Source organism: Schistocerca cancellata, chromosome 5, assembly GCF_023864275.1.
Source record: "Schistocerca cancellata isolate TAMUIC-IGC-003103 chromosome 5, iqSchCanc2.1, whole genome shotgun sequence".
Classification (NCBI taxonomy): domain Eukaryota; kingdom Metazoa; phylum Arthropoda; class Insecta; order Orthoptera; family Acrididae; genus Schistocerca; species Schistocerca cancellata.
In genome coordinates, this window is record NC_064630.1 from 823,492,889 (window position 1) to 823,564,977 (window position 72,089).

A 72,089-nucleotide genomic window follows, 5' to 3' on the forward strand; every position below is an offset into this window, starting at 1 on the left:
TCCCTCACAATGACGAATTAACACAGAAATTGCGTCGCTATAAAATACTATAGGTTCTATGACTTCTCTTTGTAAATCGAGGAACGTAACTATGGCAACGACGGGATCTTCTACTGGGAGGCGAGTATCTCTTTGCGGATGCACTATTCCTTCTTTATGGCATCCGTCGATCCCTTACAATGACGAATTAACACAGAAATTGCGTCGCTATGAAATACTATAGGTTCTATGCCTTCTCTTTCTAAATCGAGGAACGTTTCAATGGCAACGACAGAATCTTATATTGGGAGGCGAGTATCTCATTTCGGATGCACTATTCCTTCTTTATTGCATCCGTCGATAACTCACAATGACGAATTAACACAGAAATTGCGTCGCTATGAAATACCTTAGGTTCTATGCCTTCTCTTTCTAAATCGAGGAACGTTTCTATGGCAACGACAGAATCTTATATTGGGAGGCGAGTATCTCGTTTCGGATGCACTATTCCTTCTTTATTGCATCCGTCGATAACTCACAATGACGATTTAACACAGAAATTGCGTCGCTATGAAATACTTTGGGTTCTATTCCCTCTCTTTCTAAATCGAGGAACTTCTCTATGGCAACGACAGGACCTTATATTGGGAGGCGAGTATCTCTTTTCGGATGCACTATTCCTTGTTTATTGCATCCGTCGATCCCGCACAATAACGAATTAAGACAGAAATTGCGTCGCTATGAAATACTATAGGTTCTATGCCTTCTCTTCCTAAATCGAGGAACGTTTCTATGGCAACGACAGGACCTTATATTGGGAGACGAGTATCTCTTTTCGGATGCACTATTCCTTCTTTATTGCATCCGTCGATCCCGCACAATAGGGAATTAAGACAGAAATAGCGTCGCTATGAAATGCTATGGGTTCTATGCCTTCTCTTTCTAAATCGAGGAACGTTTCTATGGCAACGACAGGATCTTATATTGGGAGGCGATTATCTCTTTTCGGATGCACTATTCCTTCTTTATTGCATCCGTTGATAACTCACAATGACGAATTAACACAGAAATTGCGTTGCTATGAAATATCTTAGGTTCTATGCCTTCTCTTTCTAAACCGAGGAACGTTTCTGTGGCAACGACAGGATCTTATCTTGGGAAACGAGTATCTCATTTCGGATGCACTATTCCTTCTTTATTGCATCCGTCGATAAATCACAATGACGATTTAACACAGAAATTACGTCGCTATGAAATACCTTAGGTTCTATGCCTTCTCTTTCTAAATCGAGGAACGTTTCTATGGCAACGACAGGACCTTATATTGGGAGGCGAGTATCTCTTTTCGGATGCACTATTCCTTCTTTATTGCATCCGTCGATCCCGCACAATAGGGAATTAAGACAGAAATTGCGTCGCTATGAAATACAATAGGTTCTATGTCTTCTCTTTCTAAATCGAGGAACGTTTCTATGGCAACGACAGGATCTTATATTGGGAGGCGAGAATGTCTTTGCGGATGCACTATTCCTTCTTTATTGCATCCGTCGATCCCTCACAATGACGAATTAACACAGAAATTGCGTCGCTATGAAATACTATAGGTTCTATGCCTTCTCTTTCTAAATCGAGGAACGTTTCTATGGCAACGGAATGATCTTCTATTGGGAGACGAGTATCTCTTTTCGGATGCACTATTCCTTCTTTATTGCATCCGTCGATCCCTCTAAATGGCGAATGAACACAGAAATTTTGTCGTTATGATATACTATAGGTTCTATGCCTTCTCTTTCTAAATCGAGGAACGTTTCTATGGCAACGACAGGTTCTTATATTAGGAGGCGAGTAACTCTTTTCGGATGCACTATTCCTTCTTTATTGCATCCGTCGATCCCTTACAATGACGAATTAACACAGAAATTGCGTCGCTATGAAATGCTATGGGTTCTATGCCTTCTCTTTCTAAATCGAGGAACGTAACAATGGCAACGACTGGATCTTATATTGGGAGGCGAGCATCTCTTTTCGGATGCACTATTCCTTCTTTATTGCATCCGTGGATACCTCACAATGACGATTTAACACAGAAATTGCATCGCTATGAAATACTATAGGTTCTATGCCTTCTGTTTCTAAATAGAGGAACGTTTCTATGGCAACGACAGGTTCTTATATTGGTAGGCGAGTATCTCTTTTCGGATGCACTATTACTTCTTTATTGCATCCGTCGATCCCTCACAATGACGAATTAACACAGATATTGCGTCGCTATGAATTACTATAGGTTCTATGCCTTCTCTTTCTAAATCGAGGAACGTTTCTATGGCAACGACAGGATCTTATATTGGGAGGCGAGTATCTCTTTTCGGATGCACTATTCCTTCTTTATTGCATCCGTCGATAACTCACAATGACGAATTAACACAAAAATTGCGTCGCTATGAAATTCCTTAGGTTCTATGCCTTCTCTTTCTAAATCGAGGAACGTTTCTATGGCAACGACTGGATCTTATTTTGGGAGGCGAGTATCTCTATTCGGATGCGCTATTCCTTCTTTATTGCAACTGTCGATCCCTCACAATGACGACTTAACACAGAAATTGCGTCGCTATGAAATACTATAGGTTCTATGCCTTCTCTTTCTAAATCGAGGAACGTTTCTATGGCATCGACAGGATCTTATATTCGGAGGCGATTAACTCTTTTCGGATGCACTATTCCTTCTTTATTGCATCCGTCGATCCCTTACAATGACGAATTAACACAGAAATTGCGTCGCTATGAAATGCTATGGGTTCTATGCCTTCTCTTTCTAAGTCGAGGAACGTTTCTATGGCAACGACAGGATCTTATATTGGGAGGCGAGTATCTCGTTTCGGATGCACTATTCCTTCTTTATTGCATCCGTCGATAACTCACAATGACGATTTAACACAGAAATTGCGTCGCTATGAAATACTTTGGGTTCTATTCCCTCTCTTTCTAAATCGAGGAACTTCTCTATGGCAACGACAGGACCTTATATTGGGAGGCGAGTATCTCTTTTCGGATGCACTATTCCTTGTTTATTGCATCCGTCGATCCCGCACAATAACGAATTAAGACAGAAATTGCGTCGCTATGAAATACTATAGGTTCTATGCCTTCTCTTTCTAAATCGAGGAACGTTTCTATGGCAACGACAGGACCTTATATTGGGAGACGAGTATCTCTTTTCGGATCCACTATTCCTTCTTTATTGCATCCGTCGATCCCGCACAATAGGGAATTAAGACAGAAATAGCGTCGCTATGAAATGCTATGGGTTCTATGCCTTCTCTTTCTAAATCGAGGAACGTAACTATGGCAACGACTGGATCTTTTATTGGGAGGCGAGTATCTCTTTTCGGAAACACTATTCCTTCTTTATTGCATCCGTGGATACCTCACAATGACGAATTAACACAGAAATTGCATCGCTATGAAATACTATAGGTTCTATTCCCTCTCTTTCTAAATCGAGGAACTTCTCTATGGCAACGACAGGACCTTATATTGGTAGGCGAGTATCTCTTTTCGGATGCACTATTACTTCTTTATTGCATCCGTCGATCCCTCACAATGACGAATTAACACAGAAATTGCGTCGCTATGAAATACTATAGGTTCTATGCCTTCTCTTTCTAAATCGGGGAACGTTTCTATGGCAACGACAGGAACTGATATTGGGAGGCGAGTATCTCTTTTCGGATGCACTATTCCTTCTTTATTGCATCCGTCGATAACTCACAATGACGAATTAACACAGAAATTGCGTCGCTATGAAATACCTTAGGTTCTATGCCTTATCTTTCTAAATCGAGGAACGTTTCTATGGCAACGACAGGATCTTATATTGGGAGGCGAGTATCTCTTTTCGGATGCACTATTCCTTCTTTATTGCATCCGTCGATAACTCACAACGACGATTTAACACAGAAATTGCGTCGCTATGAAATACATTAGGTTCTATGCCTTCTCTTTCTAAATCGAGGAACGTTTCTATGGCAACGACATGCTCTTATATTGGGAGGCGAGTATATCTTTTCGGATGCACTATTCCTTCTTTATTGCATCCGTCGATCCCTCACAATGGCGAATTAACACAGAAATTGCGTCGCTATAAAATACTATAGGTTCTATGACTTCTCTTTGTAAATCGAGGAACGTAACTATGGCAACGACGGGATCTTCTACTGGGAGGCGAGTATCTCTTTTCGGATGCACTATTCCTTCTTTATGGCATCCGTCGATCCCTTACAATGACGAATTAACACAGAAATTGCGTCGCTATGAAATACTATAGGTTCTATGCCTTCTCTTTCTAAATCGAGGAACGTTTCAATGGCAACGACAGAATCTTATATTGGGAGGCGAGTATCTCATTTCGGATGCACTATTCCTTCTTTATTGCATCCGTCGATAACTCACAATGACGAATTAACACAGAAATTGCGTCGCTATGAAATACCTTGGGTTCTATGCCTTCTCTTTCTAAATCGAGGAACTTTTCTATGGCAACGACAGGACCTTATATTGGGAGGCGAGTATCTCTTTTCGAGTGCACTATTCCTTCTTTATTGCATCCGTCGATCCCGCACATTAACGAATTATGACAGAAATTGCGTCGCTATGAAATACTATAGGTTCTATGCCATCTCTTTCTAAATCAAGGAACATTTCTATGGCAACGACTGGACCTCATTTTGGGAGGCGAGTATCTGTTATCGGATGCACTATTCTTTCTTTATTGCATCCGTCGATTCCGCACAATAAGGAATTAACACAGAAATTGCGTCTCTATGAAATACTACAGGTACTATGCCTTTTCTTTCTAAATCGAGGAGCGTTTATATGGCAACGACAGGTTCTTATATTGGGAGGCGAGAATCTCTTTTCGGATGCACTATCTTTTCTTTATTGCATCTGTCGATCCCTCACAATGACGAATTAACACCGAAATTGCGACGGTATGAAATACTATAGGTTTTATGCCTTCCCTTTCTAAATCGAGGAACGTTTCTATGGCAACGACATGCTCTTATATTGGGAGGCGAGTATATATGTTCGGATGCACTATTCCTTCTTTATTACATCCGTCGATCCCTCACAATGACGAATTAACACAGAAATTGCATCGCTATGAGATACTATAGGTTCCATGACTTCTCTTTCTAAATCGAGTAACGTAACTATGGCAACGACAGGATCATCTATTGGGAGGCGAGTATCTCTTTTCGGATGCACTATTCCTTCTTTATGGCATCCGTCGATCCCTCACAATGACGAATTAACACAGAAATTGCGTCGCCATGAAATATTATAGGTTCTATGCTTTCTCTTTCTAATTCGAGGAACGTTTCTATGACAGCGCCAGGAACTTATATTGGGAGGTGAGTATCTCTTTTCGGATGCACTATTCCTTCTTTATTGCATCCGTCGATAACTCACAATGACGAATTAACACAGAAATTGCGTCGCTATGAAATACATTAGGTTCTATGCCTTCTCTTTCTAAATCGAGGAACGTTTCTATGGCAACGACATGCTCTTATATTGGGAGGCGAGTATATCTTTTCGGATGCACTATTCCTTCTTTATTGCATCCGTCGATCCCTCACAATGACGAATTAACACAGAAATTGCGTCGCTATAAAATACTATAGGTTCTATGACTTCTCTTTGTAAATCGAGGAACGTAACTATGGCAACGACGGGATCTTCTACTGGCAGGCGAGTATCTCTTTTCGGATGCACTATTCCTTCTTTATAGCATCCGTCGATCCCTTACAATGACGAATTAACACAGAAATTGCGTCGCTATGAAATACTATAGGTTCTATGCCTTCTCTTTCTAAATCGAGGAACGTTTCAATGGCAACGACAGAATCTTATATTGGGAGGCGAGTATCTCTTTTCGGATGCACTATTCCTTCTTTATTGCATCCGTCGATAACTCACAATGACGAATTAACACAGAAATTGCGTCGCTATGAAATACCTTAGGTTCTATGCCTTCTCTTTCTAAATCGAGGAACGTTTCTATGGCAACGACAGGATCTTATATTGGGAGGCGAGTATCTCGTTTCGGATGCACTATTCCTTCTTTATTGCATCCGTCGATAACTCACAATGACGATTTAACACAGAAATTGCGTCGCTATGAAATACTTTGGGTTCTATTCCCTCTCTTTCTAAATCGAGGAACTTCTCTATGGCAACGACAGGACCTTATATTGGGAGGCGAGTATCTCTTTTCGGATGCACTATTCCTTGTTTATTGCATCCGTCGAACCCGCACAATAACGAATTAAGACAGAAATTGCGTCGCTATGAAATACTATAGGTTCTATGCCTTCTCTTTCTAAATCGAGGAACGTTTCTATGCCAACGACAGGACCTTATATTGGGAGACGAGTATCTCTTTTCGGATGCACTATTCCTTCTTTATTGCATCCGTCGATCCCGCACAATAGGGAATTAAGACAGAAATAGCGTCGCTATGAAATGCTATGGGTTCTATGCCTTCTCTTTCTAAATCGAGGAACGTAACTATGGCAACGACTGGATCTTTTATTGGGAGGCGAGTATCTCTTTTCGGAAACACTATTCCTTCTTTATTGCATCCGTGGATACCTCACAATGACGAATTAACACAGAAATTGCATCGCTATGAAATACTATAGGTTCTATTCCCTCTCTTTCTAAATCGAGGAACTTCTCTATGGCAACGACAGGACCCTATATTGGTAGGCGAGTATCTCTTTTCGGATGCACTATCACTTCTTTATTGCATCCGTCGATCCCTCACAATGACGAATTAACACAGAAATTGCGTCGCTATGAAATACTATAGGTTCTATACCTTCTCTTTCTAAATCGGAGAACGTTTCTATGGCAACGACAGGAACTGATATTGGGAGGCGAGTATCTCTTTTCGGATGCACTATTCCTTCTTTATTGCATCCGTCGATAACTCACAATGACGAATTAACACAGAAATTGCGTCGCTATGAAATACCTTAGGTTCTATGCCTTATCTTTCTAAATCGAGGATCGTTTCTATGGCAACGACAGGATCTTATATTGGGAGGCGAGTATCTCTTTTCGGATGCACTATTCCTTCTTTATTGCATCCGTCGATAACTCACAACGACGATTTAACACAGAAATTGCGACGCTATGAAATACCTTGGGTTCTATGCCTTCTCTTTCTAAATCGAGGAACTTTTCTATGGCAACGACAGGACCTTATATTGGGAGGCGAGTATCTCTTTTCGAGTGCACTATTCCTTCTTTATTGCATCCGTCGATCCCGCACAATAACTAATTATGACAGAAATTGCGTCGCTATGAAATACTATAGGTTCTATGCCATCTCTTTCTAAATCAAGAAACATTTCTATGGCAACGACTGGACCTCATTTTGGGAGGCGAGTATCTCTTATCGGATGCACTATTCTTTCTTTATTGCATCCGTCGATTCCGCACAATAAGGAATTAACACAGAAATTGCGTCTCTATGAAATACTATAGGTACTATGCCTTTTCTTTCTAAATCGAGGAGCGTTTATATGGCAACGAAAGGTTCTTATATTGGGAGGCGAGAATCTCTTTTCGGATGCACTATCTTTTCTTTATTGCATCTGTCGATCCCTCACAATGACGAATTAACACCGAAATTGCGACGGTATGAAATACTATAGGTTCTATGCCTTCCCTTTCTAAATCGAGGAACGTTTCTATGGCAACGACATGCTCTTATATTGGGAGGCGAGTATATATGTTCGGATGCACTATTCCTTCTTTATTGCATCCGTCGATCCCTCACAATGACGAATTAACACAGAAATTGCATCGCTATGAGATACTATAGGTTCCATGACTTCTCTTTCTAAATCGAGTAACGTAACTATGGCAACGACAGGATCATCTATTGGGAGGCGAGTATCTCTTTTCGGATGCACTATTCCTTCTTTATGGCATCCGTCGATCCCTCACAATGACGAATTAACACAGAAATTGCGTCGCCATGAAATATTATAGGTTCTATGCTTTCTCTTTCTAATTCGAGGAACGTTTCTATGACAGCGCCAGGAACTTATATTGGGAGGTGAGTATCTCTTTTCGGATGCACTATTCCTTCTTTATTGCATCCGTCGATAACTCACAATGACGAATTAACACAGAAATTGCGTCGCTATGAAATACATTAGGTTCTATGCCTTCTCTTTCTAAATCGAGGAACGTTTCTATGGCAACGACATGCTCTTATATTGGGAGGCGAGTATATCTTTTCGGATGCACTATTCCTTCTTTATTGCATCCGTCGATCCCTCACAATGACGAATTAACACAGAAATTGCGTCGCTATAAAATACTATAGGTTCTATGACTTCTCTTTGTAAATCGAGGAACGTAACTATGGCAACGACGGGATCTTCTACTGGGAGGCGAGTATCTCTTTTCGGATGCACTATTCCTTCTTTATGGCATCCGTCGATCCCTTACAATGACGAATTAACACAGAATTTGCGTCGCTATGAAATACTATAGGTTCTATGCCTTCTCTTTCTAAATCGAGGAACGTTTCAATGGCAACGACAGATTCTTATATTGGGAGGCGAGTATCTCATTTCGGATGCACTATTCCTTCTTTTTGCATCCGTCGATAACTCACAATGACGAATTAACACAGAAATTGCGTCGCTATGAAATACCTTAGGTTCTATGCCTTCTCTTTCTAAATTGAGGAACGTTTCTATGGCAACGACAGGATCTTATATTGGGAGGCGAGTATCTCTTTGCGGATGCACTATTCCTCCTTTATTGCATCCGTCGATAACTCACAATGACGATTTAACACAGAAATTGCGTCGCTATGAAATACTATAGGTTCTATGCCTTCTCTTTCTAAATCGAGGAACGTTTCTATGGCAACGGAATGATCTTCTGTTGGGAGACGAGTATCTCTTTTCGGGTGCACTGTTCCTTCTTTATTGCATCCGTCGATCCCTTACAATGACGAATTAACACAGAAATTGCGTCGCTATGAAATGCTATGGGTTCTATGCCTTCTCTTTCTAAATCGAGGAACGTTTCTATGGCAACGACTGGATCTTATATTGGGAGGCGAGTATCTCTTTTCGGATGCACTATTCCTTCTTTATTGCATCTGTCGATCCCTCACAATGACGAATTAACACGGAAATTGCGTCGCTAGGAAATACCTTAGGTTCTATGCCTTCTCTTTCTAAATCGAGGAACGTTTCTATGGCACTATGGCACTATTCCTTCTTTATTGCATCTGTCGATCCCTCACAATGACGAATTAATACGGAAATTGCGTCGCTAGGAAATACCTTAGGTTCTATGCCTTCTCTTTCTAAATCGAGGAACGTTTCTATGGCAACGACAGGATCTTATATTGGGAGGCGAGTATCTCTTTTCGGATGCACTATTCCTTCTTTATTGCATCCGTCGACAACTCACAATGACGAATTAACACAGAAATTGCGTCGCTATGAAATACCTTAGGTTCTATGCCTTCTGTTTCTAAATCGAGGAACGTTTCTATGGCAACGACAGGACCTTATATTGGAAGGCGAGTATCTCTTTTCGGATGCACTATTCCTTCTTTATTGCATCCGTCGATCCCGCACAATAGGGAATTAAGACAGAAATTGCGTCGCTATGAAATACTATAGGTTCTATGCCTACTCTTTCTAAATCGAGGAACGTTTCTATGGCAACGACAGGATCATATATTGGGAGGCGAGTATCTCTTTGCGGATGCACTATTCCTTCTTTATTGCATCCGTCGATCCCTCACAATGACGAATTAACACAGAAATTGCGTCGCTATGAAATACTTAAGGTTCTATGCCTTCTCTTTCTAAATCGAGGAACGTTTCTATGGCAACGGAATGATCTTCTATTGGGAGACGAGTATCTCTTTTCGGGTGCACTGTTCCTTCTTTATTGCATCCGTCGATCCCTTAAAATGACGAATTAACACAGAAATTGCGTCGCTATGAAATGCTATGGGTTCTATGCCTTCTCTTTCTAAATCGAGGAACGTAACTATGGCAAAGACTGGATCTTATATTGGGAGGCGAGTATCTCTTTTCGGATGCACTATTCCTTCTTTATTGCATCCGTGAATACCTCACAATGACGAATTAACACAGAAATTGCATCGCTATGAAATACTATAGGTTCTATGCCTTCTCTTTCTAAATAGAGTAACGTTTCTATGGCAACATCAGGTTCTTATATTGGTAGGCGACTATCTCTTTTCGGATGCACTATTACTTCTTTATTGCTTCCGTCGATCCCTCACAATGACGAATTAACACAGAAATTGCGGCGCTATGAAATACTATAGATTCTATGCCTTCTCTTTCTAAATCGAGGAACGTTTCTATGGCAACGCAATGATCTTCAATTGGGAGACGAGTATCTCTTTTCGGGTGCACTGTTCCTTCTTTATTGCATCCGTCGATCCCTTACAATGACGAATTAACACAGAAATTGCGTCGCTATGAAATGCTATGGGTTCTATGCCTTCTCTTTCTAAATCGAGGAACGTAACTATGGCAACGACAGGATCTTATATTGGGAGGCGAGTATCTCTTTTCGGATGCACCATTCCTTCTTTATTGCATCCGTCGATAACTCACAATGACGAATTAACACAAAAATTGCGTCGCTATGAAATTCCTTTGGTTCTATGCCTTCTCTTTCTAAATCGAGGAACGTTTCTATGGCAACGACTGGATCTTATATTGGGAGGCCAGTATCTCTTTTCAGGTGCACTATTCCTTCTTTATTGCATCTGTCGATCCCTCACAATGACGAATTAACACAGAAATTGCGTCGCTATGAAATACTATAGGTTCTATGCCTTCTCTTTCTAAATCGAGGAACGTTTCTATGGCAACGACAGGATCTTATATTGGGAGGCGATTATCTCTTTTCGGATGCACTATTCCTTCTTTATTGCATCCGTTGATAACTCACAATGACGAATTAACACAGAAATTGCGTTGCTATGAAATACCTTAGGTTCTATGCCTTCTCTTTCTAAACCGAGGAACGTTTCTGTGGCAACGTCAGGATCTTATCTTGGGAAACGAGTATCTCTTTTCGGATGCACTATTCCTTCTTTATTGCATCCGTCGATAAATCACAATGACGATTTAACACAGAAATTACGTCGCTATGAAATACCTTAGGTTCTATGCCTTCTCTTTCTAAATCGAGGAACGTTTCTATGGCAACGACAGGACCTTATATTGGGAGGCGAGTATCTCTTTTCGGATGCACTATTCCTTCTTTATTGCATCCGTCGATCCCGCACAATAGGGAATTAAGACAGAAATTGCGTCGCTATGAAATACAATAGGTTCTATGTCTTCTCTTTCTAAATCGAGGAACGTTTCTATGGCAACGACAGGATCTTATATTGGGAGGCGAGTATGTCTTTGCGGATGCACTATTCCTTCTTTATTGCATCCGTCGATCCCTCACAATGACGAATTAACACAGAAATTGCGTCGCTATGAAATACTATAGGTTCTATGCCTTCTCTTTCTAAATCGAGGAACGTTTCTATGGCAACGGAATGATCTTCTATTGGGAGACGAGTATCTCTTTTCGGGTGCACTGTTCCTTCTTTATTGCATCCGTCGATCCCTTACAATGACGAATTAACACAGAAATTGCGTCGCTATGAAATGATATGGGTTCTATGCCTTCTCTTTCTAAATCGAGGAACGTAACAATGGCAACGACTGGATCTTATATTGGGAGGCGAGTATCTCTTTTCGGATGCACTATTCCTTCTTTATTGCATCCGTGGATACCTCACAATGACGATTTAACACAGAAATTGCATCGCTATGAAATACTATAGGTTCTATGCCTTCTGTTTCTAAATAGAGGAACGTTTCTATGGCAACGACAGGTTCTTATATTGGTAGGCGAGTATCTCTTTTCGGATGCACTATTACTTCTTTATTGCATCCGTCGATCCCGCACAATAGGGAATTAAGACAGAAATAGCGTCGCTATGAAATGCTATGGGTTCTATGCCTTCTCTTTCTAAATCGAGGAACGTAACTATGGCAACGACAGGATCTTATATTGGGAGGCGAGTATCTCTTTTCGGATGCACTATTCCTTCTTTATTGCATCCGTCGATAACTCACAATGACGAATTAACACAAAAATTGCGTCGCTATGAAATTCCTTAGGTTCTATGCCTTCTCTTTCTAAATCGAGGAACGTTTCTATGGCAACGACTGGATCTTATTTTGGGAGGCGAGTATCTCTATTCGGATGCGCTATTCCTTCTTTATTGCATCTGTCGATCCCTCACAATGACGACTTAACACAGAAATTGCGTCGCTATGAAATACTATAGGTTCTATGCCTTCTCTTTCTAAATCGAGGAACTTTTCTATGGCAACGACAGGACCTTATATTGGGAGGCGAGTATCTCTTTTCGAACGCACAATTCCTTCTTTATTGCATCCGTCGATCCCGCACAATAACGAATTATGACAGAAATTGCGTCGCTATGAAATACTATAGGTTCTATGCCATCTCTTTCTAAATCAAGGAACATTTCTATGGCAACGACTGGACCTCATTTTGGGAGGCGAGTATCTCTTATCGGATGCACTATTCTTTCTTTATTGCATCCGTCGATTCCGCACAATAAGGAATTAACACAGAAATTGCGTCTCTATGAAATACTATAGGTACTATGCCTTTTCTTTCTAAATCGAGGAGCGTTTATATGGCAACGACAGGTTCTTATATTGGGAGGCGAGAATCTCTTTTCGGATGCACTACATTTCTTTATTGCATCTGTCGATCCCTCACAATGACGAATTAACACCGAAATTGCGACGGTATGAAATACTATAGGTTCTATGCCTTCCCTTTCTAAATCGAGGAACGTTTCTATGGCAACGACATGCTCTTATATTGGGAGGCGAGTATATATGTTCGGATGCACTATTCCTTCTTTATTGCATCCGTCGATCCCTCACAATGACGAATTAACACAGAAATTGCATCGCTATGAGATACTATAGGTTCCATGACTTCTCTTTCTAAATCGAGTAACGTAACTATGGCAACGACAGGATCATCTATTGGGAGGCGAGTATCTCTTTTCGGATGCACTATTCCTTCTTTATGGCATCCGTCGATCCCTCACAATGACGAATTAACACAGAAATTGCGTCGCCATGAAATATTATAGGTTCTATGCTTTCTCTTTCTAATTCGTGGAACGTTTCTATGACAGCGCCAGGAACTTATATTGGGAGGTGAGTATCTCTTTTCGGATGCACTATTCCTTCTTTATTGCATCCGTCGATAACTCACAATGACGAATTAACACAGAAATTGCGTCGCTATGAAATACATTAGGTTCTATGCCTTCTCTTTCTAAATCGAGGAACGTTTCTATGGCAACGACATGCTCTTATATTGGGAGGCGAGTATATCTTTTCGGATGCACTATTCCTTCTTTATTGCATCCGTCGATCCCTCACAATGGCGAATTAACACAGAAATTGCGTCGCTATAAAATACTATAGGTTCTATGACTTCTCTTTGTAAAGCGAGGAACGTAACTATGGCAACGACGGGATCTTCTACTGGGAGGCGAGTATCTCTTTTCGGATGCACTATTCCTTCTTTATGGCATCCGTCGATCCCTTACAATGACGAATTAACACAGAAATTGCGTCGCTATGAAATACTATAGGTTCTATGCCTTCTCTTTCTAAATCGAGGAACGTTTCAATGGCAACGACAGAATCTTATATTGGGAGGCGAGTATCTCATTTCGGATGCACTATTCCTTCTTTATTGCATCCGTCGATAACTCACAATGACGAATTAACACAGAAATTGCGTCGCTATGAAATACCTTAGGTTCTATGCCTTCTCTTTCTAAATCGAGGAACGTTTCTATGGCAACGACAGGATCTTATATTGGGAGGCGAGTATCTCGTTTCGGATGCACTATTCCTTCTTTATTGCATCCGTCGATAACTCACAATGACGATTTAACACAGAAATTGCGTCGCTATGAAATACTTTGGGTTCTATTCCCTCTCTTTCTAAATCGAGGAACTTCTCTATGGCAACGACAGGACCTTATATTGGGAGGCGAGTATCTCTTTTCGGATGCACTATTCCTTGTTTATTGCATCCGTCGATCCCGCACAATAACGAATTAAGACAGAAATTGCGTCGCTATGAAATACTATAGGTTCTATGCCTTCTCTTTCTAAATCGAAGAACGTTTCTATGGCAACGACAGGACCTTATATTGGGAGACGAGTATCTCTTTTCGGATGCACTATTCCTTCTTTATTGCATCCGTCGATCCCGCACAATAGGGAATTAAGACAGAAATAGCGTCGCTATGAAATGCTATGGGTTCTATGCCTTCTCTTTCTAAATCGAGGAACGTAACTATGGCAACGACTGGATCTTTTATTGGGAGGCGAGTATCTCTTTTCGGAAACACTATTCCTTCTTTATTGCATCCGTGGATACCTCACAATGACGAATTAACACAGAAATTGCATCGCTATGAAATACTATAGGTTCTATTCCCTCTCTTTCTAAATCGAGGAACTTCTCTATGGCAACGACAGGACCTTATATTGGTAGGCGAGTATCTCTTTTCGGATGCACTATTACTTCTTTATTGCATCCGTCGATCCCTCACAATGACGAATTAACACAGAAATTGCGTCGCTATGAAATACTATAGGTTCTATGCCTTCTCTTTCTAAATCGGGGAACGTTTCTATGGCAACGACAGGAACTGATATTGGGAGGCGAGTATCTCTTTTCGGATGCACTATTCCTTCTTTATTGCATCCGACGATAACTCACAATGACGAATTAACACAGAAATTGCGTCGCTATGAAATACCTTAGGTTCTATGCCTTATCTTTCTAAATCGAGGAACGTTTCTATGGCAACGACAGGATCTTATATTGGGAGGCGAGTATCTCTTTTCGGATGCACTATTCCTTCTTTATTGCATCCGTCGATAACTCACAACGACGATTTAACACAGAAATTGCGTCGCTATGATATACCTTGGGTTCTATGCCTTCTCTTTCTAAATCGAGGAACTTTTCTATGGCAACGACAGGACCTTATATTGGGAGGCGAGTATCTCTTTTCGAGTGCACTATTCCTTCTTTATTGCATCCGTCGATCCCGCACAATAACGAATTATGACAGAAATTGCGTCGCTATGAAATACTATAGGTTCTATGCCATCTCTTTCTAAATCAAGGAACATTTCTATGGCAACGACTGGACCTCATTTTGGGAGGCGAGTATCTCTTATCGGATGCACTATTCTTTCTTTATTGCATCCGTCGATTCCGCACAATAAGGAATTAACACAGAAATTGCGTCTCTATGAAATACTATAGGTACTATGCCTTTTCTTTCTAAATCGAGGAGCGTTTATATGGCAACGACAGGTTCTTATATTGGGAGGCGAGAATCTCTTTTCGGATGCACTATCTTTTCTTTATTGCATCTGTCGATCCCTCACAATGACGAATTAACACCGAAATTGCGACGGTATGAAATACTATAGGTTCTATGCCTTCCCTTTCTAAATCGAGGAACGTTTCTATGGCAACGACATGCTCTTATATTGGGAGGCGAGTATATATGTTCGGATGCACTATTCCTTCTTTATTGCATCCGTCGATCCCTCACAATGACGAATTAACACAGAAATTGCATCGCTATGAGATACTATAGGTTCCATGACTTCTCTTTCTAAATCGAGTAACGTAACTATGGCAACGACAGGATCATCTATTGGGAGGCGAGTATCTCTTTTCGGATGCACTATTCCTTCTTTATGGCATCCGTCGATCCCTCACAATGACGAATTAACACAGAAATTGCGTCGCCATGAAATATTATAGGTTCTATGCTTTCTCTTTCTAATTCGAGGAACGTTTCTATGACAGCGCCAGGAACTTATATTGGGAGGTGAGTATCTCTTTTCGGATGCACTATTCCTTCTTTATTGCATCCGTCGATAACTCACAATGACGAATTAACACAGAAATTGCGTCGCTATGAAATACATTAGGTTCTATGCCTTCTCTTTCTAAATCGAGGAACGTTTCTATGGCAACGACATGCTCTTATATTGGGAGGCGAGTATATCTTTTCGGATGCACTATTCCTTCTTTATTGCATCCGTCGATCCCTCACAATGACGAATTAACACAGAAATTGCGTCGCTATAAAATACTATAGGTTCTATGACTTCTCTTTGTAAATCGAGGAACGTAACTATGGCAACGACGGGATCTTCTACTGGGAGGCGAGTATCTCTTTTCGGATGCACTATTCCTTCTTTATGGCATCCGTCGATCCCTTACAATGACGAATTAACACAGAAATTGCGTCGCTATGAAATACTATAGGTTCTATGCCTTCTCTTTCTAAATCGAGGAACGTTTCAATGGCAACGACAGAATCTTATATTGGGAGGCGAGTATCTCATTTCGGATGCACTATTCCTTCTTTTTGCATCCGTCGATAACTCACAATGACGAATTAACACAGAAATTGCGTCGCTATGAAATACCTTAGGTTCTATGCCTTCTCTTTCTAAATTGAGGAACGTTTCTATGGTTAACGACAGGATCTTATATTGGGAGGCGAGTATCTCTTTGCGGATGCACTATTCCTTCTTTATTGCATCCGTCGATCCCTCACAATGACGAATTAACACAGAAATTGCATCGCTATGAAATACTATTGGTTCTATGCCTTCTCTTTCTAAATAGAGTAACGTTTCGATGGCAACGTCAGGTTCTTATATTGGTAGGCGACTATCTCTTTTCGGATGCACTATTACTTCTTTATTGCTTCCGTCGATCCCTCACAATGACGAATTAACACAGAAATTGCGGCGCTATGAAATACTATAGATTCTATGCCGTCTCTTTCTAAATCGAGGAACGTTTCTATGGCAACAGAATGATTTTCAATTGGGAGACGAGTATCTCTTTTCGGGTGCACTGTTCCTTCTTTATTGCATCCGTCGATCCCTTACAATGACGAATTAACACAGAAATTGCGTCGCTATGAAATGCTATGGGTTCTATGCCTTCTCTTTCTAAATCGAGGAACGTTTCTATGGCAACGACTGGATCTTATATTGGGAGGCGAGTATCTCTTTTCGGATGCTCTATTCCTTCTTTATTGCATCCGTGGATACCTCACAATGACGAAATAACACAGAAATTGCATCGCTATGAAATACTATAGGTTCTATGCCTTCTGTTTCTAAATAGAGGAACGTTTCTATGGCAACGACAGGTTCTTATATTGGTAGTCGAGTATCTCTTTTCGGATGCACTATTACTTCTTTATTGCATCCGTCGATCCCTCACAATGACGAATTAACACAGATATTGCGTCGCTATGAAATACTATAGGTTCTATGCCTTCTCTTTCTAAATCGAGGAACGTTTCTATGGCAACGACAGGATCTTATATTGGGAGGCGAGTAGCTCTTTTCGGATGCACTATTCCTTCTTTATTGCCTCCGTCGATAACTCACAATGACGAATTAACACAAAAATTGCGTCGCTATGAAATTCCTTAGGTTCTATGCCTTCTCTTTCTAAATCGCGGAACGCTTCTATGGGAACGACTGGATCTTATATTGGGAGGCGAGTATCTCTTTTCGGATGCGCTATTCCTTCGTTATTGCAACTGTCGATCCCTCACAATGACGACTTAACACAGAAATTGCGTCGCCATGAAATACTATAGGTTCTATGCCTTCTCTTTCTAAATCGAGGAACGTTTCTATGGCATCGACAGGATCTTATATTGGGAGGCGATTATCTCTTTTCGGATGCACTATTCCTTCCTTATTGCATCCGTCGATCCCTTACAATGACGAATTAACACAGAAATTGCGTCGCTATGAAATGCTATGGGTTCTATGCCTTCTCTTTCTAAATCGAGGAACGTTTCTATGGCAACGACAGGATCTTATATTGGGAGGCGAGTATCTCGTTTCGGATGCACTATTCCTTCTTTATTGCATCCGTCGATAACTCACAATGACGATTTAACACAGAAATTGCGTCGCTATGAAATACTTTGGGTTCTATTCCCTCTCTTTCTAAATCGAGGAACTTCTCTATGGCAACGACAGGACCTTATATTGGGAGGCGAGTATCTCTTTTCGGATGCACTATTCCTTCTTTATTGCATACGTCGATCCCGCACAATAACGAATTAAGACAGAAATTGCGTCGCTATGAAATACTATAGGTTCTATGCCTTCTCTTTCTAAATCGAGGAACGTTTCTATGGCAACGACAGGACCTTATATTGGGAGACGAGTATCTCTTTTCGGATGCACTATTCCTTCTTTATTGCATCCGTCGATCCCGCAAAATAGGGAATTAAGACAGAAATTGCGTCGCTATGAAATACTATGGGTTCTATGCCTTCTCTTTCCAAATCGAGGAACGTAACTATGGCAACGACTGGATCTTATATTGGGAGGCGAGTATATCTTTTCGGATGCACTATTCCTTCTTTATTGCATCCGTGGATACCTCACAATGACGAATTAACACAGAAATTGCATCGCTATGAAATACTATAGGTTCTATGCCTTCTCTTTCTAAATAGAGGAACGTTTCTATGGCAACAGCAGGTTCTTATATTGGTAGGCGAGTATCTCTTTTCGGATGCACTATTACTTCTTTATTGCATCCTTCGATCCCTCACAATGACGAATTAACACAGAAATTGCGTCGCTATGAAATACTATAGGTTCTATGCCTTCTCTTTCTAAATCGAGGAACGTTTCAGTGGCAACGACAGAATCTTATATTGGGAGGCGATTATCTCTTTTCGGATGCACTATTCCTTCTTTATTGCATCCGTCGATAACTCACAATGACGAATTAACACAGAAATTGCGTCGCTATGAAATACTATAGGCTCTATGCCTTCTCTTTCTAAATCGAGGAACGTTTCTATGGCAACGACAGAATCTTATATTCGGAGGCGATTATCTCTTTTCGGATGCACTATTCCTTCTTTATTGCATCCGTCGATAACTCACAATGACGAAATAACACAGAAATTGCGTCACTATGAAATACCTTAAGTTCTATGCCTTCTCTTTCTAAATCGAGGAACGTTTCTATGGCAACGACAGGATCTTATATTCGAAGGCCAGTAACTCTTTTCGGATGCACTATTCCTTCTTAATTGCATCCGTCGATAACTCTCAATGACGATTTAACACAGAAATTGCGTCGCTATGAAATACCTTCGGTTCTGTGCCTTCGCTTTCTAAATCGAGGAACGTTTCTATGGCTACGACAGGACCTTATATTGGGAGGCGAGTATCTCTTTTCGGATGCACTATTCCTTCCTTATTGCATCCGTCGATCCCGCACAATAGGGAATTAAGACAGAAATTGCGTAGCTACGAAATACTATAGGTTCTATGCCTTCTCTTTCTAAATCGAGGAACGTTTCTATGGCAACGACAGAATCATATATTGGGAGGCAAATATCTCTTTGCGGATGCACTATTCCTTCTTTATTGCATCCGTCGATCCCTCACAATGACGAATTAACACAGAAATTGCGTCGCTATGATATACTATGGGTTCTATGCCTTCTCTTTCTAAATCGAGGAACGTTTCTTTGGCAACGACAAGGAACTTATATTGGGAGGCGAGTATCTCTTTTCGGATGCACTTTTCCTTCTTTAATGCATCCGTCGATAACTCACATTGACGAATTAACACAAAAATTGCGTCGCTATGAAACTCCTCAGGTTCTATGCATTCTCTTTCTAAATCGAGGAACGTTTCTATGGCAACGACAGGATCTTATATTGGGAGGCGAGTATCTCTTTTCGGATGCACTATTCCTTCTTTATTGCATCCGTCGATAACTCACAATGACGAATTAACACAGAAATTACGTCGCTATGAAATACTATGGGTTCTTTGCCTTCTCTTTCTAAATCGTGGAACGTAACTATGGCAACGACTCGATCTTATATTGGGAGGCGAGTATCTCTTTTCGGATGCACTATTCCTTCTTTATTGAATCCCTGGATACCTCACAATGACGATTTAACACAGAAATTGCATCGCTGTGATATACTATAGGTTCTATGCCTTCTCTTTCTAAATACAGGAACGTTTCTTTGGCAACGACAGGTTCTTATATTGGGAGGAGAGTATCTCTTTTCGGATGCACTATTACTTCTTTATTGCATCCGTCGATCCCTCACAATGACGAATTAACACAGAAATTGCGTCGCTATGAAATACTATAGGTTCTATGCCTTCTCTTTCTAAATCGAGGAACGTTTCTATGGCAACGGAATGATCTTCTATTGGGAGACGAGTATCTCTTTTCGGGTGCACTGTTCCTTCTTTATTGCATCCGTCGATCCCTTACAATGACGAATTAACACAGAAATTGCGTCGCTGTGATATACTATAGGTTCTATGCCTTCTCTTTCTAAATACAGGAACGTTTCTTTGGCAACGACAGGTTCTTATATTGGGAGGAGAGTATCTCTTTTCGGATGCACTATTCCTTCTTTATTGCATCCGTCGATAACTCACAATGACGAATTAACACAGAAATTGCGTCGCTATGAAATACTATAGGCTCTATGCCTTCTCTTTCTAAATCGAGGAACGTTTCTATGGCAACGACAGAATCTTATATTCGGAGGCGATTATCTCTTTTCGGATGCACTATTCCTTCTTTATTGCATCCGTCGATAACTCACAATGACGAAATAACACAGAAATTGCGTCACTATGAAATACCTTAAGTTCTATGCCTTCTCTTTCTAAATCGAGGAACGTTTCTATGGCAACGACAGGATCTTATATTCGAAGGCCAGTAACTCTTTTCGGATGCACTATTCCTTCTTAATTGCATCCGTCGATAACTCACATTGACGAATTAACACAAAAATTGCGTCGCTATGAAACTCCTCAGGTTCTATGCATTCTCTTTCTAAATCGAGGAACGTTTCTATGGCAACGACAGGATCTTATATTGGGAGGCGAGTATCTCTTTTCGGATGCACTATTCCTTCTTTATTGCATCCGTCGATAACTCACAATGACGAATTAACACAGAAATTACGTCGCTATGAAATACTATGGGTTCTTTGCCTTCTCTTTCTAAATCGTGGAACGTAACTATGGCAACGACTCGATCTTATATTGGGAGGCGAGTATCTCTTTTCGGATGCACTATTCCTTCTTTATTGAATCCCTGGATACCTCACAATGACGATTTAACACAGAAATTGCATCGCTGTGATATACTATAGGTTCTATGCCTTCTCTATCTAAATACAGGAACGTTTCTTTGGCAACGACAGGTTCTTATATTGGGAGGAGAGTATCTCTTTTCGGATGCACTATTCCTTCTTTATTGCATCCGTCGATAACTCACAATGACGAATTAACACAGAAATTGCGTCGCTATGAAATACTATAGGCTCTATGCCTTCTCTTTCTAAATCGAGGAACGTTTCTATGGCAACGACAGAATCTTATATTCGGGGGCGATTATCTCTTTTCGGATGCACTATTCCTTCTTTATTGCATCCGTCGATAACTCACAATGACGAAATAACACAGAAATTGCGTCACTATGAAATACCTTAAGTTCTATGCCTTCTCTTTCTAAATCGAGGAACGTTTCTATGGCAACGACAGGATCTTATATTCGAAGGCCAGTAACTCTTTTCGGATGCACTATTCCTTCTTAATTGCATCCGTCGATAACTCTCAATGACGATTTAACACAGAAATTGCGTCGCTATGAAATACCTTCGGTTCTGTGCCTTCGCTTTCTAAATCGAGGAACGTTTCTATGGCTACGACAGGACCTTATATTGGGAGGCGAGTATCTCTTTTCGGATGCACTATTCCTTCCTTATTGCATCCGTCGATCCCGCACAATAGGGAATTAAGACAGAAATTGCGTAGCTACGAAATACTATAGGTTCTATGCCTTCTCTTTCTAAATCGAGGAACGTTTCTATGGCAACGACAGAATCATATATTGGGAGGCAAATATCTCTTTGCGGATGCACTATTCCTTCTTTATTGCATCCGTCGATCCCTCACAATGACGAATTAACACAGAAATTGCGTCGCTATGATATACTATAGGTTCTATGCCTTCTCTTTCTAAATCGAGGAACGTTTCTTTGGCAACGACAAGGAACTTATATTGGGAGGCGAGTATCTCTTTTCGGATGCACTTTTCCTTCTTTAATGCATCCGTCGATAACTCACATTGACGAATTAACACAAAAATTGCGTCGCTATGAAACTCCTCAGGTTCTATGCATTCTCTTTCTAAATCGAGGAACGTTTCTATGGCAACGACAGGATCTTATATTGGGAGGCGAGTATCTCTTTTCGGATGCACTATTCCTTCTTTATTGCATCCGTCGATAACTCACAATGACGAATTAACACAGAAATTACGTCGCTATGAAATACTATGGGTTCTTTGCCTTCTCTTTCTAAATCGTGGAACGTAACTATGGCAACGACTCGATCTTATATTGGGAGGCGAGTATCTCTTTTCGGATGCACTATTCCTTCTTTATTGAATCCCTGGATACCTCACAATGACGATTTAACACAGAAATTGCATCGCTGTGATATACTATAGGTTCTATGCCTTCTCTTTCTAAATACAGGAACGTTTCTTTGGCAACGACAGGTTCTTATATTGGGAGGAGAGTATCTCTTTTCGGATGCACTATTACTTCTTTATTGCATCCGTCGATCCCTCACAATGACGAATTAACACAGAAATTGCGTCGCTATGAAATACTATAGGTTCTATGCCTTCTCTTTCTAAATCGAGGAACGTTTCTATGGCAACGGAATGATCTTCTATTGGGAGACGAGTATCTCTTTTCGGGTGCACTGTTCCTTCTTTATTGCATCCGTCGATCCCTTACAATGACGAATTAACACAGAAATTGCGTCGCTATGAAATGCTATGGGTTCTATGCCTTCCCTTTCTAAATCGAGGAACGTAACAATGGCAACGACTGGATCTTATATTGGGAGGCGAGTATCTCTTTTCGGATGCACTATTCCTTCTTTATTGCATCCGTGGATACCTCACAATGACGAATTAACACAGAAATTGCATCGCTATGAAATACTATAGGTTCTATGCCTTCTGTTTCTAAATAGAGGAACGTTTCTGTGGCAACGACAGGTTCTTATATTGGTAGGCGAGTATCTTTTTTCGGATGCACTATTACTTCTTTATTGCATCCGTCGATCCCTCACAATGACGAATTAACACAGATATTGCGTCGCTATGAAATACTATAGGTTCTATGCCTTCTCTTTCTAAATCGAGGAACGTTTCTATGGCAACGACAGGATCTTATATTGGGAGACGAGTATCTCTTTTCGGGTGCACTGTTCCTTCTTTATTGCATCCGTCGATCCCTTACAATGACGAATTAACACAGAAATTGCGTCGCTATGAAATGCTATGGGTTCTATGCCTCCTCTTACTAAATCAAGGAACGTAACTATGGCAACGACAGGATCTTATATTGGGAGGCGAGTATCTCTTTTTGGATGCACTATTCCTTCTTTATTGCATCTGTCGATCCCTCACAATGACGAATTAACACAGAAATTGCGTCGCTATGAAATACTATAGGTTCTATGCCTTCTCTTTCTAAATAGAGGAACGTTTCTATGGCAACGACAGAATCTTATATTGGGAGGCGATTATCTCTTTTCGGAAGCACTATTCCTTCTTTATTGCATCCGTCGATAACTCACAATGACGAATTAACACAGAAATTGCATCGCTATGAAAGTCCTTAGGTTCTATACCTTCTCTTTCTATATCGAGGAACGTTTCTATGGCAACGACAGGATCTTATATTGGGAGGCGAGTATCTCTTTTTGGATGCACTATTCCTTCTTTATTCCATCTGTCGATCCCTCACAATGACGAATTAACACAGAAATTGCGTCTCTATGAAATACTATAGGTTCTATGCCTTCTCTTTCTAAATCGAGGAACGTTTTTATGGCAACGACAGAATCTTATATTGGGAGGCGATTATCTCTTGTCGGATGCACTATTCCTTCTTTATTGCATCCGTCGATAACTCACAATGACGAATTAACACAGAAATTTCGTCGCTATGAAATACCTTAGGTTCTATGCCTTCTCTTTCTAAATCGAGGAACGTTTCTATGGCAACGACAGCATCTTATATTGGGAGGCGAGTATCTCTTTTCGGATGCACTATTCCTTCTTTATTGCATCCGTCGATAACTCTCAATGACGATTTAACACAGAAATTGCGTCGCTATGAAATACCTTAGGTTCTATGCCTTCGCTTTCTAAATCGAGGAACGTTTCTATGGCAACGACAGGACCTTAAATTGGGAGGCGAGTATCTCTTTTCGGATGCACTATCCCTTCTTTATTGCATCCGTCGATCCCGCACAATAGGGAATTAAGACAGAAATTGCGTAGCTATGAAATACTATAGGTTCTATGCCTTCTCTTTCTAAATCGAGGACCGTTTCTATGGCAACGACAGAATCATATATTGGGAGGCGAATATCTCTTTGCGGATGCACTATTCCATCTTTATTGCATCCGTCGATCCCTCACAATGACGAATTAACACAGAAATTGCGTCGCTATGAAATACTATAGGTTCTATGCCTTCTCTTTCTAAATCGAGGAACGTTTCTATGGCAACGACAGGATCTTATATTGGGAGGCGAGTAACTCTTTTTGGATGCACTATTCCTTCTTTATTGCATCTGTCGATCCCTCACAATGACGAATTAACACAGAAATTGCGTCGCTATGAAATACTATAGGTTCTATGCCTTCTCTTTCTAAATCGAGGAACGTTTCTATGGCAACGGAATGATCTTCTATTGGGAGACGAGTATCTCTTTTCGGGTGCACTGTTCCTTCTTTATTGCATCCGTCGATCCCTTACAATGACGAATTAACACAGAAATTGCGTCGCTATGAAATGCTATGGGTTCTATGCCTTCCCTTTCTAAATCGAGGAACGTAACAATGGCAACGACTGGATCTTATATTGGGAGGCGAGTATCAATTTTCGGATGCACTATTCCTTCTTTATTGCATCCGTGGATACCTCACAATGACGAATTAACACAGAAATTGCATCGCTATGAAATACTATAGGTTCTATGCCTTCTGTTTCTAAATAGAGGAACGTTTCTGTGGCAACGACAGGTTCTTATATTGGTAGGCGAGTATCTTTTTTCGGATGCACTATTACTTCTTTATTGCATCCGTCGATCCCTCACAATGACGAATTAACACAGATATTGCGTCGCTATGAAATACTATAGGTTCTATGCCTTCTCTTTCTAAATCGAGGAACGTTTCTATGGCAACGACAGGATCTTATATTGGGAGACGAGTATCTCTTTTCGGGTGCACTGTTCCTTCTTTATTGCATCCGTCGATCCCTTACAATGACGAATTAACACAGAAATTGCGTCGCTATGAAATGCTATGGGTTCTATGCCTCCTCTTACTAAATCAAGGAACGTAACTATGGCAACGACAGGATCTTATATTGGGAGGCGAGTATCTCTTTTTGGATGCACTATTCCTTCTTTATTGCATCTGTCGATCCCTCACAATGACGAATTAACACAGAAATTGCGTCGCTATGAAATACTATAGGTTCTATGCCTTCTCTTTCTAAATCGTGGAACGTAACTATGGCAACGACTGGATCTTATATTGGGAGGCGAGTATCTCTTTTCGGATGCACTATTCCTTCTTTATTGCATCCGTGGATACCTCACAATGACGTATTAACACAGAAATTGCATCGCTGTGATATACTATAAGTTCTATGCAATCTCTTTCTAAATAGAGGAACGTTTCTATGGCAACGACAGGTTCTTATATTGGTAGGCGAGTATCTCTTTACGGATGCACTATTACTTCTTTATTGCATCCGTCGATCCCTCACAATGACGAATTAACACAGATATTGCGTCGCTATGAAATACTATAGGTTCTATGCCTTCTCTTTCTAAATCGAGGAACGTTTCTATGGCAACGACAGGATCTTATATTGGGAGGCGAGTATCTCTTTTCGGATGCACTATTCCTTCTTTATTGCATCCGTCGATAACTCACAATGACGAATTAACACAAAAATTGCGTCGCTATGAAATTCCTTAGGTTCTATGCCTTCTCTTTCTAAATCGAGGAACGTTTCTATGGCAACGACTGGATCTTATATTGGGAGGCGAGTATCTCTTTTCGGATGCGCTATTCCTTCTTTATTGCATCTGCCGATCCCTCACAATGACGAATTAACACAGAAATTGCGTCGCTATGAAATACTATAGGTTCTATGCCTTCTCTTTCTAAATCGAGGAACGTTTCTAAGGCATCGACAGGATCTTATATTTGGAGGCTATTATCTCTTTTCGGATGCACTATTCCTTCTTTATTGCATCCGTCGATCCCTTACAATGACGAATTAACACAGAAATTGCGTCGCTATGAAATGCTATGGGTTCTATGTCTTCTCTTTCTAAATCGAGGAACGTTTCTATGGCAACGACAGGATTTTATATTGGGAGGCGAGTATCTCGTTTCGGATGCACTATTCCTTCTTTATTCCATCCGTCGATAACTCACAATGACGATTTAACACAGAAATTGCGTCGCTATGAAATACCTTGGGTTCTATTCCCTCTCTTTCTAAATCGAGGAACTTTTCTATGGCAACGACAGGACCTTATATTGGTAGGCGAGTATCTCTTTTCGGATGCACTATTCCTTCTTTATTGCATCCGTCGATCCCGCACAATAACGAATTAAGACAGAAATTGCGTCGCTATGAAATACTATAGGTTCTATGCCTTCTCTTTCTAAATCGAGGAACGTTTCTATGGCAACGACAGGACCTTATATTGGGAGACGAGTATCTCTTTTCGGATGCACTATTCCTTCTTTATTGCATCCGTCGATCCTGCACAATAGGGAATTAAGACAGAAATAGCGTCGCTATGAAATGCTATGGGTTCTATGCCTTCTCTTTCTAAATCGAGGAACGTAACTATGGTAACGACTGGATCTTATATTGGGAGGCGAGTATCTCTTTTCGGATGCACTATTCCTTATTTATTGCATCCGTGGATACCTCACACTGACGAATTAACAAAGAAATTGCATCGCTATGAAATACTATAGGTTCTATGCCTTCTCTTTCTAAATTGAGGAACGTTACTATGGCAACAGCAGGTTCTTATATTGGTAGGCGAGTATCTCTTTTCGGAAGCACTATTACTTCTTTATTGCATCCGTCGATCCCTCACAATGACGAATTAACACAGAAATTGCGTCGCTATGAAATACTATAGGTTCTATGCCTTCTCTTTCTAAATCGAGAAACGTTTCTATTGCAACGACAGGTTCTTATATTGGGAGGCGAGAATCTCATTTCGGATGCACTATCGTTTCTTTATTTGATCTGTCGATCCCTCACAATGACGAATTAACACCGAAATTGCGTCGGTATGAATTACTATAGGTTCTATGCCTTCTCTTTCTAAATCGAGGAACGTTTCTATGGCAAAGACATGCTCTTATATTGGGAGGCGAGTATATCTTTTCGGATGCACTATTCCTTCTTTATTGCATCCGTGGATACCTCACAATGACGAATTAACACAGAAATTGCATCGCTATGAAATACTATAGGTTCTATGCCTTCTCTTTCTAAATAGAGGAACGTTCCTATGGCAACGACAGGTTCTTATGTTGGGAGGCGAGTATATCTTTTCGGATGCACTATTACTTCTTTATTGCATCTGTCGATCCCTCACAATGACGAATTAACACAGAAATTGCGTCGCTATGAAATGCTATAGGTTCTATGCCTTCTCTTTCTAAATCGAGGAACGTTTCTATGGCAACGACAGAATCTTATATTGGGAGGCGATTATCTCTTTTCGGATGCACTATTCCTTCTTTATTGCATCCGTCGATAACTCACAATGACGAATTAACACAGAAATTGCGTCGCTATGAAATACCTTAGGTTCTATGCCTTCTCTTTCTAAATCGAGGAACGTTTCTATGGCAACGACAGGATCTTATATTCGAAGGCCAGTATCTCTTTTCGGATGCACTATTCCTTCTGCATTGCATCCGTCGATAACTCTCAATGACGATTTAACACAGAAATTGCGTCGCTATGAAATACCTTAGGTTCTGTGCCTTCGCTTTCTAAATCGAGGAACGTTTCTATGGCAACGACAGGACCTTATATTGGGAGGCGAGTATCTCTTTTCGGATGCACTATTCCTTCTTTATTGCATCCGTCGATCCCGCACAATAGGGAATTAAGGCAGAAATTGCGTAGCTACGAAATACTATAGGTTCTATGCCTTCTCTTTCTAAATCGAGGAACGTTTCTATGGCAACGACAGAATCAAATATTGGGAGGCAAATATCTCTTTGCGGATGCACTATTCCTTCTTTATTGCATCCGTCGATAACTCACAATGACGAATTAACACAGAAATTTCGTCGCTATGAAATACCTTAGGTTCTATGCCTTCTCTTTCTAAATCGAGGAACGTTTCTATGGCAACGACAGGATCTTATATTGGGAGGCGAGTATCTCTTTTCGGATGCACTATTCCTTCTTTATTGCATCCGTCGATAACTCTCAATGACGATTTAACACAGAAATTGCGTCGCTATGAAATACCTTAGGTTCTATGCCTTCGCTTTCTAAATCGAGGAACGTTTCTATGGCAACGACAGGACCTTAAATTGGGAGGCGAGTATCTCTTTTCGGATGCACTATTCCTTCTTTATTGCATCTGTCGATCCCTCACAATGACGAATTAACACAGAAATTGCGTCGCTATGAAATACTATAGGTTCTATGCCTTCTCTTTCTAAATCGAGGATCGTTTCTATGGCAACGACAGGATCTTATATTGGGAGGCGAGGATCTCTTTTCGGATGCACTATTCCTTCTTTATTGCATCCGTCGATAACTCACAATGACGAATTAACACAGAAATTACGTCGCTATGAAATACTATGAGTTCTATGCCTTCTCTTTCTAAATCGTGGAACGTAACTATGGCAACGACTGGATCTTATATTGGGAGGCGAGTATCTCTTTTCGGATGCGCTATTCCTTCTTTATTGCATCTGTCGATCCCTCACAATGACGAATTAACACAGAAATTGCGTCGCTATGAAATACTATAGGTTCTATGCCTTCTCTTTCTAAATCGAGGAACGTTTCTAAGGCATCGACAGGATCTTATATTTGGAGGCTATTATCTCTTTTCGGATGCACTATTCCTTCTTTATTGCATCCGTCGATCCCTTACAATGACGAATTAACACAGAAATTGCGTCGCTATGAAATGCTATGGGTTCTATGCCTTCTCTTTCTAAATCGAGGAACGTTTCTATGGCAACGACAGGATTTTATATTGGGAGGCGAGTATCTCGTTTCGGATGCACTATTCCTTCTTTATTGCATCCGTCGATAACTCACAATGACGAATTAACACAGAAATTACGTCGCTATGAAATACTATGAGTTCTATGCCTTCTCTTTCTAAATCGTGGAACGTAACTATGGCAACGACTGGATCTTATATTGGGAGGCGAGTATCTCTTTTCGGATGCACTATTCCTTCTTTATTGCATCCGTCGATAACTCACAATGACGAATTAACACAGAAATTGCGTCGCTATGAAATACCTTAGGTTCTATGCCTTCTCTTTCTAAATCGAGGAACGTTTCTATGGCAACGACAGGACCTTATATTGGTAGGCGAGTATCTCTTTTCGGATGCACTATTCCTTCTTTATTGCATCCGTCGATCCCGCACAATAACGAATTAAGACAGAAATTGCGTCGCTATGAAATACTATAGGTTCTATGCCTTCTCTTTCTAAATCGAGGAACGTTTCTATGGCAACGACAGGACCTTATATTGGGAGACGAGTATCTCTTTTCGGATGCACTATTCCTTCTTTATTGCATCCGTCGATCCTGCACAATAGGGAATTAAGACAGAAATAGCGTCGCTATGAAATGCTATGGGTTCTATGCCTTCTCTTTCTAAATCGAGGAACGTAACTATGGCAACGACTGGATCTTATATTGGGAGGCGAGTATCTCTTTTCGGATGCACTATTCCTTATTTATTGCATCCGTGGATACCTCACAATGACGAATTAACACAGAAATTGCACCGCTGTGATATACTATAGGTTCTATGCCTTCTCTTTCTAAATCGAGGAACGTTTCTAAGGCATCGACAGGATCTTATATTTGGAGGCTATTATCTCTTTTCGGATGCACTATTCCTTCTTTATTGCATCCGTCGATCCCTCACAATGACGAATTAACACAGAGATTGCGTTGCTATGAAACACTATAGGTTCTATGCCTTCTCTTTCTAAATCGAGGAACGTTTCTATGGCAACGACAGGATCTTGTATTGGGAGGCGAGTATCTCTTTTCGGATGCACTATTCCTTCTTTATTGCATCCGTCGATAACTCACAATGACGAATTAACACAGAAATTACGTCGCTATGAAATACTATGGGTTCTATGCCTTCTCTTTCTAAATCGTGGAACGTAATTATTGCAACGACTGGATCTTATATTGGGAGGCGAGTATCTCTTTTCGGATGCACTATTCCTTCTTTATTGCATCCGTGGATACCTCACAATGACGAATTAACACAGAAATTGCACCGCTGTGATATACTATAGGTTCTATGCCTTCTCTTTCTAAATACAGGAACGTTTCTATGGCAACGACAGGTTCTTATATTGGGGGCGAGTATCTCTTTTCGGATGCACTATTACTTCTTTATTGCATCCGTCGATCCCTCACAATGACGAATTACCACAGAAATTGCGTCGCTATGAAATACTATAGGTTCTATGCCTTCTCTTTCTAAATCGAGGAACGTTTCAGTGGCAACGACAGAATCTTATATTGGGAGGCGAGTATCTCTTTTCGGATGCACTATTCCTTCTTTATTGCATCCGTCGATAACTGACAATGACGAATTAACACAGAAATTGCGTCGCTATGAAATACCTTAGGTTCTATGCCTTCTCTTTCTAAATCGTGGAACGTTTCTATGGCAACGACAGGATCTTATATTGGGAGGCGAGTATCTCTTTTCGGATGCACTATTCCTCCTTTATTGCATCCGTCGATAACTCACAATGACGATTTAACACAGAAATTGCGTCGCTATGAAAAACTATAGGTTCTATGCCTTCTCTTTCTAAATCGTGGAACGTTTCTATGGCAACGACAGGATCTTATATTGGGAGGCGAGTATCTCTTTTCGGATGCACTATTCCTTCTTTATTGCATTCGTCGATAACTCACAATGACGATTTAACACAGAAATTGCGTCGCTATGAAATACCTTAGGTTCTATGCTTTCTCTTTGTAAATCGAGGAACGTTTCTATGGTTACGACAGGACCCTATATTGGGAGGCGAGTATCTCTTTTCAGAACCACTATTCCTTCTTTATTGCATCCGTCGATCCCGCACAATAGGGAATTAAGACAGAAATTACGTCGCTACGAAATACTATAGGTTCTATGCCTACCCTTTCTAAATCGAGGAACGTTTCTATGGGAACGACAGGATCTTATATTGGGAGGCGAGTATCTCTTTTCGGATGCACTATTCCTCCTTTATTGCATCCGTCGATAACTCACAATGACGATTTAACACAGAAATTGCGTCGCTATGAAAAACTATAGGTTCTATGCCTTCTCTTTCTAAATCGAGGAACGTTTCTATGGCAACGTAATGATCTTCTATTGGGAGACGAGTATCTCTTTTCGGGTGCACTGTTATTTCTTTATTGCATCCGTTGATCCCTTACAATGACGAATTAACACAGAAATTGCGTCGCTATGAAATGCTATGGGTTCTATGCCTTCTCTTTCTAAATCGAGGAACGTAACTATGGCAACGACTGGATCTTATATTGGGAGGCGAGTATCTCTTTTCGGATGCACTATTCCTTCTTTATTGCATCCGTGGATACCTCACAATGACGAATTAACACAGAAATTGCATCGCTATGAAATACTATAGGTTCTATGCCTTCTCTTTCTAAATAGAGGAACGTTTCTATGGCAACGACAGGTTCTTATATTGGTAGGCGAGTATCTCTTTTCGGATGCACTATTCCTTCTTTATTGCATCCGTCGATCCCTCACAATGACCAATTAACACAGAAATTGCGTCGCTATGAAATACTATAGGTTCTATGCCTTCTCTTTCTAAATCGAGGAACGTTTCTATGGCAACGACAGGATCTTGTATTGGGAGGCGAGTATTTCTTTTTGGATGCACTATTCCTTCTTTATTGCATCCGTCGATAACTCACAATGACGAATTAACACAAAAATTGCGTCGCTATGAAATTCCTTAGGTTCTATGCCTTCTCTTTCTAAATCAAGGAACGTTTCTATGGCAACGACAGGATCTTATATTGGGAGGCGAGTATCTCTTTTTGGATGCACTATTCCTTCTTTATTGCATCTGTCGATCCCTCACAATGACGAATTAACACAGAAATTGCGTCGCTATGAAATACTATAGGTTCTATGCCTTCTCTTTCTAAATCAAGGAACGTTTCTATGGCAACGACAGGATCTTATATTGGGAGGCTAGTATCTCTTTTTGGAGGCACTATTCCTTCTTTATTCCATCTGTCGATCCCTCACAATGACGAATTAACATAGAAATTGCGTCTCTATGAAATACTATAGGTTCTATGCCTTCTCTTTCTAAATCGAGGAACGTTTCTATGGCAACGACAGGATCTTATATTGGGAGGCGAGTATCTCTTTTCGGATGCACTATTCCTTCTTTAATGCATCCGTCGATAACTCACAATGACGAATTAACACAAAAATTGCGTCGCTATGATATTCCTTAGGTTCTATGCGTTCTCTTTCTAAATCGAGGAACGTTTCTATGGCAACGAATGGATCTTATATTGGGAGGCGAGTATCTCTTTTCGGATGCACTATTCCTTCTTTATTGCATCTGTCGATCCCTCACAATGACGAATTAACACAGAAATTGCGTCGCTATGAAATACTATAGGTTCTATGCCTTCTCTTTCTAAATCGAGGAACGTTTCTATGGCAACGACAGGATCTTGTATTGGGAGGCGATTATCTCTTTTCGGATGCACTATTCCTTCTTTATTGCATCCGTCGATAACTCACAATGACGAATTAACACAGAAATTGCGTCGCTATGAAATACCTTAGGTTCTATGCCTTCTCTTTCTAAATCGAGGAACGTTTCTATGGCAACGACAGGATCTTATATTCGAAGGCCAGTATCTCTTTTCGGATGCACTATTCCTTCTTCATTGCATCCGTCGATAACTCTCAATGACGATTTAACACAGAAATTGCGTCGCTATGAAATACCTTAGGTTCTGTGCCTTCGCTTTCTAAATCGAGGAACGTTTCTATGGCAACGACAGGACCTTATATTGGGAGGCGAGTATCTCTTTTCGGATGCACTATTCCTTCTTTATTGCATCCGTCGATCCCGCACAATAGGGAATTAAGGCACAAATTGCGTAGCTACGAAATACTATAGGTTCTATGCCTTCTCTTTCTAAATCGAGGAACGTTTCTATGGCAACGACAGGATCTTATATTGGGAGGCGAGTATCTCTTTTCGGATGCACTATTCCTTCTTTATTGCATCTGTCGATCCCTCACAATGACGAATTAACACAGAGATTGCGTTGCTATGAAACACTATAGGTTCTATGCCTTCTCTTTCTAAATCGAGGAACGTTTCTATGGCAACGACTGGATCTTATATTGGGAGGCCAGTATCTCTTTTCGGATGCACTATTCCTTCTTTATTGCATCTGTCGATCCCTCACAATGACGAATTAACACAGAGATTGCGTTGCTATGAAACACTATAGGTTCTATGCCTTCTCTTTCTAAATCGAGGAACGTTTCTATGGCAACGACAGGATCTTGTTTTGGGAGGCGAGTATCTCTTTTCGGATGCACTATTCCTTCTTTATTGCATCCGTCGATAACTCACAATGACGAATTAACACAGAAATTACGTCGCTATGAAATACTATGGGTTCTATGCCTTCTCTTTCTAAATCGTGGAACGTAACTATCGCAACGACTGGATCTTATATTGGGAGGCGAGTATCTCTTTTCGGATGCACTATTCCTTCTTTATTGCATCCGTGGATACCTCACAATGACGAATTAACACAGAAATTGCACCGCTGTGATATACTATAGGTTCTATGCCTTCTCTTTCTAAATACAGGAACGTTTCTATGGCAACGACAGGTTCTTATATTGGGGGCGAGTATCTCTTTTCGGATGCACTATTACTTCTTTATTGCATCCGTCGATCCCTCACAATGACGAATTACCACAGAAATTGCGTCGCTATGAAATACTATAGGTTCTATGCCTTCTCTTTCTAAATCGAGGAACGTTTCAGTGGCAACGACAGAATCTTATATTGGGAGGCGAGTATCTCTTTTCGGATGCACTATTCCTTCTTTATTGCATCCGTCGATAACTGACAATGACGAATTAACACAGAAATTGCGTCGCTATGAAATACCTTAGGTTCTATGCCTTCTCTTTCTAAATCGTGGAACGTTTCTATGGCAACGACAGGATCTTATATTGGGAGGCGAGTATCTCTTTTCGGATGCACTATTCCTTCTTTATTGCATTCGTCGATAACTCACAATGACGATTTAACACAGAAATTGCGTCGCTATGAAATACCTTAGGTTCTATGCTTTCTCTTTGTAAATCGAGGAACGTTTCTATGGTTACGACAGGACCCTATATTGGGAGGCGAGTATCTCTTTTCAGAACCACTATTCCTTCTTTATTGCATCCGTCGATCCCGCACAATAGGGAATTAAGACAGAAATTACGTCGCTACGAAATACTATAGGTTCTATGCCTACCCTTTCTAAATCGAGGAACGTTTCTATGGGAACGACAGGATCTTATATTGGGAGGCGAGTATCTCTTTTCGGATGCACTATTCCTCCTTTATTGCATCCGTCGATAACTCACAATGACGATTTAACACAGAAATTGCGTCGCTATGAAAAACTATAGGTTCTATGCCTTCTCTTTCTAAATCGAGGAACGTTTCTATGGCAACGTAATGATCTTCTATTGGGAGACGAGTATCTCTTTTCGGGTGCACTGTTATTTCTTTATTGCATCCGTTGATCCCTTACAATGACGAATTAACACAGAAATTGCGTCGCTATGAAATGCTATGGGTTCTATGCCTTCTCTTTCTAAATCGAGGAACGTAACTATGGCAACGACTGGATCTTATATTGGGAGGCGAGTATCTCTTTTTGGATGCACTATTCCTTCTTTATTGCATCCGTGGATACCTCACAATGACGAATTAACACAGAAATTGCATCGCTATGAAATACTATAGGTTCTATGCCTTCTCTTTCTAAATAGAGGATCGTTTCTATGGCAACGACAGGTTCTTATATTGGTAGGCGAGTATCTCTTTTCGGATGCACTATTCCTTCTTTATTGCATCCGTCGATCCCTCACAATGACCAATTAACACAGAAATTGCGTCGCTATGAAATACTATAGGTTCTATGCCTTCTCTTTCTAAATCGAGGAACGTTTCTATGGCAACGACAGGATCTTGTATTGGGAGGCGAGTATTTCTTTTTGGATGCACTATTCCTTCTTTATTGCATCCGTCGATAACTCACAATGACGAATTAACACAAAAATTGCGTCGCTATGAAATTCCTTAGGTTCTATGCCTTCTCTTTCTAAATCAAGGAACGTTTCTATGGCAACGACAGGATCTTATATTGGGAGGCGAGTATCTCTTTTTGGATGCACTATTCCTTCTTTATTGCATCTGTCGATCCCTCACAATGACGAATTAACACAGAAATTGCGTCGCTATGAAATACTATAGGTTCTATGCCTTCTCTTTCTAAATCAAGGAACGTTTCTATGGCAACGACAGGATCTTATATTGGGAGGCTAGTATCTCTTTTTGGAGGCACTATTCCTTCTTTATTCCATCTGTCGATCCCTCACAATGACGAATTAACATAGAAATTGCGTCTCTATGAAATACTATAGGTTCTATGCCTTCTCTTTCTAAATCGAGGAACGTTTCTATGGCAACGACAGGATCTTATATTGGGAGGCGAGTATCTCTTTTCGGATGCACTATTCCTTCTTTAATGCATCCGTCGATAACTCACAATGACGAATTAACACAAAAATTGCGTCGCTATGATATTCCTTAGGTTCTATGCGTTCTCTTTCTAAATCGAGGAACGTTTCTATGGCAACGAATGGATCTTATATTGGGAGGCGAGTATCTCTTTTCGGATGCACTATTCCTTCTTTATTGCATCTGTCGATCCCTCACAATGACGAATTAACACAGAAATTGCGTCGCTATGAAATACTATAGGTTCTATGCCTTCTCTTTCTAAATCGAGGAACGTTTCTATGGCAACGACAGGATCTTGTATTGGGAGGCGAGTATCTCTTTTCGGATGCACTATTCCTTCTTTATTGCATCCGTCGATAACTCACAATGACGAATTAACACAGAAATTACGTCGCTATGAAATACTATGGGTTCTATGTCTTCTCTTTCTAAATCGTGGAACGTAACTATGGCATCGACTGGATCTTATATTGGGAGGCGAGTATCTCTTTTCGGATGCACTATTCCTTCTTTATGGCATCCGTGGATACCTCACAATGACGAATTAACACAGAAATTGCATCGCTGTGATATACTATAGGTTCTATGCCTTCTCTTTCTAAATAGAGTAACGTTTCTATGGCAACGACAGGTTCTTATATTGGTAGGCGAGTACCTCTTTTCGGATGCACTATTACTTCTTTATTGCATCCGTCGATCCCTCACAATGGCGAATGAACACAGATATTGCGTCGCTATGAAATACTATAGGCTCTATGCCTTCTCTTTCTAAATCGAGGAACGTTTCTATGGCAACGACAGGATCTTATATTGGGAGGCGAGTATCTCTTTTCGGATGCACTATTCCTTCTTTATTGCATCCGTCGATAACTCACAATGACGAATTAACACAAAAATTGCGTCGCTATGAAATTCCTTAGGTTCTATGCCTTCTCTTTCTAAATCGAGGAACGTTTCTATAACAACGACTGGATCTTATATTGGGAGGCGAGTATCTCTTTTCGGATGCGCTATTCCTTCTTTATTGCATCTGTCGATCCCTCACAATGACGAATTAACACAGAAATTGCGTCGCTATGAAATACTATAGGTTCTATGCCTTCTCTTTCTAAATCGAGGAACATTTCTATGGCATCGACAGGATCTTATATTGGGAGGCGATTATCTCTTTTCGGATGCACTATTCCTTCTTTATTGCATCCGTCGATAACTCACAATGACGATTTAACACAGAAATTGCGTCGCTATGAAATTCCTTAGGTTCTATGCCTTCTCTTTCTAAATCGAGGAACGTTTCTATAACAACGACTGGATCTTATATTGGGAGGCGAGTATCTCTTTTCGGATGCGCTATTCCTTCTTTATTGCATCTGTCGATCCCTCACAATGACGAATTAACACAGAAATTGCGTCGCTATGAAATACCTTGGGTTCTATTCCCTCTCTTTCTAAATCGAGGAACTTTTCTATGGCAACGACTGGACCTTATATTGGGAGGCGAGTATCTCTTTTCGGATGCACTATTCCTTCTTTATTGCATCCGTCGATCCCGCACAATAACGAATTAAGACAGAAATTGCGTCGCTATGAAATACTATAGGTTCTATGCCTTCTCATTCTAAATCGAGGAACGTTTCTATGGCAACGACAGGACCTTATATTGGGAGACGAGTATCTCTTTTCGGATGCTCTATTCCTTCTTTATTGCATCCGTCGATCCCGCACAATAGGGAATTAAGACAGAAATAGCGTCGCTATGAAATGCTGTGGGTTCTATGCCTTCTCTTTCTAAATCGAGGAACGTAACTATGGCAACGACTGGATCTTATATTGGGAGGCGAGTATCTCTTTTCGGATGCACTATTCCTTCTTTATTGCATCCGTGGGTACCTCACATTGACGAATTAACACAGAAATTGCATCGCTATGAAATACTATAGGTTCTATGCATTCTCTTTCTAAATAGAGGAACGTTTCTATGGCAACAGCAGGTTCTTATATTGGTAGGCGAGTATCTCTTTTCGGATGCACTATTACTTCTTTATTGCATCCGTCGATCCCTCACAATGACGAATTAACACAGAAATTGCGTCGCTATGAAATACTATAGTTTCTATGCCTTCTCTTTCTAAATCGAGGAACGTTTTCTATGGCAACGACATGCTCTTATATTGGGAGGCGAGTATTTCTTTTCGGATGCACTATTCCTTCTTTATTGCATCCGTGGATACCTCACAATGACGAATTAACACAGAAATTGCATCGCTATGAAATACTATAGGTTCTATGCCTTCTCTTTCTAAATAGAGGAACGTTCCTATGGCAACGACAGGTTCTTATGTTGGGAGGCGAGTATATCTTTTCGCTTGCACTCTTACTTCTTTATTGCATCTGTCGACCCCTCACAATGACGAATTAACACAAAAATTGCGTCGCTATGAAATACTATAGGTTCTATGCCTTCTCTTTCTAAATCGAGGAACGTTTCTATGGCAACGACAGAATCTTATATTGGGAGGCGATTATCTCTTTTCGGATGCACTATTCCTTCTTTATTGCATCCGTCGATAACTCTCAATGACGATTTAACACAGAAATTGCGTCGCTATGAAATACCTTAGGTTCTTTGCCTTCGCTTTCTAAATCGAGGAACGTTTCTATGGCAACGACAGGACCTTATATTGGGAGGCGAGTATCTCTTTTCGGATGCACTATTCCTTCTTTATTGCATCCGTCGATCCTGCACAATAGGGAATTAAGACAGAAATTGCGTAGCTACGAAATACTATAGGTTCTATGCCTTCTCTTTCTAAATCGAGGAACGTTTCTATGGCAACGACAGAATCATATATTGGGAGGCAAATATCTCTTTGCGGATGCACTATTCCTTCTTTATTGCATCCGTCGATCCCTCACAATGACGAATTAACACAGAAATTGCGTCGCTATGAAATACTATAGGTTCTATGCCTTCTCTTTCTAAATCGAGGAACGTTTCTATGGCAACGACAGGATCTTATATTGGGAGGCGAGTATCTCTTTTCGGATGCACTTTTCCTTCTTTAATGCATCCGTCGATAACTCACAATGACGAATTAACACAATAATTGCGTCGCTATGAAATTCCTTAGGTTCTATGCATTCTCTTTCTAAATCGAGGAACGTTTCTATGGCAACGACTGGATCTTATATTGGGAGGCGAGTATCTCTTTTCGGATGCACTATTCCTTCTTTATTGCATCTGTCGATCCCTCACAATGACGAATTAACACAGAAATTGCGTTGCTATGAAACACTATAGGTTCTATGCCTTCTCTTTCTAAATCGAGGAACGTTTCTATGGCAACGACAGGATCTTGTATTGGGAGGCGAGTATCTTTTTCGGATGCACTATTCCTTCTTTATTGCATCCGTCGATAACTCACAATGACGAATTAACACAGAAATTACGTCGCTATGAAATACTATGGGTTCTATGCCTTCTCTTTCTAAATCGTGGAACGTAACTATGGCAACGACTGGATCTTATATTGGGAGGCGAGTATCTCTTTTCGGATGCACTATTCCTTCTTTATTGCATCCGTGGATACCTCACAATGACGAATTAACACAGAAATTGCATCGCTGTGATATACTATATATTCTATGCCTTCTCTTTCTAAATACAGGAACGTTTCTATGGCAACGACAGGTTCCTATATTGGGAGGCGAGTATCTCTTTTCGGATGCACTATTCCTTCTTTATTGCATCCGTCGATCCCTCACAATGACGAATTAACACAGAAATTGCGTCGCTATGAAATACTATAGGTTCTATGCCTTCTCTTTCTAAATCGAGGAACGTTTCAATGGCAACGATAGAATCTTATATTGGGAGGCGAGTATCTCTTTTCGGATGCACTATTCCTTCTTTATTGCATCCGTCGATAACTCACAATGACGAATTAACACAGAAATTGCGTCGCTATGAAAAACCTTAGGTTCTATGCCTTCTCTTTCTAAATCGAGGAACGTTTCTATGGCAACGACAGGATCTTATATTGGGAGGCGAGTATCTCTTTTCGGACGCACTATTCCTTCTTTATTGCATCCGTCGATAACTCACAATGACGATTTAACACAGAAATTGCGCCGCTATGAAACACCTTAGGTTCTATGCCTTGTCTTTGTAAATCGAGGAACGTTTCTATGGCTACGACAGGACCCTATATTAGGAGGCGAGTTTCTCTTTTCGGAAGCACTATTCCTTCTTTATTGCATCCGTCGATCCCGCACAATTGGGAATTAAGACAGAAATTGCGTCGCTACGAGATACTATAGGTTCTATGCCTACTCTTTCTAAATCGAGGAACGTTTCTATGGCAACGACAGGATCTTATATTGGGAGGCGAGTATTTCTTTTTGGATGCACTATTCCTTCTTTATTGCATCCGTCGATAACTCACAATGACGAATTAACACAAATATTGCGTCGCTATGAAATTCCTTAGGTTCTATGCCTTCTCTTTCTAAATAGAGGAACGTTTCTATGGCGACGACAGGTTCTTATATTGGTAGGCGAATATCTCTTTTCGGATGCACTATTCCTTCTTTAATGCATCCGTCGATAACTCACAATGACGAATTAACACAGAAATTGCGTTGCTATGAAACACTATAGGTTCTATGCCTTCTCTTTCTAAATCGAGGAACGTTTCTATGGCAACGGAATGATCTTCTATTGGGAGACGAGTATCTCTTTTCGGGTGCACTGTTCCTTCTTTATTGCATCCGTCGATCCCTTACAATGACGAATTAACACAGAAATTGCGTCGCTATGAAATGCTATGGGTTCTATGCCTTCTCTTTCTAAATAGAGGAACGTTTCTATGGCAACGACAGGTTCTAATATTGGTAGGCGAGTATCTCTTTTCGGATGCACTATTACTTCTTTATTGCATCTGTCGATCCCTCACAATGACGAATTAACACAGAAATTGCATCGCTATGAAATACTATAGGTTCTATGCCTTCTCTTTCTAAATCGAGGAACGTTTCTATGGCAACGACAGAATCTTATATTGGGAGGCGATTATCTCTTTTCGGATGCACTATTCCTTCTTTATTGCATCCGTCGATAACTCACAATGACGAATTAACACAAAAATTGCGTCGCTATGAAATTCCTTAGGTTCTATGCCTGCTCTTTCTAAATCGAGGAACGTTTCTATGTCAACGACAGGATCTTATATTGGGAGGCGAGTATCTCTTTTTGGATGCACTATTCCTTCTTTATTCCATCTGTCGATCCCTCACAATGACGAATTAACACAGAAATTGCGTCTCTATGAAATAGTATAGGTTCTATGCCTTCTCTTTCTAAATCGAGGAACGTTTTTATGGCAACGACAGAATCTTATATTGGGAGGCGATTATCTCTTTTCGGATGCACTATTCCTTCTTTATTGCATCCGTCGATAACTCACAACGACGAATTAACACAGAAATTTCGTCGCTATGAAATACCTTAGGTTCTATGCCTTCTCTTTCTAAATCGAGGAACGTTTCTATGGCAACGACAGGATCTTATATTGGGAGGCGAGTATCTCTTTTCGGATGCACTATTCCTTCTTTATTGCATCCGTCGATAACTCTCAATGACGATTTAACACAGAAATTGCGTCGCTATGAAATACCTTAGGTTCTATGCCTTCGCTTTCTAAATCGAGGAACGTTTCTATGGCAACGACAGGATCTTATATTGGGAGGCGAGTATCTCTTTTCGGATGCACTATCCCTTCTTTATTGCATCCGTCGATCCCGCACAATAGGGAATTAAGACAGACATTGCGTAGCTATGAAATACTATAGGTTCTATGCCTTCTCTTTCTAAATCGAGGACCGTTTCTATGGCAACGACAGAATCATATATTGGGGGGCGAATATCTCTTTGCGGATGCACTATTCCTTCTTTATTGCATCCGTCGATCCCTCACAATGACGAATTAACACAGAAATTGCGTCGCTATGAAATACTACGGGTTCTATGCCTTCTCTTTCTAAATCGAGGAACGTTTCAATGGCAACGACAGAATCTTATATTGGGAGGCGAGTATCTCTTTTCGGATGCATTATTCCTTCTTTATTGCATCCGTCGATAACTCACAATGACGAATTAACACAGAAATTGCGTCGCTATGAAATACCTTAGGTTCTATGCCTTCTCTTTCTAAATCGAGGAACGTTTCTATGGCAACGACAGAATCTTATATTGGGAGGCGAGTATCTCTTTTCGGATGCACTATTCCTTCTTTATTGCATCCGTCGATAACTCACAATGACGATTTAACACAGAAATTGCGTCGCTATGAAATACCTTAGGTTCTATGCCTTCTCTTTGTAAATCGAGGAACGTTTCTATAGCAACGTCAGGACCCTATATTGGGAGGCGAGTATCTCTTTTCGGAAGCACTATTCCTTCTTTATTGCATCCGTCGATCCCGCACATTAGGGAAATAAGACAGAAATTGCGTCGCTATGAAATACTATAGGTTCTATGCCTACTCTTTCTAAATCGAGGAACGTTTCTATGGCAACGACAGGATCTTATATTGGGAGGCGAGTATCTATTTGCGGATGCACTATTCCTTCTTTATTGCATCCGTCGATCCCTCACAATGACGAATTAACACAGAAATTGCGTCGCTATGAAATACCATAGGTTCTATGCCTTCTCTTTCTAAATCGAGGAACGTTTTTATGGCAACGGAATGATCTTCTATTGGGAGACGAGTATCTTTTTTCTGGTGCACTGTTCCTTCTTTATTGCATCCGTCGATCCCTTACAATGACGAATTAACACAGAAATTGCGTCGCTATGAAATGCTATGGGTTCTGTGCCTTCTCTATCTAAATCGAGGAACGTAACAATGGCAACGACTGGATCTTATATTGGGAGGCGAGTATCTCTTTTCGGATGCACTATTCCTTCTTTATTGCATCCGTGGATACCTCACAATGACGAATTAACACAGAAATTGCGTCGCTATGAAATACTATTGGTTCTATGCCTTCTCTTTGTAAATCGAGGAACGTTTCTACGGCAACGACAGGATCTTATATTGGGAGGCGAGTATTTCTTTTCGGATGCACTATTCCTTCTTTATGGCATCCGTCGATAACTCACAATGACGAATTAACACAAAATTTGCGTCGCTATGAAATTCCTTAGGTTCTATGCCTTCTCTTTCTAAATCGAGGAACGTTTCTATGGCAACGACAGGATCTTATATTGGGAGGCGAGTATCTCATTTTGGATGCACTATTCCTTCTTTATTGCATCTATCGATCCCTCACAATGACGAATTAACACAGAAATTGCGTCGCTATGAAATACTATAGGTTCTATGCCATCTCTTTCTAAATCGAGGAACGTTTCTATGGCAACGACAGAATCTTATATTGGGAGGCGATTATCTCTTTTCGGATGCACTATTCCTTCTTTATTGCGTCCGTCGATAACTCACAATGACGATTTAACACAGAAATCGCGTCGCTATGAAATACCTTAGGTTCTATGCCTTCTCTTTGTAAATCGAGGAACGTTTCTATGGCAACGCCAGGACCCTATATTGGGAGGCGAGTATCTCTTTTCGGAAGCACTATTCCTTCTTTATTGCATCCGTCGATCCCGCACAATAGGGAATCAAGACAGAAATTGCGTCGCTATGAAATACTATAGGTTCTATGCCTACTCTTTCTAAATCGAGGAACGTTTCTATGGCAACGACAGGATCTTATATTGGGAGGCGAGTATCTATTTGCGGATGCACTATTCCTTCTTTATTGCATCCGTCGATCCCTCACAATGACGAATTAACACAGAAATTGCGTCGCTATGAAATACCATAGGTTCTATGCCTTCTCTTTCTAAATCGAGGAACGTTTTTATGGCAACGGAATGATCTTCTATTGGGAGACGAGTATCTTTTTTCTGGTGCACTGTTCCTTCTTTATTGCATCCGTCGATCCCTTACAATGACGAATAAACACAGAAATTGCGTCGCTATGAAATGCTATGGGTTCTATGCCTTCTCTATCTAAATCGAGGAACGTAACTATGGCAACGACTGGATCTTATATTGGGAGGCGAGTATCTCTTTTCGGATGCACTATTCCTTCTTTATTGCATCCGTGGATACCTCACAATGAAGAATTAACACAGAAATTGCATCGCTACGAAATACAATAGGTTCTGTGCCTTCTCATTCTAAATAGAGGAACGTTTCTATGGCAACGACAGGTTCTTATATTGGCAGGCGAGTATCTCTTTTCGGATGCACTATTACTTCTTTATTGCATCCGTCGATCCCTCACAATGACGAATTAACACAGAAATTGCGTCGCTATGAAATACTATTGGTTCTATGCCTTCTCTTTGTAAATCGAGGAACGTTTCTATGGCAACGACAGGATCTTATATTGGGAGGCGAGTATTTCTTTTCGGATGCACTATTCCTTCTTTATGGCATCCGTCGATAACTCACAATGACGAATTAACACAAAAATTGCGTCGCTATGAAATTCCTTAGGTTCTATGCCTTCTCTTTCTAAATCGAGGAACGTTTCTATGGCAACGACAGGATCTTATATTGGGAGGCGAGTATCTCATTTTGGATGCACTATTCCTTCTTTATTGCATCTATCGATCCCTCACAATGACGAATTAACACAGAAATGGCGTCGCTATGAAATACTATAGGTTCTATGCCTTCTCTTTCTAAATCGAGGAACGTTTCTATGGCAACGACAGAATCTTATATTGGGAGGCGATTATCTCTTTTCGGATGCACTATTCCTTCTTTATTGCATCCGTCGATAACTCACAATGACGATTTAACACAGAAATCGCGTCGCTATGAAATACCTTAGGTTCTATGCCTTCTCTTTGTAAATCGAGGAACGTTTCTATGGCAACGCCAGGACCCTATATTGGGAGGCGAGTATCTCTTTTCGGAAGCACTATTCCTTCTTTATTGCATCCGTCGATCCCGCACAATAGGGAATTAAGACAGAAATTGCGTCGCTATGAAATACTATAGGTTCTATGGCTTCGCTTTCTAAATCGAGGAACGTTTCTATGGCAACGACAGGATCTTATAATGGGAGGCGAGTATCTCTTTTCGGATGCACTATTACTTCTTTATTGCATCTGTCGATCCCTCACAATGACGAATTAACAGAGAAATTGCGTCGCTATGAAATACTATAGGTTCTATGCCTTCTCTTTCTAAATCGAGGAACGTTTCAATGGCAACGACAGAATCTTATATTGGGAGGCGAGTATCTCTTTTCGGATGCATTATTCCTTCTTTATTGCATCCGTCGATAACTCACAATGACGAATTAACACAGAAATTGCGTCGCTATGAAATTCCTTAGGTTCTATGCCTTCTCTTTCTAAATCGAGGAACGTTTCTATGGCAACGACAGGATCTTATATTGGGAGGCGAGTGATTCTTTTTGGATGCACTATTCCTTCTTTATTCAATCTGTCGATCCCTCACAATGACGAATTAACACAGAAATTACGTCTCTATGAAATACTATAGGTTCTATGCCTTCTCTTTCTAAATCGAGGAACGTTTTTATGGGAACGACAGAATCTTATATTGGGAGGCGATTATCTCTTTTCGGATGCACTATTCCTTCTTTATTGCATCCGTCGATAACTCACAATGACGAATTAACACAGAAATTTCGTCGCTATGAAATACCTTAGGTTCTATGCCTTCTCTTTCTAAATCGAGGAACGTTTCTATGGCAACGACTGGATCTTATATTGGGAGGCGAGTATCTCTTTTCGGATGCACTATTCCTTCTTTATTGCATCCGTCGATAACTCTCAATGACGATTTAACACAGAAATTGCGTCGCTATGAAATACCTTAGGTCCTATGCCTTCGCTTTCTAAATCGAGGAACGTCTCTATGGCAACGACAGGACATTATATTGGGAGGCGAGTATCTCTTTTCGGATGCACTATCCCTTCTTTATTGCATCCGTCGATCCCGCACAATAGGGAATTAAGACAGAAATTGCGTAGCTATGAAATACTATAGGTTCTATGCCTTCTCTTTCTAAATCGAGGAACGTTTCTATGGCAACGACAGAATCATATATTGGGAGGCGAATATCTCTTTGCGGATGCACTATTCCTTCTTTATTGCATCGGTCGATCCCTCACAATGACGAATTAACACAGAAATTGCGTCGCTATGAAATACTATACGGTCTATGCCTTCTCTTTCTAAATCGAGGAACGTTTCTATGGCAACGACAGGATCTTATATTGGGAGGCGAGTATCTCTTTTCGGATGCACTATTCCTTCTTTAATGCATCCGTCGATAACTCACAATGACGAATTAACACAAAAATTGCGTCGCTATGAAATTCCTTAGGTTCTATGCGTTCTCTTTCTAAATCGAGGAACGTTTCTATGGCAACGACTGGATCTTATATTGGGAGGCGAGTATCTCTTTTCGGATGCACTATTACTTCTTTATTGCATCTGTCGATCCCTCACAATGAGGAATTAAGACAGAAATTCCGTCGCTATGAAATACTATACGGTCTATGCCTTCTCTTTCTAAATCGAGGAACGTTTCTATGGCAACGACAGGATCTTATATTGGGAGGCGAGTATCTCTTTTCGGATGCACTATTCCTTCTTTATTGCATCCGTCGATAACTCACAATGACGATTTAACACAGAAATTGCGTCGCTATGAAATACCTTAGGTTCTATGCCTTCTCTTTGTAAATCGAGGAACGTTTCTATGGCAACGACAGGACCCTGTATTGGGAGGCGAGTATCTCTTTTCGGAAGCACTATTCCTTCTTTATTGCATCCGTCGATCCCGCACAATAGGGAATTAAGACAGAAATTGCGTCGCTATGAAATACTATAGGTTCTATGCCTACTCTTTCTAAATCGAGGAACGTTTCTATGGCAACGACAGGATCTTATATTGGGAGGCGAGTATCTCTTTGCGGATGCACTATTCCTTCTTTATTGCATCCGTCGATCCCTCACAATCACGAATTAACCCAGAAATTGCGTCGCTATGAAATACCATAGGTTCTATGCCTTCTCTTTCTAAATCGAGGAACGTCTTTATGGCAACGGAATGATCTTCTATTGGGAGACGAGTATCTTTTTTCTGGTGCACTGTTCCTTCTTTATTGCATCGGTCGATCCCTTACAATGACGAATTAACACAGAAATTGCGTCGCTATGAAATGCTATGGGTTCTATGCCTGCTCTTTCTAAATCGAGGAACGTAACTATGGCAACGACTGGATCTTATATTGGGAGGCGAGTATCTCTTTTCGGATGCACTATTTCTCCTTTATTGCATCCGTGGATACCTCACAATGAAGAATTAACACAGAAATTGCGTCGCTATGAAATACTATAGGTTCTATGCCTTCTCTTTCTAAATCGAGGAACGTTTCTATGGCAACGACAGGATGTTATATTGGGAGGCGAGTATCTTTTTTCGGATGCACTATTCCTTCTTTGTTGCATCCGTCGATAACTCACAATGACGAATTAACACAAAAATTGCGTCGCTATGAAATTCCTTAGGTTCTATGCCTTCTCTTTCTAAATCGAGGAACGTTTCTATGGCAACGACAGGATCTTATATTGGGAGGCGAGTATCTCATTTTGGATGCACTATTCCTTCTTTATTGCATCTGTCAATCCCTCACAATGACGAATTAACACAGAAATTGCGTCGCTATGAAATACTATAGGTTCTATGCCTTCTCTTTCTAAATCGAGGAACGTTTCTATGGCAACGACAGAATCTTATATTGGGAGGCGATTATCTCTTTTCGGATGCACTATTCCTTCTTTATTGCATCCGTCGATAACTCACAATGACGATTTAACACAGAAATTGCGTCGCTATGAAATACGTTAGGTTCTATGCCTTCTCTTTGTAAATCGAGGAACGTTTCTATGGCAACGACAGGACCCTATATTGGAAGGCGAGTATCTCTTTTCGGAAGCACTATTCCTTCTTTATTGCATCCGTCGATCCCGCACAATAGGGAATTAAGACAGAAATTGCGTCGCTATGAAATACTATAGGTTCTATGCCTACTCTTTCTAAATCGAGGAACGTTTCTATGGCAACGACAGGATCTTATATTGGGAGGCGAGTATCTCTTTTCGGATGCACTATTCCTTCTTTATTGCATCCGTCGATAACTCACAATGACGATTTAACACAGAAATTGCGTCGCTATGAAATACCTTAGGTTCTATGCCTTCTCTTTGTAAATCGAGGAACGTTTTTATGGCAACGGAATGATCTTCTATTGGGAGACGAGTATCTCTTTTCGAATGCACTGTTCCTTCTTTACTGCATCCGTCGATCCCTTACAATGACGAATTAACACAGAAATTGCGTCGCTATGAAATGCTATGGACTCTATGCCTTCTCTTTCTAAATCGAGGAACGTAACTATGGCAACGACTGGATCTTATATTGGGAGGCGAGTATCTCTTTTCGGATGCACTATTCCTTCTTTATTGCATCCGTGGATACCTCACAATGAAGAATTAACACAGAAATTGCATCGCTATGAAATACTATAGGTTCTATGCCTTCTCATTCTAAATAGAGGAACGTTTCTATGGCAACGACAGGTTCTTATATTGGGAGGCGATTATCTCTTTTCGGATGCACTATTCCTTCTTTAATACATCCGTCGATAACTCACAATGACGAATTAACACAAAAATTGCGTCGCTATGAAATTCCTTAGGTTCTATGCCTTCTCTTTCTAAATCGAGGAACGTTTCTGTGGCAACGACTGGATCTTATATTGGGAGGCGAGTATCTCTTTTCGGATGCACTATTCCTTCTTTATTGCATCTGTCGATCCCTCACAATGACGAATTAACACAGAAATTGCGTCGCTATGAAACACTATAGGTTCTATGCCTTCTCTTTCTAAATCGAGGAACGTTTCAATGGCAACGACAGAATCTTATATTGGGAGGCGAGTATCTCTTTTCGGATGCATTATTCCTTCTTTATTGCATCCGTCGATAACTCACAATGACGAATCAACACAGAAATTGCGTCGCTATGAAATTCCTTAGGTTCTATGCCTTCTCTTTCTAAATCGAGGAACGTTTCTATGGCAACGACAGGATCTTATATTGGGAGGCGAGTATCTCTTTTTGGATGCACTATTCCTTCTTTATTCCATCTGTCGATCCCTCACAATGACGAATTAACACAGAAATTGCGTCTCTATGAAATACTATAGGTTCTATGCCTTCTCTTTCTAAATCGAGGAACGTTTTTATGGCAACGACAGAATCTTATATTGGGAGGCGATTATCTCTTTTCGGATGCACTATTCCTTCTTTATTGCATCCGTCGATAACTCACAATGACGAATTAACACAGAAATTTCGTCGCTATGAAATACCTTAGGTTCTATGCCTTCTCTTTCTAAATCGAGGAACGTTTCTATGGCAACGACAGGATCTTATATTGGGAGGCGAGTATCTCTTTTCGGATGCACTATTCCTTCTTTATTGCATCCGTCGATAACTCTCAATGACGATTTAACACAGAAATTGCGTCGCTATGAAATACCTTAGGTTCTATGCCTTCGCTTTCTAAATCGAGGAACGTTTCTATGGCAACGACAGGACATTATATTGGGAGGCGAGTATCTCTTTTCGGATGCACTATCCCTTCTTTATTGCATCCGTCGATCCCGCACAATAGGGAATTAAGACAGAAATTGCGTAGCTATGAAATACTATAGGTCTATGCCTTCTCTTTCTAAATCGAGGAACGGTTCTATGGCAACGACAGGATCTTATATTGGGAGGCGAGTATCTCATTTTGGATGCACTATTCCTTCTTTATTGCATCTGTCGATCCCTCACAATGACGAATTAACACAGAAATTGCGTCGCTATGAAATACTGAGTATCTCTTTTCGGATGCACTATTCCTTCTTTATTGCATCCGTCGATAACTCTCAATGACGATTTAACACAGAAATTGCGTCGCTATGAAATACCTTAGGTTCTATGCCTTCGCTTTCTAAATCGAGGAACGTTTCTATGGCAACGACAGGACATTATATTGGGAGGCGAGTATCTCTTTTCGGATGCACTATCCCTTCTTTATTGCATCCGTCGATCCCGCACAATAGGGAATTAAGACAGAAATTGCGTAGCTATGAAATACTATAGGTTCTATGCCTTCTCTTTCTAAATCGAGGAACGTTTCTATGGCAACGACAGGATCTTATATTGGGAGGCGAGTATCTCATTTTGGATGCACTATTCCTTCTTTATTGCATCCGTCGATAACTCACAATGACGAATTAACACAGAAATTGCGTCGCTATGAAATTCCTTAGGTTCTATGCCCTGTCTTTCTAAATCGAGGAACGTTTCTATGGCAACGACAGGATCTTATATTGGGAGGCGAGTATCTCTTTTCGGATGCACTATTCCTTCTTTATTGCAACCGTCGATCCCGCACAATAGGGAATTAAGACAGATATTGCGTAGCTATGAAATACTACAGGTTCTATGCCTTCTCTTTCTAAATCGAGGAACGTTTCTATGGCAACGACAGAATCATATATTGGGAGGCGAATATCTCTTTGCGGATGCACTATTCCTTCTTTATTGCATCCGTCGATCCCTCACAATGACGAATTAACACAGAAATTGCGTCGCTGTGAAATACTATATTTTCTATGCCTTCTCTTTCTAAATCGAGGAACGTTTCTATGGCAACGACAGGATCTTATATTGGGAGGCGGGTATCTCTTTTCGGATGCATTATTCCTTCTTTATTGCATCCGTCGATAACTCACAATGACGAATTAACACAGAAATTGCGTCGCTATGAAATTCCTTAGGTTCTATGCCTTCTCTTTCTAAATCGAGGAACGTTTCTATGGCAACGACAGGATCTTATATTGGGAGGCGAGTATCTCTTTTTGGATGCACTATTCCTTCTTTATTCCATCTGTCGATCCCTCACAATGCCGAATTAACACAGAAATTGCGTCTCTATGAAATACTATAGGTTCTATGCCTTCTCTTCCTAAATCGAGGAACGTTTTTATGGCAACGACAGAATCTTATATTGGGAGGCGATTATCTCTTTTCGGATGCACTATTCCCTCTTTATTGCATCCGTCGATAACTCACAATGACGAATTAACATAGAAATTTCGTCGCTATGAAATACCTTAGGTTCTATGCCTTCTCTTTCTAAATCGAGGAACGTTTCTATGGCAACGACAGGATCTTATATTGGGAGGCGAGTATCTCTTTTCGGATGCACTATTCCTTTTTTATTGCATCCGTCGATAACTCTCAATGACGATTTAACACAGAAATTGCGTCGCTATGAAATACCTTAGGTTCTATGCCTTCGCTTTCTAAATCGAGGAACGTTTCTATGGCAACGACAGGACATTATATTGGGAGGCGAGTATCTCTTTTCGGATGCACTATCCCTTCTTTATTGCATCCGTCGATCCCGCACAATAGGGAATTAAGACAGAAATTGCGTAGCTATGAAATACTATAGGTTCTATGCCTTCTCTTTCTAAATCGAGGAACGTTTCTATGGCAACGACAGGATCTTATATTGGGAGGCGAGTATCTCATTTTGGATGCACTATTCCTTCTTTATTGCATCCGTCGATAACTCACAATGACGAATTAACACAGAAATTGCGTCGCTATGAAATTCCTTAGGTTCTATGCCCTGTCTTTCTAAATCGAGGAACGTTTCTATGGCAACGTTAGGATCTTATATTGGGAGGCGAGTATCTCTTTTCGGATGCACTATTCCTTCTTTATTGCAACCGTCGATCCCGCACAATAGGGAATTAAGACAGATATTGCGTAGCTATGAAATACTACAGGTTCTATGCCTTCTCTTTCTAAATCGAGGAACGTTTCTATGGCAACGACAGAACCATATATTGGGAGGCGAATATCTCTTTGCGGATGCACTATTCCTTCTTTATTGCATCCGTCGATCCCTCACAATGACGAATTAACACAGAAATTGCGTCGCTGTGAAATACTATAGGTTCTATGCCTTCTCTTTCTAAATCGAGGAACGTTTCTATGGCAACGACAGGATCTTATATTGGGAGGCGAGTATCTCTTTTCGGATGCATTATTCCTTCTTTATTGCATCCGTCGATAACTCACAATGACGAATTAACACAGAAATTGCGTCGCTATGAAATTCCTTAGGTTCTATGCCTTCTCTTTCTAAATCGAGGAACGTTTCTATGGCAACGACAGGATCTTATATTGGGAGGCGAGTATCTCTTTTTGGATGCACTATTCCTTCTTTATTCCATCTGTCGATCCCTCACAATGACGAATTAACACATAAATTGCGTCTCTATGAAATACTATAGGTTCTATGCCTTCTCTTTCTAAATCGAGGAACGTTTTTATGGCAACGACAGAATCTTATATTGGGAGGTGATTATCTCTTTTCGGATGCACTATTCCTTCTTTATTGCATCCGTCGATAACTCATAATGACGAATTAACACAGAAATTTCGTCGCTATGAAATACTATAGGTTCTATGCCTTCTCTTTCTAAATCGAGGAACGTTTCTATGGCAACGACAGGATCTTATATTGGGAGGCGAATATCTCTTTTCGGATGCACTATTCCTTCTTTATTGCATCCGTCGATAACTCTCAATGACGATTTAACACAGAAATTGCGTCGCTATGAAATACCTTAGGTTCTATGCCTTCGCTTTCTAAATCGAGGAACGTTTCTATGGCAACGACAGGACATTATATTGGGAGGCGAGTATCTCTTTTCGCATGCACTATCCCTTCTTTATTGCATCCGTCGATCCCGCACAATAGGGAATTAAGACAGAAATTGCGTAGCTATGAAATACTATAGGTTCTATGCCTTCTCTTTCTAAATCGAGGAACGTTTCTATGGCAACGACAGAATCATATATTGGGAGGCGAATATCTCTTTGCGGATGCACTATTCCTTCTTTATTGCATCCGTCGATCCCTCACAATGTCGAATTAACACAGAAATTGCGTCGCTATGAAATACTATAGGTTCTATGCCTTCTCTTTCTAAATCGAGGAACGTTTCTATGGCAACGACAGGATCTTATATTGGGAGGCGAGTATCTCTTTTCGGATGCACTATTCCTTCTTTAATGCATCCGTCGATAACTCACAATGACGAATTAACACAAAAATTGCGCCTCTATGAAATTCCTTAGGTTCTATGCGTTCTCTTTCTAAATCGAGGAACGTTTCTATGGCAACGACTGGATCTTATATTGGGAGGCGAGTGTCTCTTTTCGGATGCACAATTACTTCTTTATTGCATCTGTCGGTCCCTCACAATGACGAATTAACACAGAAATTGCGTCGCTATGAAATACTATAGGTTCTATGCCTTCTCTTTCTAAATCGAGGAACGTTTCAATGGCAACGACAGAATCTTATATTGGGAGGCGAGTATCTCTTTTCGGATGCACTATTCCTTCTTTATTGCATCCGTCGATAACTCACAATGACGAATTAACACAGAAATTGCGTCGCTATGAAATACCTTAGGTTCTATGCCCTGTCTTTCTAAATCGAGGAACGTTTCTATGGCAACGACAGGATCTTATATTGGGAGGCGAGTATCTCTTTTCGGATGCACTATTCCTTCTTTATTGCATCCGTCGATAACTCTCAATGACGAATTAACACAGAAATTGCGTCGCTATGACATACCTTAGGTTCTATGCCTTCGCTTTCTAAATCGAGCAACGTTTCTATGGCAACGACAGGACTTTATATTGGGAGGCGAGTATCTCTTTTCGGATGCACTATTCCTTCTTTATTGCATCCGTCGATCCCGCACAATAGGGAATTAAGACAGATATTGCGTAGCTATGAAATACTACAGGTTCTATGCCTTCTCTTTCTAAATCGAGGAACGTTTCTATGGCAACGACAGAATCATATATTGGGAGGCGAATATCTCTTTGCGGATGCACTATTCCTTCTTTATTGCATCCGTCGATCCCTCACGATGAAGAATTAACACAGAAATTGCGTCGCTGTGAAATACTATAGGTTCTATGCCTTCTCTTTCTAAATCGAGGAACGTTTCTATGGCAACGACAGGATCTTATATTGGGAGGCGAGTATCTCTTTTCGGATGCACTATTCCTTCTTTAATGCATCCGTCGATAACTCACAATGACGAATTAACACAAAAATTGCGTCGCTATGAAATTCCTTAGGTTCTATGCCTTCTCTTTCTAAATCGAGGAACGTTTCTGTGGCAACGACTGGATCTTATATTGGGAGGCGAGTATCTCTTTTCGGATGCACTATTCCTTCTTTATTGCATCTGTCGATCCCTCACAATGACGAATTAACACAGAAATTGCGTCGCTATGAAACACTATAGGTTCTATGCCTTCTCTTTCTAAATCGAGGAACGTTTCAATGGCAACGACAGAATCTTATATTGGGAGGCGAGTATCTCTTTTCGGATGCATTATTCCTTCTTTATTGCATCCGTCGATAACTCACAATGACGAATTAACACAGAAATTGCGTCGCTATGAAATTTTTTAGGTTCTATGCTTTCTCTTTCTAAATCGAGGAACGTTTCTATGGCAACGACAGGATCTTATATTGGGAGGCGAGTATCTCTTTTTGGATGCACTATTCCTTCTTTATTCCATCTGTCGATCCCTCACAATGACGAATTAATACAGAAATTGCGTCTCTATGAAATACTATAGGTTCTATGCCTTCTCTTTCTAAATCGAGGAACGTTTTTATGGCAACGACAGAATCTTATACTGGGAGGCGATTATCTCTTTTCGGATGCACTATTCCTTCTTTACTGCATCCGTCGATAACTCACAATGACGAATTAACACAGAAATTTCGTCGCTATGAAATACCTTAGGTTCTATGCCTTCTCTTTCTAAATCGAGGAACGTTTCTATGGCAACGACAGGATCTTATATTGGGAGGCGAGTATCTCTTTTCGGATGCACTATTCCTTCTTTATTGCATCCATCGATAACTCTCAATGACGATTTAACACAGAAATTGCCTCGCTATGAAATACCTTAGGTTCTATGCCTTCGCTTTCTAAATCGAGGAACGTTTCTATGGCAACGACAGGACATTATATTGGGAGGCGAGTATCTCTTTTCGGATGCACTATCCCTTCTTTATTGCATCCGTCGATCCCGCACAATAGGGAATTAAGACAGAAATTGCGTAGCTATGAAATACTATAGGTTCTATGCCTTCTCTTTCTAAATCGAGGAACGTTTCTATGGCAACGACAGGATCTTATATTGGGAGGCGAGTATCTCATTTTGGATGCACTATTCCTTCTTTATTGCATCTGTCGATCCCTCACAATGACGAATTAACACAGAAATTGCGTCGCTATGAAATACTATAGGTTCTATGCCTTCTCTTTCTAAATCGAGGAACGTTTCTATGGCAACGACAGAATCTTATATTGGGAGGCGATTATCTCTTTTCGGATGCACTATTCCTTCATTATTGCATCCGTCGATAACTCACAATGACGAATTAACACAGAAATTGCGTTGCTATGAAATACCTTAGGTTCTATGCCCTGTCTTTCTAAATCGAGGAACGTTTCTATGGCAACGACAGGATCTTATATTGGGAGGCGAGTATCTCTTTTCCGATGCACTATTCCTTCTTTATTGCATCCGTCGATAACTCTCAATGACGATTTAACACAGAAATTGCGTCGCTATGAAATACCTTAGGTTCTATGCCTTCGCTTTCTAAATTGAGCAACGTTTCTACGGCAACGAAAGTACCTTATATTGGGAGGCGAGTATCTCTTTTCGGATGCACTATTCCTTCTTTATTGCAACCGTCGATCCCGCACAATAGGGAATTAAGACAGATATTGCGTAGCTATGAAATACTACAGGTTCTATGCCTTCTCTTTCTAAATCGAGGAACGTTTCTATGGCAACGACAGAATCATATATTGGGAGGCGAATATCTCTTTGCGGATGCACTATTCCTTCTTTATTGCATCCGTCGATCCCTCACAATGACGAATTAACACAGAAATTGCGTCGCTGTGAAATACTATAGGTTCTATGCCTTCTCTTTCTAAATCGAGGAACGTTTCTATGGCAACGACAGGATCTTATATTGGGAGGCGAGTATCTATTTTCGGATGCACTATTCCTTCTTTATTGCATCCGTCGATAACTCTCAATGACGATTTAACACAGAAATTGCGTCGCTATGAAATACCTTAGGTTCTATGCCTTCGCTTTCTAAATCGAGGAACGTTTCTATGGCAACGACAGGACATTATATTGGGAGGCGAGTATCTCTTTTCGGATGCACTATCCCTTCTTTATTGCATCCGTCGATCCCGCACAATAGGGAATTAAGACAGAAATTGCGTAGCTATGAAATACTATAGGTTCTATGCCTTCTCTTTCTATATCGAGGAACGTTTCTATGGCAACGACAGAATCATATATTGGGAGGCGAATATCTCTTTGCGGATGCACTATTCCTTCTTTATTACATCCGTCGATCCCTCACAATGACGAATTAACACAGAAATTGCGTCGCTATGAAATACTATAGGTTCTATGCCTTCTCTTTCTAAATCGAGGAACGTTTCTGTGGCAACGAATGGATCTTATATTGGGAGGCGAGTATCTCTTTTCGGATGCACTATTCCTTCTTAATTGCATCTGTCGATCCCTCACAATGACTAATTAACACAGAAATTGCGTCGCTATGAAACACTATAGGTTCTATGCCTTCTCTTTCGAAATCGAGGAACGTTTCTATGGCAACTACAGGATCTTGTATTGGGGGGCGAGTATCTCTTCTCGGATGCACTATTCCTTCTTTATTGCATCTGTCGATCCCTCACAATGACGAATTAACACAGAAATTGCGTCGCTATGAAACACTATAGGTTCTATGCCTTCTCTTTCTAAATCGAGGAACGTTTCAATGGCAACGAGTGAATCTTATATTGGGAGGCGAATATCTCTTTTCGGATGCATTATTCCTTCTTTATTGCGTCCGTCGATAACTCACAATGACGAATTAACACAGAAATTGCGTCGCTATGAAATTCCTTAGGTTCTATGCCTTCTCATTCTAAATCGAGGAACGTTTCTATGGCAACGACAGGATCTTATATTGGGAGGCGAGTATCTCTTTTTGGATGCACTATTCCTTCTTTATTCCATCTGTCGATCCCTCACAATGACGAATTAACACAGAAATTGCGTCTCTATGAAATACTATAGGTTCTATGCCTTCTCTTTCTAAATCGAGGAACGTTTTTATGGCAACGACAGAGTCTCTTATTGGGAGGCGATTATCTCTTTTCGGATGCACTATTCCTTCTTTATTGCATCCATCGATAACTCACAATGACGAATTAACACAGAAATTTCGTCGCTATGAAATACCTTAGGTTCTATGCCTTCTCTTTCTAAATCGAGGAACGTTTCTATGGCAACGACAGGATCTTATATTGGGAGGCGAGTATCTATTTCCGGATGCACTATTCCTTCTTTATTGCATCCGTCGATAACTCTCAATGACGATTTAACACAGAAATTGCGTCGCTATGAAATACCTTAGGTTCTATGCCTTCGCTTTCTAAATCGAGGAACGTTTCTATGGCAACGACAGGACATTATATTGGGAGGCGAGTATCTCTTTTCGGATGCACTATCCCTTCTTTATTGCATCCGTCGATCCCGCACAATAGGGAATTAAGACAGAAATTGCGTAGCTATGAAATACTATAGGTTCTATGCCTTCTCTTTCTAAATCGAGGAACGTTTCTATGGCAACGACAGAATCATATATTGGGAGGCGAATATCTCTTTGCGGATGCACTATTCCTTCTTTATTACATCCGTCGATCCCTCACAATGACGAATTAACACAGAAATTGCGTCGCTATGAAATACTATAGGTTCTATGCCTTCTCTTTCTAAATCGAGGAACGTTTCTATGGCAACGACAGGATCTTATATTGGGAGGCGAGTATCTCTTTTCGGATGCACTATTCCTTCTTTAATGCATCCGTCGATAACTCACAATGACGAATTAACACAAAAATTGCGCCGCTATTAAATTCCTTAGGTTCTATGCGTTCTCTTTCTAAATCGAGGAACGTTTCTATGGCAACGACTGGATCTTATATTGGGAGGCGAGTATCTCTTTTCGGATGCACAATTACTTCTTTATTGCATCTGTCGATCCCTCACAATGACGAATTAACACAGAAATTGCGTCGCTATGAAATACTATAGGTTCTATGCCTTCTCTTTCTAAATCGAGGAACGTTTCAATGGCAACGACAGAATCTTATATTGGGAGCCGAGTATCTCTTTTCGGATGCATTATTCCTTCTTTATTGCATCCGTCGATAACTCACAATGACGAATTAACACAGAAATTGCGTCGCTATGAAATACCTTAGGTTCTATGCCTTCTCTTTCTAAATCGAGGAACGTTTCTATGGCAACGACAGGATCTTATATTGGGAGGCGAGCATCTCTTTTCGGATGCACTATTCCTTCTTTATTGCATCCGTCGATAACTCACAATGACGATTTAACACAGAAATTGCGTCGCTATGAAATACCTTAGGTTCTATGCCTTCTCTTTGTAAATCGAGGAACGTTTCTATGGCAACGACAGGACCCTATATTGGGAGGCGAGTATCTCTTTTCGGAAGCACTATTCCTTCTTTATTGCATCCGTCGAACCCGCACAATAGGGAATTAAGACAGAAGTTGCGGCGCTATGAAATACTATAGGTTCTATGCCTACTCTTTCTAAATCGAGGAACGTTTCTATGGCAACGATAGGATCTTATATTGGGAGGCGAGTATCTCTTTGCGGATGCACTATTCCTTCTTTATTGCATCCGTCGATCCCTCACAATGATGAATTAACACAGAAATTGCGTAGCTATGAAATACTACAGGTTCTATGCCTTCTCTTTCTAAATCGAGGAACGTTTCTATGGCAACGACAGAATCATATATTGGGAGGCGATTATCTCTTTGCGGATGCACTATTCCCTCTTTATTGCATCCGTCGATCCCTCACAATGACGAATTAACACAGAAATTGCGTCGCTATGAAATACTATAGGTTCTATGCCTTCTCTTTCTAAATCGAGGAACGTTTCTATGGCAACGACAGGATCTTATATTGGGAGGCGAGTATCTCTTTTCGGATGCACTTCTCCTTCTTTAATGCATCCGTCGATAACTCACAATGTTGAATTAACACAAAAATTGAGTCGCTATGAAATTCCTTAGGTTCTATGCTTTCTCTTTCTAAATCGAGGAACGTTTCTGTGGCAACGACTGGATCTTATATCGGGAGGCGAGTATCTCTTTTCGGATGCACTATTCCTTCTTTATTGCATCTGTCGATCCCTCACAATGACGAATTAACACAGAAATTGCGTCGCTATGAAACACTATAGGTTCTATGCCTTGTTTTTCTAAATCGAGGAACGTTTCTATGGCAACTACAGGATCTTGTATTGGGGGGCCAGTATCTCTTTTCGGATGCACTATTCCTTCTTTATTGCATCCGTCGATAACTCACAATGACGAAATTACACAGAAATTGCGTCGCTATGAAATACTATGGGTTCTATACCTTCTTCTCTAAATCGTGGAACGTAACTATGGCAACGACTGGATCTTATATTGGGAGGCGAGTATCTCTTTTCGGATGCGCTATTCCTTCTTTATTGCATCCGTGGATACCTCACAATGACGAATTAACACAGAAATTGCGTCGCTATGAAATACTATAGGTTCTATGCCTACTCTTTCTAAATCGAGCAACGTTTCTATGGCAACCATAGGATCTTATATTGGGAGGCGAGTATCTCTTTGCGGATGCACTATTCCTTCTTTATTGCATCCGTCGATCCCTCACAATGATGAATTAACACAGAAATTGCGTAGCTATGAAATACTACAGGTTCTATGCCTTCTCTTTCTAAATCGAGGAACGTTTCTATGGCAACGACAGAATCATATATTGGGAGGCGATTATCTCTTTGCGGATTCACTATTCCTTCTTTATTGCATCCGTCGATCCCTCACAATGACGAATTAACACAGAAATTGCGTCGCTATGAAATACTATAGGTTCTATGCCTTCTCTTTCTAAATCGAGGAACGTTTCTATGGCAACGACAGGATCTTATATTGGGAGGCGAGTATCTCTTTTCGGATGCACTTTTCCTTCTTTAATGCATCCGTCGATAACTCACAATGACGAATTAACACAAAAATTGCGTCGCCATGAATTCCTTAGGTTCTATGCCTACTCTTTCTAAATCGAGGAACGTTTCTGTGGCAACGACTGGATCTTATATTGGGAGGCGAGTATCTCTTTTCGGATGCACTATTCCTTCTTTGTTGCATCTGTCGATCCCTCACAATGACGAATTAACACAGAAATAGCGTCGCTATGAAACACTATAGGTTCTATGCCTTCTCTTTGTAAATCGAGGAACGTTTCTATGGCAACGACAGGACCCTATATTGGGAGGCGAGTATCTCTTTTCGGAAGCACTATTCCTTCTTTATTGCATCCGTCGAACCCGCACAATGATGAATTAACACAGAAATTGCGTAGCTATGAAATACTACAGGTTCTATGCCTACTCTTTCTAAATCGAGGAACGTTTCTATGGCAACGATAGGATCTTATATTGGGAGGCGAGTATCTCTTTGCGGATGCACTATTCCTTCTTTATTGCATCCGTCGATCCCTCACAGTAATGAATTAACACAGAAATTGCGTAGCTATGAAATACTACAGGTTCTATGCCTTCTCTTTCTAAATCGAGGAACGTTTCTATGGCAACGACAGAATCATATATTGGGAGGCGATTATCTCTTTGCGGATGCACTATTCCTTCTTTAATGCATCAGTCGATAACTCACAATGACGAATTAACACAAAAATTGCGTCGCTATGAAATTCCTTAGATTCTATGCCTTCTCTTTCTAAATCGAGGAACGTTTCTGTGGCAACGAATGGTGCTTATATTGGGAGGCGAGTATCTCTTTTCGGATGCACTACTCCTTCTTTATTGCATCTGTCGATCCCTCACAATGACGAATTAACACAGAAATTTCGTCGCTATGAAACACTATAGGTTCTATGCCTTCTCTTTCTAAATCGAGGAACGTTTCTATGGCAACTACAGGATCTTGTATTGGGGGGCGAGTATCTCTTTTCGGATGCACTATTCCTTCTTTATTGCATCCGTCGATAACTCACAATGACGAATTAACACAAAAATTGCGTCGCTATGAAATTCCTTAGGTTCTATGCCTTCTCTTTCTAAATCGAGGAACTTTTCTATGGCAACGACTGGATCTTATATTGGGAGGCGAGTATCTCTTTTCGGATGCACTATTCCTTCTTTATTGCATCCGTCGATAACTCACAATGACGAATTAACACAGAAATTGCGTCGCTATGAAATACCTTAGGTTTTATGCCTTCTCTTTCTAAATCAAGGAACGTTTCTATGGCAACGACAGGATCTTATATTGGGAGGCGAGTATCTCTTTTCGGATGCATTATTCCTTCTTTATTGCATCCGTCGATAACTCACAATGACGATTTAACACATAAATTGCGTCGCTATGAAATACCTTAGGTTCTATGCCTTCTCTTTGTAAATCGAGGAACGTTTCTATGGCAACGACAGGACCCTATATTGGGAGGCGAGTATCTCTTTTCGGAAGCACTATTCTTTCTTTATTGCATCCGTCGATCCCGCACAATAGGGAATTAAGACAGAAATTGCGTCGCTATGAAATACTATAAGTTCTATGCCTACTCTTTCTAAATCGAGGAACGTTTCTATGGCAACGACAGGATCTTATATTGGGAGGCGAGTATCTCTTTGCGGATGCACTATTCCTTCTTTATTGCATCCGTCGATCCCTCACAATGACGAATTAACACAGAAATTGCGTCGCTATGAAATACCATAGGTTCTATGCCTTCTCTTTCTAAATCGAGGAACGTTTCTATGGCAACGGAATGATCTTCTATTGGGAGACGAGTATCTCTTTTCGGGTGCACTGTTCCTTCTTTATTGCATCCGTCGATCCCTCACAATGACGAATTAACACAGAAATTGCGTCGCTATGAAACACTATAGGTTCTATGCCTTCTCTTTCTAAATCGAGGAACGTTTCTATGGCAACTACAGGATCTTGTATTGGGGGGCGAGTATCTCTTTTCGGATGCACTATTCCTTCTTTATTGCATCCGTCGATAACTCACAATGACGAATTAACACAGAAATTGCGTCGCTATGAAATACTATGGGTTCTATACCTTCTCTTTCTAAATCGTGGAACGTAACTATGGCAACGCCTGGATCTTATATTGGGAGGCGAGTATCTCTTTTCGGGTGCGCTATTCCTTCTTTTTTGCATCCGTGGATACCTCACAATGACGAATTAACACAGAAATTGCATCGCTGTGAAATACTATAGGTTCTATGCCTTCTCTTTGTAAATCGAGGAACGTTTCTATGCCAACAACAGGACCCTATATTGAGAGGCGAGTATCTCTTTTCGGAAGCACTATTCCTTCTTTATTGCATCCGTCGATCCCGCACAAAAGGGAATTAAGACAGAAATTGCGTCGCTATGAAATACTATAGGTTCTATGCCTTCTCTTTCTAAATCGAGGAACGTAACTATGGCAACGACTGGATCTTATATTGGGAGGCGAGAATCTCTTTTCGGATGCACTATTCCTTCTTTATTGCATCCGTGGATACCTCACAATGACGAATTAACACAGAAATTGCATCGCTATGAAATACTATAGGTTCTATGCCTTCTCTTTCTAAATAGAGGAACGTTTCTATGGCAACGACAGGTTCTTATATTGGTAGGCGAGTATCTCTTTTCGGATGCACTATTACTTCTTTATTGCATCCGTCGATCCCTCACAATGACGAATTAACACAGAAATTGCGTCGTTATGAAATACTATAGGTTCTATGCCTTCTCTTTCCAAATCGAGGAACGTTTCTATGGCATCGACAGGATCTTATATTGGGAAGCGAGTATTTCTTTTCGGATGCACTATTCCTTCTTTATTGCAGCCGTCGATAACTCAAAATGACGAATTAACACAAAAATTGCGTCGCTATGAAATTCCTTAGGTTCTATGCCTTCTCTTTCTAAATCGAGGAGCTTTTCTATGGCAACGACTGGATCTTATATTGGGAGGCGAGTATCTCTTTTCGGATGCACTATTCCTTCTTTATTGCATCAGTCGATCCCTCACAATGACGAATTAACACAGAAATTGCGTCGCTATGAAACACTATATGTTCTATGCCTTCTCTTTCAAAATCGAGGAACGTTTCTATGGCAACGACAGGATCTTGTATTGGGAGGCGAGTATCTCTTTTCGGATGCACTATTCCTTCTTTATTGCATCCGTCGATAACTCACAATGACGAATTAACACAGAAATTGCGTCGCTATGAAATACCTTAGGTGCTATGCCTTCTCTTTCTAAATCAAGGAACGTTTCTATGGCAACGACAGGATCTTATATTGGGAGGCGAGTATCTCTTTTCGGATGCACTATTCCTTCTTTATTGCATCCGTCGATAACTCACAATGACGATTTAACACAGAAATTGCGTCGCTATGAAATACCTTAGGTTCTATGCCTTCTCTTTGTAAATCGAGGAACGTTTCTATGGCAACGACAGGACCCTATATTGGGAGGCGAGTATCTCTTTTCGGAAGCACTATTCCTTCTTTATTGCATCCGTCGATCCCGCACAATAGGGAATTAAAACAGAAATTGCGTCGCTATGAAATACTATAAGTTCTATGCCTACTCTTTCTAAATCGAGGAACGTTTCTATGGCAACGACAGGATCTTATATTGGGAGGCGAGTATCTCTTTGCGGATGCACTATTCCTTCTTTATTGCATCCGTCGATCCCTCACAATGACGAATTAACACAGAAATTGCGTCGCTATGAAATACCATAGGTTCTATGACTTCTCTTTCTAAATCGAGGAACGTTTCTATGGCAACGGAATGATCTTCTATCGGGAGACGAGAATCTCTTTTCGGGTGCACTGTTCCTTCTTTATTGCATCCGTCGATCCCTCACAATGATGAATTAACACAGAAATTGCGTAGCTATGAAACACTACAGGTTCTATGCCTTCTCTTTCTAAATCGAGGAACGTTTCTATGGCAACGACAGAATCATATATTGGGAGGCGATTATCTCTTTGCGGATTCACTATTCCTTCTTTATTGCATCCGTCGATCCCTCACAATGACGAATTAACACAGAAATTGCGTCGCTATGAAATACTATAGGTTCTATGCCTTCTCTTTCTAAATCGAGGAACGTTTCTATGGCAACGACAGGATCTTATATTGGGAGGCGAGTATCTCTTTTCGGATGCACTTTTCCTTCTTTAATGCATCCGTCGATAACTCACAATGACGAATTAACACAAAAATTGCGTCGCTATGAAATTCCTTAGGTTCTATGCCTACTCTTTCTAAATCGAGGAACGTTTCTGTGGCAACGACTGGATCTTATATTGGGAGGCGAGTATCTCTTTTCGGATGCACTATTCCTTCTTTATTGCATCTGTCGATCCCTCACAATGACGAATTAACACAGAAATAGCGTCGCTATGAAACACTATAGGTTCTATGCCTTCTCTTTGTAAATCGAGGAACGTTTCTATGGCAACGACAGGACCCTATATTGGGAGGCGAGTATCTCTTTTCGGAAGCACTATTCCTTCTTTATTGCATCCGTCGAACCCGCACAATAGGGAATTAAGACAGAAATTGCGTCGCTATGAAATACTATAGGTTCTATGCCTACTCTTTCTAAATCGAGGAACGTTTCTATGGCAACGATAGGATCTTATATTGGGAGGCGAGTATCTCTTTGCGGATGCACTATTCCTTCTTTATTGCATCCGTCGATCCCTCACAGTAATGAATTAACACAGAAATTGCGTAGCTATGAAATACTACAGGTTCTATGCCTTCTCTTTCTAAATCGAGGAACGTTTCTATGGCAACGACAGAATCATATATTGGGAGGCGATTATCTCTTTGCGGATGCACTATTCCTTCTTTAATGCATCAGTCGATAACTCACAATGACGAATTAACACAAAAATTGCGTCGCTATGAAATTCGTTAGGTTCTATGCCTTCTCTTTCTAAATCGAGGAACGTTTCTGTGGCAACGAATGGATCTTATATTGGGAGGCGAGTATCTCTTTTCGGATGCACTACTCCTTCTTTATTGCATCTGTCGATCCCTCACAATGACGAATTAACACAGAAATTTCGTCGCTATGAAACACTATAGGTTCTATGCCTTCTCTTTCTAAATCGAGGAACGTTTCTATGGCAACTACAGGATCTTGTATTGGGGGGCGAGTATCTCTTTTCGGATGCACTATTCCTTCTTTATTGCATCCGTCGATAACTCACAATGACGAATTAACACAGAAATTGCGTCGCTATGAAATACTATGGGTTCTATACCTTCTCTTTCTAAATCGTGGAACGTAACTATGGCAACGCCTGGATCTTATATTGGGAGGCGAGTATCTCTTTTCGGGTGCGCTATTCCCTCTTTATTGCATCCGTGGATACCTCACAATGACGAATTAACACAGAAATTGCATCGCTGTGAAATGCTATAGTTTCTATGACTTCTCTTTGTAAATCGAGGAACGTTTCTATGGCAACGACAGGACCCTATATTGGGAGGCGAGTATCTCTTTTCGGAAGCACTGTTCCTTCTTTATTGCATCCGTCGATCCCGCACAATAGGGAATTAAGACAGAAATTGCGTCGCTATGAAATACTATAGGTTCTATGCCTTCTCTTTCTAAATCGAGGAACGTAACTATGGCAACGACTGGATCTTATATTGGGAGGCGAGAATCTCTTTTCGGATGCAATATTCCTTCTTTATTGCATCCGTGGATACCTCACAATGACGAATTAACACAGAAATTGCATCGCTATGAAATACTATAGGTTCTATGCCTTCTCTTTCTAAATAGAGGAACGTTTCTATGGCAACGACAGGTTCTTATATTGGTAGGCGAGTATCTCTTTTCGGATGCACTATTACTTCTTTATTGCATCCGTCGATCCCTCACAATGACGAATTAACACAGAAATTGCGTCGTTATGAAATACTATAGGTTCTATGCCTTCTCTTTCTAAATAGAGGAACGTTTCTATGGCAACGACAGGTTCTTATATTGGTAGGCGAGTATCTCTTTTCGGATGCACTATTACTTCTTTATTGCATCCGTCGATCCCTCACAATGACGAATTAACACAAAAATTGCGTCGCTATGAAATTCCTTAGGTTCTATGCCTTCTCTTTCTAAATCGAGGAACTTTTCTATGGCAACGACTGGATCTTATATTGGGAGGCGAGTATCTCTTTTCGGATGCACTATTCCTTCTTTATTGCATCCGTCGATAACTCACAATGACGAATTAACACAGAAATTGCGTCGCTATGAAATACCTTAGGTTCTATGCCTTCTCTTTCTAAATCAAGGAACGTTTCTATGGCAACGACAGGATCTTATATTGGGAGGCGAGTATCTCTTTTCGGATGCACTATTCCTTCTTTATTGCATCCGTCGATAACTCACAATGACGATTTAACACATAAATTGCGTCGCTATGAAGTACCTTAGGTTCTATGCCTTCTCTTTGTAAATCGAGGAACGTTTCTATGGCAACGACAGGACCCTATATTGGGAGGCGAGTATCTCTTTTCGGAAGCACTATTCCTTCTTTATTGCATCCGTCGATCCCGCACAATAGGGAATTAAGACAGAAATTGCGTCGCTATGAAATACTATAAGTTCTATGCCTACTCTTTCTAAATCGAGGAACGTTTCTATGGCAACGACAGGATCTTATATTGGGAGGCGAGTATCTCTTTGCGGATGCACTATTCCTTCTTTATTGCATCCGTCGATCCCTCACAATGACGAATTAACACAGAAATTGCGTCGCTATGAAATACCATAGGTTCTATGCCTTCTCTTTCTAAATCGAGGAACGTTTCTATGGCAACGGAATGATCTTCTATTGGGAGACGAGTATCTCTTTTCGGGTGCACTGTTCCTTCTTTATTGCATCCGTCGATCCCTTACAATGACAAATTAACACAGAAATTGCGTCGCTATGAAATTCCTTAGGTTCTATGCCTTCTCTTTCTAAATCGAGGAACGTTTCTGTGGCAACGAATGGATCTTATATTGGGAGGCGAGTATCTCTTTTCGGATGCACTACTCCTTCTTTATTGCATCTGTCGATCCCTCACAATGACGAATTAACACAGAAATTGCGTCGCTATGAAACACTATAGGTTCTATGCCTTCTCTTTCTAAATCGAGGAACGTTTCTATGGCAACTACAGGATCTTGTATTGGGGGGCGAGTATCTCTTTTCGGATGCACTATTCCTTCTTTATTGCATCCGTCGATAACTCACAATGACGAATTAACACAGAAATTGCGTCGCTATGAAATACTATGGGTTCTATACCTTCTCTTTCTAAATCGTGGAACGTAACTATGGCAACGCCTGGATCTTATATTGGGAGGCGAGTATCTCTTTTCGGGTGCGCTATTCCTTCTTTATTGCATCCGTGGATACCTCACAATGACGAATTAACACAGAAATTGCATCGCTGTGAAATACTATAGGTTCTATGCCTTCTCTTTGTAAATCGAGGAACGTTTCTATGCCAACGACAGGACCCTATATTGAGAGGCGAGTATCTCTTTTCGGAAGCACTATTCCTTCTTTATTGCATCCGTCGATCCCGCACAATAGGGAATTAAGACAGAAATTGCGTCGCTATGAAATACTATAGGTTCTATGCCTTCTCTTTCTAAATCGAGGAACGTAACTATGGCAACGACTGGATCTTATATTGGGAGGCGAGAATCTCTTTTCGGATGCACTATTCCTTCTTTATTGCATCCGTGGATACCTCACAATGACGAATTAACACAGAAATTGCATCGCTATGAAATACTATAGGTTCTATGCTTTCTCTTTCTAAATAGAGGAACGTTTCTATGGCAACGACAGGTTCTTATATTGGTAGGCGAGTATCTCTTTTCGGATGCACTATTACTTCTTTATTGCATCCGTCGATCCCTCACAATGACGAATTAACACAGAAATTGCGTCGTTATGAAATACTATAGGTTCTATGCCTTCTCTTTCCAAATCGAGGAACGTTTCTATGGCATCGACAGGATCTTATATTGGGAAGCGAGTATTTCTTTTCGGATGCACTATTCCTTCTTTATTGCATCCGTCGATAACTCAAAATGACGAATTAACACAAAAATTGCGTCGCTATGAAATTCCTTAGGTTCTATGCCTTCTCTTTCTAAATCGAGGAGCTTTTCTATGGCAACGACTGGATCTTATATTGGGAGGCGAGTATCTCTTTTCGGATGCACTATTCCTTCTTTATTGCATCAGTCGATCCCTCACAATGACGAATTAACACAGAAATTGCGTCGCTATGAAACACTATAGGTTCTATGCCTTCTCTTTCAAAATCGAGGAACGTTTCTATGGCAACGACAGGATCTTGTATTGGGAGGCGAGTATCTCTTTTCGGATGCACTATTCCTTCTTTATTGCATCCGTCGATAACTCACAATGACGAATTAACACAGAAATTGCGTCGCTATGAAATACCTTAGGTTCTATGCCTTCTCTTTCTAAATCAAGGAACGTTTCTATGGCAACGACAGGATCTTATATTGGGAGGCGAGTATCTCTTTTCGGATGCACTAATCCTTCTTTATTGCATCCGTCGATAACTCACAATGACGATTTAACACAGAAATTGCGTCGCTATGAAATACCTTAGGTACTATGCCTTCTCTTTGTAAATCGAGGAACGTTTCTATGGCAACGACAGGACCCTATATTGGGAGGCGAGTATCTCTTTTCGGAAGCACTATTCCTTCTTTATTGCATCCGTCGATCCCGCACAATAGGGAATTAAGACAGAAATTGCGTCGCTATGAAATACTATAAGTTCTATGCCTACTCTTTCTAAATCGAGGAACGTTTCTATGGCAACGACAGGATCTTATATTGGGAGGCGAGTATCTCTTTGCGGATGCACTATTCCTTCTTTATTGCATCCGTCGATCCCTCACAATGACGAATTAACACAGAAATTGCGTCGCCATGAAATACCATAGGTTCTATGACTTCTCTTTCTAAATCGAGGAACGTTTCTATGGCAACGGAATGATCTTCTATCGGGAGACGAGATTCTCTTTTCGGGTGCACTGTTCCTTCTTTATTGCATCCGTCGATCCCTTACAATGACAAATTAACACAGAAATTGCGTCGCTATGAAATACCATAGGTTCTATTCCTTCTCTTTCTAAATCGAAGAACGTAACTATGGCAACGACTGGATCTTATATTGGGAGGCGAGTATCTCTTTTCGGATGCACTATTCCTTCTTTATTGCATCCGTGGATACCTCACAATGAAGAATTAACACAGAAAGTGCATCGCTATGAAATACTATAGGTTCTATGCCTTCTCTTTCTAAATCGAGGAACGTTTCTATGGCAACGACAGTTTCTTATATTGGTAGGCGAGTATCTCTTTTCGGATGCACTATTACTTCTTTATTGCATCCGTCGATCCCTCACAATGACGAATTAACACAGAAATTGCGGCGCTATGAAATACTATAGGTTCTATGCCTTCTCTTTCTAAATCGAGGAACGTTTCTATGGCAACGACAGGATCTTATATTGGGAGGCGAGTATCTCTTTTTGGATGCACTATTCCTTCTTTATTGCATCTGTCGATCCCTCACAATGACGAATTAACACAGAATTTGCGTCGCTATCAAATACTATAGGTTCTATGCCTTCTCTTTCTAAATCGAGGAACGTTTCTATGGCAACGACAGAATCTTATATTGGGAGGCGAGTAACTCTTTTCGGATGCACTATTCCTTCTTTATTGCATCCGTCGATAACTCTCAATGACGATCTAACACAGAAATTGCGTCGCTATGAAATACCTTAGGTTCTATGCCATCGCTTTCTAAATCGAGCAACGTTTCTATGGCAACGACAGGACCTTATATTGGGAGGCGAGTATCTCTTTTCGAATGCACAATTCCTTCTTTATTGCATCCGTCGATCCCGCACAATAGGGAATTAAGACAGAAATTGCGTAGCTATGAAATACTACAGGTTCTATGCTTTCTCTTTCTAAATCGAGGAACGTTTCTATGGCAACGACAGAATCATATATTGGGAGGCGAATATCTCTTTGCGGATGCACTATTCCTTCTTTATTGCATGCGTCGATCCCTCACAATGACGAATTAACACAGAAATTGCGTCGCTATGAAATACTATAGGTTCTATGCCTTCTTTTTCTAAATCGAGGAACGTTTCTATGGCAACGACAGGATCTTATATTGGGAGGCGAGTATCTTTTTTCGGATGCACTCTTCCTTCTTTAATGCATCCGTCGATAACTCACAATGACGAATTAACACAAAAATTGCGTCGCTATGAAATTCCTTAGGTTCAATGCCTTCTCTTTCTAAATCGAGGAACGTTTCTGTGGCAACGACTGGATCTTATATTGGGAGGCGATTATCTCTTTTCGGATGCACTATTCCTTCTTTATTGCATCTGTCGATCCCTCACAATGACGAATTAACACAGAAATTGCGTCGCTATGAAATACTATAGGTTCTATGCCTTCTCTTTCTAAATCGAGGAACGTTTCTATGGCAACGACAGGATCTTATATTGGGAGGCGATTATCTCTTTTCGGATGCACTATTGCTTCTTTATTGCATCCGTCGATAACTCACAATGACGAATTAACACAGAAATTGCGTCGCTATGAAATGCCTTAGGTTCTATGCCTTCTCTTTCTAAATCGAGGAACGTTTCTATGGCAACGACAGGATCTTATATTGGGTGGCGAGTATCTCTTTTCGGATGCACTATACCTTCTTTATTGCATCCGTCTATAACTCTCAATGACGATTTAACAACGAAATTGCGTCGCTATGAAATACTATAGGTTCTATGCCTTCTCTTTCCAAATCGAGGAACGTTTCTATGGCATCGACAGGATCTTATATTGGGAAGCGAGTATTTCTTTTCGGATGCACTATTCCTTCTTTATTGCATCCGTCGATAACTCAAAATGACGAATTAACACAAAAATTGCGTCGCTATGAAATTCCTTAGGTTCTATGCCTTCTCTTTCTAAATCGAGGAGCTTTTCTATGGCAACGACTGGATCTTATATTGGGAGGCGAG